General features: G+C 36.8%; 7 protein-coding genes and 1 long non-coding RNA gene across 12 annotated transcripts; 5 read left to right on the forward strand and 3 right to left on the reverse strand.

Annotated features, from left to right (window-relative positions):
- LOC18777751 (mediator of RNA polymerase II transcription subunit 32) lies at window positions 13,210–16,152 on the forward strand. The gene is made up of 3 exons (XM_007210575.2): window positions 13,210–13,456; window positions 13,543–13,582; window positions 15,439–16,152. Exon 3 carries the CDS (start codon window positions 15,456–15,458, stop codon window positions 15,906–15,908), a length of 453 nt encoding a protein of 150 aa, XP_007210637.1. The 5' UTR covers window positions 13,210–13,456; window positions 13,543–13,582; window positions 15,439–15,455; the 3' UTR covers window positions 15,909–16,152.
- LOC18777446 (RINT1-like protein MAG2L) lies at window positions 17,059–21,413 on the forward strand. Its single transcript, XM_007210293.2, has 4 exons — window positions 17,059–17,515; window positions 17,620–17,718; window positions 19,209–19,309; window positions 19,423–21,413. Exons 1-4 carry the CDS (start codon window positions 17,194–17,196, stop codon window positions 21,259–21,261), a joined length of 2,361 nt encoding a protein of 786 aa, XP_007210355.1. The 5' UTR covers window positions 17,059–17,193; the 3' UTR covers window positions 21,262–21,413.
- On the reverse strand, window positions 26,082–31,657 carry LOC18777175. Its single transcript, XM_020564576.1, has 5 exons — window positions 31,235–31,657; window positions 30,487–30,617; window positions 29,916–30,041; window positions 29,624–29,751; window positions 26,082–26,706 (listed from the first exon to the last, which is right to left on the reverse strand). Exons 1-5 carry the CDS (start codon window positions 31,425–31,427, stop codon window positions 26,400–26,402), a joined length of 885 nt encoding a protein of 294 aa, XP_020420165.1. The 5' UTR covers window positions 31,428–31,657; the 3' UTR covers window positions 26,082–26,399.
- LOC109949242 lies at window positions 37,421–41,719 on the reverse strand. 2 transcript variants are annotated; one of them, XR_002271801.1, is made up of 6 exons: window positions 41,078–41,719; window positions 40,788–40,962; window positions 40,618–40,704; window positions 39,872–39,933; window positions 39,079–39,156; window positions 37,421–38,854 (listed from the first exon to the last, which is right to left on the reverse strand). It is a non-coding gene; the product is annotated as an uncharacterized LOC109949242 (long non-coding RNA). The 2 variants fall into 2 exon arrangements; XR_002271800.1 differs by lacking the exon at window positions 37,421–38,854 and having other exon boundaries at window positions 38,981–39,156.
- Window positions 44,327–47,593, forward strand: LOC109949137 (L10-interacting MYB domain-containing protein-like). 3 transcript variants are annotated; one of them, XM_020563569.1, is made up of 4 exons: window positions 44,327–44,648; window positions 45,184–45,229; window positions 46,376–46,713; window positions 46,813–47,593. In XM_020563569.1, the coding sequence occupies exons 3-4, from the start codon at window positions 46,381–46,383 to the stop codon at window positions 47,383–47,385; spliced, it is 906 nt and encodes a 301-aa protein (XP_020419158.1). In that variant the 5' UTR covers window positions 44,327–44,648; window positions 45,184–45,229; window positions 46,376–46,380; the 3' UTR covers window positions 47,386–47,593. The 3 variants fall into 3 exon arrangements, with proteins under 3 accessions (XP_020419158.1, XP_020419160.1, XP_020419159.1); XM_020563571.1 differs by lacking the exon at window positions 45,184–45,229 and having other exon boundaries at window positions 46,380–46,713; XM_020563570.1 differs by lacking the exons at window positions 44,327–44,648; window positions 45,184–45,229 and having other exon boundaries at window positions 45,460–46,713.
- LOC18777734 (putative nuclease HARBI1) lies at window positions 47,695–49,091 on the forward strand. The gene is made up of 3 exons (XM_020563567.1): window positions 47,695–48,091; window positions 48,180–48,411; window positions 48,507–49,091. The coding sequence occupies exons 1-3, from the start codon at window positions 47,705–47,707 to the stop codon at window positions 48,959–48,961; spliced, it is 1,074 nt and encodes a 357-aa protein (XP_020419156.1). The 5' UTR covers window positions 47,695–47,704; the 3' UTR covers window positions 48,962–49,091.
- On the forward strand, window positions 58,692–62,504 carry LOC18777016 (replication protein A 70 kDa DNA-binding subunit A). Its single transcript, XM_020563515.1, has 2 exons — window positions 58,692–59,233; window positions 59,705–62,504. The coding sequence occupies exons 1-2, from the start codon at window positions 58,938–58,940 to the stop codon at window positions 62,028–62,030; spliced, it is 2,622 nt and encodes an 873-aa protein (XP_020419104.1). The 5' UTR covers window positions 58,692–58,937; the 3' UTR covers window positions 62,031–62,504.
- LOC18777901 lies at window positions 62,817–67,255 on the reverse strand. Of its 2 annotated transcripts, XM_020563516.1 has the most exons (5): window positions 67,075–67,255; window positions 66,366–66,448; window positions 64,560–64,721; window positions 64,151–64,438; window positions 62,817–63,618 (listed from the first exon to the last, which is right to left on the reverse strand). In XM_020563516.1, the coding sequence occupies exons 3-5, from the start codon at window positions 64,695–64,697 to the stop codon at window positions 62,980–62,982; spliced, it is 1,065 nt and encodes a 354-aa protein (XP_020419105.1). In that variant the 5' UTR covers window positions 64,698–64,721; window positions 66,366–66,448; window positions 67,075–67,255; the 3' UTR covers window positions 62,817–62,979. The 2 variants fall into 2 exon arrangements, with proteins under 2 accessions (XP_020419105.1, XP_007209303.1); XM_007209241.2 differs by lacking the exon at window positions 66,366–66,448.

Genomic DNA, 70,635 nt, shown 5'->3' on the forward strand with positions numbered 1-70,635 from the left:
TCAGCTCCACCTTCTCGTCTGCGCTTAAGCACAAGCCAATCTGCACTCTTTTGTATATCTAGTCAGGATCAAGGGGTACTAGCTCAATGTTTTCCTCGGGCTTCCAGCCTTCATCAAGGGAGGCATTTAGGCGGATTCCCACGTCTTGATCATGGCTTCTTAGTTGGTATTGGGAGGTGGCAACTCCCTTCCATTTCAGGTCTACATGACAGTCGAGAACACAACCTGCCTCGTTGGCAGTCTACATCATCAGTCTGAACAGCAACTGTGTACTCTTTTTTAGCCCTTGGGCTGTGCATCTCCTAGTCATTGCTTGATCACTATTGATCTGCCCGATTCCTCCCCCAGGAATAGGGTGGTAGATCTTCTGGTGTGAGGTGGATGTGACAGCGTCAATCATGTCGATCCATGGTTAGCCCAAGATTCTGTTGTAGGGGAGACTTCATTGATGACCATAAAGGTCTGTGAGCAGAAAATCGAGGGTGAGTGGATGTCAAGGTTAATCATTCCCACAATGATTGACGTGGCTCTATTGAAGCTGGTGAGCGATCTAGCAAGTTTGTTGATCTTAGGCTCCAATCCCATCTGTTGGATGCACTGTCTTCGTCCACAGCTTGTCCAATCTGGATGCAGATGATGAGGGTGTCATTATGCGGCATATCAAGCTCGATCTGCCGTCATTATGCGGCAAATCAAGCCTGATCATGTCATTCTTCTGAAAGCCAATGATAGGAGTGCCCTCAATGGCTAGATCGCAGGTTGTAACTTGGGAGACGAAAGTCGCTTATTTGAACTTTCTTTTCTACTCCCATGTGGTCAGCCCAGACTCATGAGAGTCAGCTAGGATTGTGTTTATCCGAATGACTTTTTAGGGAGGTTCCTTAGCAACTACATCATGGTCCAACTCTTTGAGGTGCCTTTTCCAGGCAATGTGGAATACACATTGAAAGTAGTATTTACTCGTGTAATGATCTTGCTCTCCGTAGAATACGCAGTATTTACTAGTATCCCTCTTAGCCGGGTCTCCCTTTTGAGACGGCGGTCTCTTCACCTAAGGCTTGCCTTTCACTTGTGCCAGAATCTGGTGAATCAGGATAGTGAACTCATTGAAGGCTTCTATTGTCGTGACTCCTCCTTGCCATGGCTGCGATCTGCACTTGTCCCGGTTCTTATTATCGAATTTCCCTTTCTTTTGGCTTGCCTACTTAACCTGTTGATTGGCTTCCCTGCTTACTTTCTTTGTGGTGATACGGTCTTCGTCTTAGTGTGTATAGTGATCTGCTATCACGAAGACTTATGCTAGGGTTTGGCTCAGAGTGATGGTCAGCTCACGGTATAGCTCGTCTGGCAAGCCCTTCTTGAAAGTTGAGGATGTGATTACATCATCACATTCTATGATGTTTGCCTTTTCATCCTTGAATCTTTTGAGGTAGTCTTATAGAGACTTGTCAGGCTTTTTGTGCATATTAAATAGGTGGTTTGGTTGTTTTCTTACAGTTTGGCAAGAGGTGTACTCCTTTGTGAAAATGAGGGTAAACTCCTTGAGCTACTCCTCACAAGGTCATTGTCAATACCTGGCACATTAGGGCTTTATTTGCTTTGTACAGGATCATAGCACTCTTGAAGTGCTTCAAATGGCTCTCAAGGTCAAAGTCCCCCTTAAACGGTGTGATGGACAGTGTTGTGAAACGCTTCGAAGGTGTGGCCTGCTCCACCTCGTCGGTGAAGGGTGAGGATTTGACTTGATCAACTTCCCTGCCCAGGGCCTCCTCCATGCTTCCTTTAATTAGATACTATGGAGTAGATCATTCACAACCCTCTTGACATCTTCGGCCCACAGGGCTTGTGGCTGGGGTCGACATCTTTCGTGCCTTGGACGTCGCTGGTTAACTTCCTCCTCAACCTCCAAGTGTCGATCCCCTTGGTTGTTCTACCTATAGGACGGGTTGGTAGATTTAGCTTGTGAGGGTTCCTTTATGGCTCATCACCATGAGTTGGTTCTTAAGCGGGTTGGTGAACGTCGGTCATTGCGTTCTTCACACAACTATTAACGAACTCGAGCTCTTTGCGGGCCTAGCCTACAATGTATACTTCCTTGTGGGCCCAAGTGAGTGTAGACATCGGACTGTGGGCCCAACCTCTTCGTGCACATTGGTCCTTAGACCTAATCTCGAACGGATCATCGATTGGCTCCGAGTACAGCTTACATTTCTCGGTGCCTCATTAGCACTTTCTCGTTCTCTCCCCTGTCCGTTTGTCACTATCTGACTGGCCTGGGACCTCTCAAACTGTGAGCTGGTATGCTCGTGCGTTCTTCTCTCCTGGCCTTGGGATCCAAGGTCAGGGTTCTAACCCAAGTTAATCTGCCTGAGTAGCCAGCCAATCAAATTCTTTTGGTCGTCAATTCTCTGTGCTAGCTAATCAACCCATGAGCTAAGGTCCACTTGACTGTGTGGATCAGGAAGAGTGGTGTGCATTGCGCCCAAAAGCATATGGGCTGAGGCTCCATTGGACGCGTATACGGGTGCATACGTCAAGTGTGACGGCAAATGAAGGAACGGATGGATTTGTTCCAAAATCGGGGCATGGCCCAAGACGGCGTTGAGGTAGCCGTGCGACCATGCTGCAATTCCAGTAGTCGTGTGGTGCAGCTACTGTTGCTTTCTGGTAGTGACGGCACACGGTTGTGAGGAAGTTCTAGCTCCTGTGTTTGGTAGTGGCAAGGTGGATTCAGCCGCAATCCCTTGCAGCTGCAGCTAGGTTTCCTTCGTGAAATCTTGAGATGGAGGGTTCAGACCCGTCTTTGATTGCGTCATTGTGGTGGCCATACTCCTCATAAGTCTATTTCTAACCATGGTTGATCAGAACAAACTGTGGAAATGGGTTTGGAGCACACGTTGAGTATTAACCAGAGCTCTCAATGAAAACACCAATTTGTAGGAGTGATTTTCCCCCCTAGGGAATATTCGTCTCAAGATTCCTTCTTCCTCTTTGCTTCTTTCTTCTTGCAAAACCACACGGAGTGAAAAGACCACACCCAGGGGTTGTCGGCCAAAGGCCCTTCGATGCCTAAGTTAGGTCGACTGTGTATAGGAGAAACAATAGCTAACAAAGTGTACAGAGATTTCTCTCGGGCAAAATCGAGTGGCCGGAGCCATGTGTGGTGGTCGGAGCCTTGTGTGTGTGTGTGTGTGTGTGAGAGAGAGAGAGAGAGAGAGAGTGTGTGTGTGTGTGTGTGTGTGTGAAGGCTAGGGTTTGTGAAGGGGATTTCTACAGAGTTTCGAACGTACCTCAAACCTTGCGCGTAGCCATGTATTTATAGGAGTCTCGGAAGCTAGGATTTCGGAAGAATAATTCCACACATGGAAAGGAATTATTCTCCCCCAATTTGGAGAGAGATGGAGTTAATTTTAATCAAATCCCCAATTATGGCAAGGATCCCTAATTTAGTCAAATAATTCTCAAATTGATTGGATTAATTATTTGATCTAGGATTTGTAAATATTTGCTTCCATGGCACCTTTCCGGCGAATGAAAGAAGGGTACTTGCTAAGATAAGGCTGCCATTTGGTTTGGTAAAAACCAAATCGAAGATTACCAACTAAATTTTTTTTAGTGTGGTAAACTGTTTTCACAATCTGAAATAGAAAAATACATAAATAAATAAAAAAGAGTTGGTTCGGTCTTGAAAAATACCAAAAGAATATCAAAATCAACCAATTACCAACCAATTTTAATTTGATGGTTTTTTTTTTAAACCGAAATATATTGAGGCACTCATGCGAATGTTAGCATTCACTAATAATACTAAACTAACAATCTTAGTTGACCAAAAAAACCTAACAATCTTAGTACTATTAGGCATCCCAAAACCCTATTAAACAATGGGTAGAAGTGCTTTCCTTGGGCATTATCTTGTTCAATCGAGCATTACATAGCTAAAAGAGTACCAAATGGGTCTAACCCATCATGAATTAATTAAATCTTCATTAATTATGAAAACACCCTAGCTTCTTTTTCAATTGAACATATAACTTTCGTCGATTACTCAATTGCCCCAATTAATTACCAATTAAATTAATGTTACCTTACCTTTTGCCAAAATCACTATTCACTTGTTAGGGCGAATTTGTGCTTGTGGGTGCTCCACAAGTTGTGAGTTCGATTCTCAATGGGATCAAACCAAGATTTAATTGGGGGTTCGTGGCGGTGGGTTGTTGTGCTAGTCTCCTTTGAGTTTAGACCTCATAGGTGGGTCTAATGGGCCTTGCTATGGGGTGTTTCCTCGTTGCGAAGAAAAAAAAATTATTAACTTCTATTGATTGCTTGTGACCTTTTATATTCCAATCAACTAGCCTCTCTGCATGCGCTTCCGTGCTTGCGAGAGGCATTTTTTTAAAAAAAATTTAAATTTTAGAATTAAAAAGTGTTCCATAAAAATAGGATCCATTATTTTTTATTTAATTTTATTTTTTTATAAAAAGTGTGAATTTATCATATTATCCTCATTTAATTAATAAGTTTAGTTCTTAATGTTTGCATTAACCAATGATATTTTCTAGTATTTTGAATGTTTCACCATTCTCTGCCTTTTGCTTTATATATATAGATTCGGCAGTGGTATAAATTTTTTTAGCAATAATTAATATTTACCATTTAGAACTCATTTTAAATATCCCTCTTGGGGTAAACTTACGATTTTACCCCTAAAACTTCCACAAACTAACAATGACACCTAGCAACATGTATTGGCTACCTGGACTAACTAGAAATAGAGTGAACTTAATTTCGATACCATGTAATTTACTCCTTATATCTTTCAATATTTCGATCACAACTCTTAGTCAAGGTGTTAGTATGAAAATTGTATTGGCATTTCCTAGACTCTAGCATAGGTCGAGAATTAGTGTGTGAATATGATTTAATGGAAGTTTGGCGCAACACATTCAATTTCGGTAGAAAGTCTCGTCCCTCTTTTCATTTATATGGAAAAAATGCTATAACGTTAGTATGTGGGCTCGACATTAGTTTGATGTCGGAAATACCACAAGATCTGTCACGGATTTCGAAGAATTCTGGGTGAGTCCTGTCAAGGTGAACAAAGAGAAGTGCAGGGTTTAAATAGAATATGAAAATTTGACCTGTATTTAATCAATTAATTAATTATTAACAACCTAGGTGGCACGTTTTGCCTATCCATTTGCCTCATGAAAAAAGTTGGTCACTCTAAGGGACTTGGCAATGCAAGTCTACAAACCATGATTATATTATTTATTTTTAGCTTTTACATTTACTATTATATTTTTTAGAAAGTAAGTGAGAGAGTATATGTTATTTTATTATAAAAAGCAAGTGGGGTCCAATATACCTCTTCACTTTGAAGTAAGCAATATTGTCTTGTTGAGGAGAGTATGAAATTACTGATGTGGTAAGGCAAATGAGGTTTGCCTACTCTTTCGCCTCTTCCCTCGGAGATGCTTAGGGGTATATCTAGTTCAAACTTTTTGGGCCCATTTGATAACCATTTCAATTTTAGTTTTAAGTTTTCATTTTTTGTGCTAGAATATAGAAAAAAAAAAAAAGGAGAATGGAAGTGAGAATGAGAATGAAGATGGGATTGAGAGGGAAGAAAAGAGGGGAGAGGATGGAAGGGAGGAGTAACAAAAGTGAAACCCAAAACTAAAAGGTGAAATCTATTTGAAATGTTTACACTTTTCAAGTTTTTGTTTTCACTTTTGTTACTCCTTCCTCCCATCATCCCCTCTCATCCTTGCTCTCATTCTCACTATCATTTTCCTCTCTAGCACAAAAAATGAAAACTAAAAACTAAAATTGAAATGGTTATCAAACGAGTCCTTAAAGACTTTTATACAGTTTATTATATGGAGGTATCCAATTTAAACTTTTAACGAGTTTATAAAAGACAATATTACTGAAAAAATAACTTTGTTTGTATACACATCAATTTTATTTACAATTAGGTTTAGCATCTTTTATTAATGAGTAAGGGAAAAAAATCAAGATTTTCATGAGAAATGACTTTTTTTTTTGTTAGATGAGAAAATAGTAAGAGATCAATGTTGGAAATATGTCCCAAAGCCAAACATATGATGTAACTTTATGGATATTTCATTACCTTCTGTGGTAAATCATAAGGGCAATTACGTCGATTTAGGTTATAGTTTCATTAATAGTTATTTACCTAAAAGACAAGTCCATGGGCAGTGAGATGCAGAAAGTGATATAAAGAAATTAAGTCCATGAGACCTTTCCCTATAACTCACACCCTAAAGAGTTCCTGGTCATAGGATTGTCAACTAGGCAATGAAAATTTGCAAAGACCAGTGTACACTATATCTACTCAATTGAGAGAATGCTCAGTCTTAAGTCATTTCAGGCACCCTCGCACATCTTTGGTTGACAACAATTCTCGTGATTCCTACGGGCCCACCCAACCATCTTTCACCGACAATAGTTGCCGCTCTACCAACATGAACAACACAAGTTATCATAGTTTTTGTCAATGGTGTGGCACTCAATGTTGTGGCACTCAAGGTCTTAGTGCCAAGCGCTACCCCCAACTCCAATATCGACCTCACAGTTAGCCAGTGGCCAATCCTACCACCTATGGCCGGTCCACCTCCTCTCCAACATGGTTACTTGATTCGGTGCCTCTCACCATGTTACCTCCAATGTCAACACTCTTTCTGGTGCCTCTACATATGATTGCCCTGATGAAATAATTATTGGTAATGATTCAGGTTTGGGTATCACTCATGTCGGTTCAACCACTTTACCCTCCTCATCCTTCCAATATTTCAGCTTATCAAATGTTCTCTGTGTTCCTTCTATACAAAAAGACATTATTTCTATTTCTAAATTTAATAAACAAAATAATATCTATATTGAACTTTTTCCTGATTTCTTTCATGTCAAGGATCTAAGCACGGTGACGGTTCTTCTTCGAAGCCCGAATAAGGATGATGTGTACAAGTGGTCTCCCAAATCTTTTTATCAACTGCAAGCTATGGTGGGTGTGGTGGTCTCTCCCAACCTCTGGCATTGTCGTCTTGGTCACCCCAGCTACAAAACTTTCCAACAAGTCCTTTGTTTGTCTTCCATTAATGTGTTTTTCAAGTTGTTCGAGTCCGTTTGTCATTCATGTCTATGTAATAAAATCCATCAGCTCCCGTTTGATACTTCGTCTCTCACCAGTCATGGTCCATTAGACCTCATTTATGGTTATCTTTGTTGACCATTTTACAAAATACATATAGCTCTACCCTCTCAAAAAAGAAATCTAATGTGTTTTCCACTTTTGTCACCTAAGCACTTGTCAAAAATTACTTCAAAAGAAAATTCACTAGATTATACACTGATGGTAGGGGAGAATTCATCAAACTCCAACATTTTCTCTCATCCAATGGCATCACTCATCTTCTTACACCACCTCACACTCCGCAACACAATGGAGTCCCCGAACGACGACATCGTCATATTTTTGAAACTGGTCTATGCCTTTAAAACAACTGCCTATCTTATCAACCGCATGCCTACTTCGCTTCTTCACAATCTCTCCCCATTCACTCAACTCTTTGATGAATAACCCAATTACTCTCGTCTTCATACCTTTGGGTGCTTGTGTTTTCCTTGGTTACGTCCTTACAATTCAAATCAATTACTTCCTCGTTCCCGCCCATGTCTCTTCCTTGGTTACTCATCTAATCAAAGTGCCTTTCAGTGTCTTGATCTTTCCTCCAACAAACTTTTTATCTCTCGGCATGTTCAATTCGATGAGTCCACTTTTTCTCTTTCCAATCTCCCTTCCTCTATTCCCTATGTCACTATTGATAACTCTTACACTTGGGTCTCCTCTCTTCCTCTAGTTACTCATGTTCCTATACACTTACCCACTATGCCGGTTGTTTCTTCTTCGCTGCCACCACATGTCACATCATCATCATCTGCAAATGCCCCCATCTCGGAGCTGTCACCATCCGTTGCCCAGGCCCCTATTGATACTGCTGCTGCTACTCTCTTATCGTCACCCAACCTCCATGCCTCTGCCCCTACCTCTATCGCACCTATATTCACCTCATCCGCACATTCTCCAACCCAAACTAACTCGGCCCAGCCACCTTTCTACCTCAGCCCAATTCGTACATATACTAGAAACCCTCATAGGACTATTGTCACCTTTCCATCCTCTGACCCCACACACTCCTAACCCCCCATACCTCCTGTGCTCCCCGATCATTCCGTGGTCACCCGTGCCAAAGCAGATATCCACAAACGTAATCCACGGTATGCTATGACTGCTACTAAACACCTCATTCTATCCTCAGTTGAACCAACATGTGTTTCCCAGGCCGAAAAGGATCCCTTTTGGCGACAAGAAATGTCCAATGAGTTCAATGCATTAATTCGTAATGGTACATATGAGCTCATTCCTTCACTCTCCTCTCAAAATCTTATTGGTTGTACGCGGGTGTTTCGTATCAAACGGCATCCTGATGGCACTATTGATAGGTACAAGGCACGCTTAGTTTCCAAGGGTTTTCACCAACGCCATGGTGTTGATTTTTCAGTTACTTTCAGTCTGGTGGTCAACCTACTACCATACGAATTGTTTTGCACCTTATCGTGACTCATGGTTGGCCAATACATCAGTTGGACATTAACAATGCTTTTATTCATGGCACAATCCGTGAAAATGTCTATATGGTCCAACCGCCTAGTTTTGTTGACTCTAATAATCCGTCTCATGTGTGTAAATTGAGGAAAGACCTCTATGGCCTCAAACAAGCTCCCTGGGTGTGGTACAAGGAATTAACTCATTTTTGCTCTCCCATGGATTTGTCAATGCCATCTCTGATGCTCACTTTTGCTATTCAAAAATGGGACTACTGTAATTTATTTTTTGGTTTATATTGATGATCTTATTATGGGCAACAATTCCTCACCTGTGGCGAAGTTCATTCAACTTTTAGCCACTCAGTTCTCTGTCAAGGACTTGGGCTCATTACATTACTTTCTTGGTGTTGAGGTCCTTCCTAAAACCACTAGTCTATTCCTCTCTCAGCAAAAGTACATTCATGATCTTCTCGTCAATGTCAAGATGGATGGTGCAAAGGCTGTCAGTACACCTCTCTCTACCACTGACTTACTTATGCTCCATGATGGCTTCTCCCCAACGGATGCCACTCCTTACTATCGTCTTCTTGGCGGTCTTTAATACCTAAGCCTTACATGCCCTGACATCTCCTCCGCAGTCAATAAGCCCTCTCAATTCATGCTTCTGGTGATCGTGATGTTCGCAAGTCTACGACTGGCTATGTTGTCTACCTTGGTGGAAATCTGATCTCTTAGAGCTCCTGTAAGTAGCGGTCCATCTCTAACTCCTCCACCAAAGCTGAATACCGGGCCATTGCTGCCACCACTGCTGAACTTTGAACTTGGCATTCCTCTCCCCACAACACCTGTTGTCTCCTATGATAACATTGGAGCCATGTTCTATTGTGCTAATCATGTCCCACATTCCCATATGAAACATATTGATATTGATTTTCAGTTTGTACGGGATCGTGTCACTCGTGGTCTTCTTCAAGTGTCTCATGTCTCCACTACTAATCAGCTTGTTGACGCTCTCACCAAACCCTTGTCACGTCCCCATTTCCATCTCCTTCGTTCCAGGATCGGTGTCTCAGATGGTACCACTGTCTTGTGGGGGCGTATTAGGGAATCTCCTACATCAAAGGAAATTAGTTCATCATGAACACAATCTGCTTCATCAACCACACAATCGGCTCCTCCGTATGAAAGTCAACTATGATATATGCTAAGCTGTCTTTCCTATTCTATTTGATTATGATTGATTTAGTCATTCAAGTCTGATTGTATTTACCTTATTAGGATTGTATTCAAACTATATATAATCATAGACTTATACCTGTAAATATATCAATGAAATATACCAATTAATCTCAGCTCTTATATGTTTTACCTACATGTCAAACAAGATCTTCATAGTTGTAATAATGTAAATTAGTCATTGACTTGAGGCACCATAGTTGCCTTGTGGAAACGTTGTGAATCTTAGATCGTACCAAATAGTTGAGTTCTCTTGAGTGCTTGAATTTACAGTATGGTTGGGATTCATGATCAATCCATAGAGGTAGGTGAGTGTACAACAAGCGATCTCTATCTTCAGTAAAGATGGAGAATGCTCTAACGATATGATTTGGGAGTCTTTGGCCGAAGCAATAATATGATTGAGAATATAGATTCTAATCACACTTTTATGAGTAATATAAACTTGGAGTTCTCATTAGGGGCTTGTCATATTTCCCGTGCCCTAATGATGGGACCAAGAGCATTGAGTTAAAGAATGACTTTATTACATTGTAATTCCAACTAAATAGGTTCTTCACCTCGTTCTACATTGGCTTGGGTAACCGTGACATGTTGCTAGACATCACTCACAATTCATGGAAACCCTGAAGACATACTATAATTGGGTCCTCATAATAGGGAGAATTAAAAATGCGGCTTAATTCACAATTGATTAAGGAAGAGTCCAAATTGCCCACTGCCTCGCCAATTAGAGACTAATGGATCTCACACCCATAACGGTAAGAGATGTAAATTAATTAGGAGATGATGAGCAATGATTAATTAATGAAATAGAGATTAATTAATTGATCAAGGCTCGAGAATTGTATTGAGAGTAAAATTAGTTTTGGGGTTCGAGGTCCATTGGGCTTATAAAATGAGTTGTAAATGACAACTTAACTAAAGAAGCCCAAAGGGCTCAATAAAGAAGCCAAAACCGACCAGAAGGAAGTGGAATGGGTTTGACCTATTTGATGACTCACATGGGTCATTTTAAGTTGGATATGGGTTAGGGGTGACTCAACTTAAAATGTGTAGCCTATAAATATATATATTTAAGCCTTGAGTCATCTTAGGGGATTGAGTGAGGCAAGTGAGGCAAGTAAGGCACTCTCTCTCCCCTCTATCATGGCCGACAACCTAGGGGTGTTGAACACTAGCATCTTCAACCCCTAGGCTTCATCTCCTTCTTTCTTCATGGGTGTGTATGAAATTAGAGGCCATGCACTTGTGTGGTTTTCTTGGAGAATCTTTTGGTGAAGGCCCTTCATGGGTGATCAACGGTATAAAGAAATCTCATTTCTATCTCTAATAGTGTTTAGAAGAGTCTGGGTGCTGCAATGTCTTTAGACTTAAATATATGGGAAAACATTAGATTTTGAACTCAAGTTTTTGTATTTAAGCTTCCGTTGACATAATAGAGATTACGTATGCATGTATGTTCAAATGATCTTTAAAAACTACAAGGTTTCCTTCAATCAAGTATTTGGAAAATAAACAAAATAATAATATTGTGGGGAATGAATTTTTCACGTAATTTGGAAAATCTTTTATGACGTCTCTTACTATATGCAGCTAGGCATAAAATGCATCACCATATGAACATAAGTTCATATGAATTTTCATGCAAAAAACTTTAAGCTTTCATTGCATAGAGAACTAGATTTTTCCCTTCATTTGAAAAACTTAAAAATTAACCAACAACATGGCACAATCTTATCTATAAGAATATATGTCAATGTGCGACTTCGGTGCTTTGCGTTTTGCCACACAAGAGGACACCTGACATGTTCTATTGCTTCAGTTGTGGGGAATTAATCTCTCTGTTGCTTGGAATGACATTTGTGCCCTAAAACTCATAAGAAAGAGACAAGGCTAAGTCTAAGATAGATGAGTCTGATGTGAGCCGAAGAGTCTACGATGCCAAAGTCAGTTGTGAGCAATGAGCAAAGTAGGGTTTCTTAGTTTCAAGGAACATTTATCTTCTGATTAGGAAGAAAGTTGGTTTATATATGACTTTGTGTTGGCTACTTTGTTGTCATAGGTGCCTACATGTTGAACGTTTATTGGGCGTGTTAAGACTCATTAGCCCATATGTCAAGTCAATTAGTCGTTTAACTTGGGGTTTGTGAGATAATTACCCAAATTAGGTGAGCATAATCTCCTTAATTATTGCTATCGTAATAAATAAGGATCGAGGATTTGGACTGATTCATCGGAGGTGGCTGTCTAGGGAAGAGTTCTGTTGGTACCATGACTAACCGAACAACTAGCGAAGCAAGATCAGCCACATATCATGCTCTGAGAGATCATCACCTTAGCCAAAGGAGCCTTGCCACAAGTCACAACTTTAAGTAATGTCAAGAGTCCCACATTGGACGACTACAAGCGGTGGAGACTCCCTTTCAAGGAGGCCACTCTCCACTTAAAAAAGGGCTTGATCTTTGGATCCTTTGGTCTTGAGTCTTGACCCTTGGGCCTTGGACTGTTGGGTTTTGTACCTTAGGCCTTGGGCGTTCTTACCCTTATCTTTGGGTCTAATCCCCTTGCACAAATGTAAACAAACATTATCATAATGAGAACATCCTTCTCCGTGGACATAGCCCATCATTCGGGTGAACCACGTATACCTTGTCTTTTGCACGCTTATTCACTTATGCTGAACGTACAAGATTGCCTAAGGCAATCTCTTGCCTTGCCTCCTGAAGGCACATACATATGCTAAAGGCTCACGTCTTCACACATCATCCACCACTTTATATTTATCTAAGTTGAACCCCATTTTGGGAGTCAACAACTTCTACTAGGCTCATCCCTCTGAGCCTGTGCAAGCCTTATCTAAGGCCCGTAAGGCAAGGGGGCCCATATTGACCTATATTTGTATTTAGTCTATCTTGGTAGCAAGCCTTGCAAGGCCTTCCTATGTGATGTAGGCTCATGCGTAGCCACGCATTCCTTATTAACCTGTTAAAGGAAGCATCATCTGCCAGCTCGAAGGCAATAATTCTTATCGCACTCAATTAATGCATGACAAGATGTATCCAACCTTCTTCGGCCTTTAACTAGGGGTAATTTAGTCCATATGGATGTCTCTCTATGAACGTGGCATCTAGTCATTGGTGTGTGAATATCTACTCCTATATCAGTAGATATAGGAGTAGCAAATCATCCGTCGTGTAACACACATCATAATCTCGCCAAAATGACAAGTATTTTATAATCATCTTTCTCTGCTTGGACACGTGTGACACATTCACCAACTACAAGTTAAGTTGTCAACCCGTCTCCACTGCTCCTAATCATTGTGTGTATTTTAAATCTTACCCGTCTTCTTCTTTCTCCTTGTCACTTGTTCTAATCATGTAGCTTTCTGTCTGAGGCTTAGTTTCCAACCTAATTTGCTTAAGGTAAAGGAAACCCGATTTTGGGATAATATTTTTCCAAAGAATCTTCTTCTTTGAGCCCAATTTTCTCCACCAGTTCTCTATCAATCTGAACTTTCAATCTACTTAAATTTCGAGTCATTCTCGCTTTGTGATCCTGGACACGAGATCTACAACTTGAGGTAAATCTTTATGAGTTTTTAACAGGTTTCAAAGTTTCCCCAACTTGGATTTATTAACTAATTAAGATTTAATTTTGTGAAATAAGGTATTGATTGAGGATTGAAGAACCTTTTGGAGAACTTAAGGTAATGTTTTTGATTTGTTTTGTTGTTAGAACCTAGATTGAAAGGTGAAAGTGGTAGAATTTTTCACATAATGAAAATTTTGAATGTGTTTATCAATTATATGGAAACTTTTGATTTTGTTGGATTATGAGGAGAATTAAATTAACTTGAGATGCTGAGCACAAAGTTTATTTGAAGATTTTATTGAATTAAATGAGTTGTTAATGATATAAGAATCAAGAATTATGTGAAAAAGAAAAATTATTGGAGTTGAAAGACGAGTCTAAAATGAATAGTTGAATTTTTTATTTTTTATTTCACTATAATAGAGGGATTATACTTCATGGGTAGCATTGAGGACTCAAGTAATTATAGTAGATGATAATTACATTCTTCTTTAATGTATTGATAAAATGTATTGACATTTATATGATTTCTTAAGTGAATATTTGGTAATTATTCTTAAAGATGACAAAAATTTATATTGCTAAACGAGAAAGTAAGCACGCATAGTTTGAATATTATTAGGTGGAGAATTTTCTACTTTTGTTAGTGGTTGCCTGATATATGATGCCCCATTTATGAGGTTTGCATTGTTTTTGGTTGTTAGAATGCATTGTTTTTCTAGCATGTTGTGTGTTGTTACGATGGTGATGTTTGATGACATGAGAGCGAAGAAACATGTATAATTACCTTGTGTTTTGATCTCCCAAATCTTCAAAAAGGCCTATTTGAATGAGCTTCGAAAAGGCTATATATATGCAGGTAAGGGTAGTCAATTGTAACAACTTGTCTACTACTTTGTGATAATTTTGTACATGTATTGTATCATATTATGGATGCATAAAACACAAATTAACTCAGCCAAGTTTTTTATTATTATTGTGCATTCTTTCTCTATACTTAGTAGTTAATACTTATTTTCAAACCTAATTGTGGTGACTTCTTGTGGGGAAAATAATCATACGTGATGATCAACATATGTTCTCAGGTACTACGTTGAGTAACTCTAAAATATCAAATTAAGGTGATCAATTTTGAGTGTTTGTGATTTTGTCAACCCTTTTTTTAGAGCTTTACTTTTGATTTTGTAAGGTTTAAAGTTAATCTACTTCTTTCCTTTTGATGATAACCATAAATTTTGTCATAAGAGGTCAACCTTAAATAACTATATGATTAAAGAAAAACATAATAAACTCATCTAATAATACTTTGTATTGATTCATAAATCATTAGAAATATCATTGAAATCTTATAAAGTACATAATTCATAATTTGAAATTAAAAGAAAAATCATCAATAAACAACTCATAACATATATATTAAGTCACAAGAATAATTAGAAATAAATTGTATAGCTAAGTAAAGGTGTTTACTTTTATTTTTAAAAAAAAAGAAAAAAAAAGAAAAAAGAAGGTAAATATTCGCTTTTATGGTTTTATACATGGGCTAGAAGGGTCATAGCTAAGAATACAATATATGATAATAAAAATGCAAATATGTGTTTAGAAGGGTCAAGTGACACTCCTGAGCCTTCATTGGGTACGTAAGTGAACTAGAGAACTTTTCACATTTGTGTTAACTTTATTTTGTTAGTTGCAATTTAGTATTTGTGAAAAGAATTTGTAAATATTTTCACTCCTGAGATTTTGTTGAACATCTCGTTTCTTGTAATTTTCTTGTAATTTGTGAAGTGTGCTTTTGTTTTTGTTACTATTATGCATGTTAATGTGGGAATTTTCTTGTTTGTTCAACATACGGAATATAAACTAATGCGTAACTGAAATTTTTATCCCAGTATTCTCCATTTATGTAATTTCTTACCTTATCTTAGTTGTCACAATTTCAATTTCCTAATATTTCTTTATTATCACTAGCCACTAGGAGTTGCAAAATGGACTACATTGTGGATTCCCTAGAGAATGCATACCAAGAGTTTGTCATTGCTGCAACTGATGTGCTCGAAGCCAAGGAAACTTCTGGTGCCCAAAACACACCAGCCATAAAAGCTGCTCTTGAGGCTTTTAAGCATAAATGGGAACTTTTCAAAGTTGCTTGTGATCAAGCTGAGGATTTTGTGGAATCCATGAAGCAAAGGATTGGTTCAGAGTTGCTAATGGACGAGGCAAGTGCCCCAGTGACAAGGAAGTCTGGGCAAATTGGACCAACTGGTCTTCCACCAATTAATGGAGTTAGGTTGCAACATATGTTTAAATCAGTTCGACGACTTCTCACAGAACTTCAACATGGTTCTGTAACTGCTGAAGGTTATGGAACTCCTGCTAGTTCAACACATTCTCATCCAACAACTCCTTTTGATGGTAGATTCTCTGGAGATTCAACGTAGTATATATGAAGGTGATTTTAACCTTATATTGAGACAAGACAATAGAATTTATTGGAGGTATTTTTCTTAAGAATAAGAAGACATCTACCATCTCTGTCAAATGATTTTGAAGAAAGCTTTAAGTAGTTGTAATTTTCTTATTCTTTTGCATTTGGGTTATATCCCTTTTGACATTTGTAGTGAACTTATTACTTATGCAAAAGATGGAGAAAACACAAAAACCTGTCGTGTATTAGTTTTGTTTTTTGGGTTTTTCTAATCTTTTTTATTTCCTAAGAAAGTAAATGTGAGTAATACGTGTGTCATGCCATTATGTTACGGATGTTTGACGATCAACCTAATTGTATAATCACATCAAAGCAATGTTGAAAGATATGCAACCTAAAATGTCACAATTGAAAACATAGGTACTAACGTGCCTTATGGGGGGAAATTCACAATACTTAAGTGCAAAATAATAATAATAATAATAATAATAATAATAATAATAATAATAATAATAATCACATTTGAGCTAAGACTAGATGTGTCAAATGGATCAGGGCGCCCCGAGTACAATCTGATTAAATAAGACCCAGCACAGCATGACTAATATCTTTAGATGGACCGGAACGAGGTAATTCAGTCTGATGGGCCGGACCAGCCTGTTTAAAGCCCATTTATTAAATTATATTTGTTATAGACAAAAATAATATATAATATTATTATATTTATATCTTAACTTCAAGTCTATTTCTTTTCTATAATAATATATATTAAAATTTAATGTTTTCTTTATATATAAAATAATAAATTTATTTTTCAAATCCCAACAATAATTTAATTATTTTCTATTTAAATGTATTTTAAATAAAATTATTGACCTAATTTTTTTTAACAAATAATAAACATACATAATTGAAAAAAATATTTAAATAAAAATTGAAAAAAAATTTTAAAAAAATGCAATACATAAGTCAAATTGGCATAGGCCTAAATTGGCCCATTTAGTAGCCCGATACGAGCTCCGCCCAATCCCAAATGGACTAAGACTGTGAACTCGAACTGAAATTGATGGTTTTTCTAAATAAGAGGTCCGTCATGACTCATTTATTAAATGGACCAATTTTAAATAGACCAAACTGGCCCGACCCATCCCATTTGACGTGAAACAGCCCATTTGGCCGAAAAGAAGAACGAAAAAATATCTCAATGACCAGACCCAACCGAACCGTTTGTGTATTTTCTCAGCTCTGGGTTCTCACTCTCAGGTCCTCAGACTTCATTCACGTTCAAGGTCAGAGAAATGGAAGCTTCTTCTCCTTGTCCTAGAAGAAGTGCTACCTCTTCTCAGGTTCCTTCTTTGCCTAAACACACGGACATCTCCAAAGACCAATTGAGCTTTCTGAACCAACAATTCCGAACCCAAGAAGATGTTCTTAATAAAGCTCCTCATCTTTTAACAGCCCTTCACTCTCACTGCTCTGATTTGACTTCTCATCTGCTAGACTTCCAAACAACTCTCAACCGACGCACCGTTTCATGGATTTGCCGCTCTTTTTCAGCCAAAACCGCCCTCCACAATCTCAACCTCAGCCTTCAGAATCTGAGCCTCCTCACTTCCCAACGTTCGTATACTCTCCATCTGGGTTTTCGCAGTTTCATTATCTTCCTTGTTTTTCTACTTTTTTCTGAAATTTGGGTCTTCTTTTTTATCTTTTGGGTTTTGTAGGTGGGAGTGGTTCAAAGAAGTTGCAGAGAGTTTTAGGTACGGAACTGCCTCGACTTTCTAAGGAAGTGCTGCGAATTGAGACCATCCGCAGTTATCTTGGTGAGTTAGGAACTCACTATTTTGTTTTATACGTTTTTTCGATTTGTTTGAATTCATGGAAAATTTACCATTTTTGTCAAATGAAGCTTTATGACTATAACCATTACCAAATCCAATTCTAGCTGTTGTATGCGAACGTGGGTTAGGGCAGTGAGAGCCCGCCTCCTTGCACTCAAGTTCGAGTCCCCGTCCCCGTAGATTAGATTAATTTAGAAACTATTACTTGTATAAAAAAAATTAAAAAACCTACCATTTCAGTGCTACTTTATTGAATTAACTAAACCAATGTTTAAAGCTATTATTCACATTCCATACTGTTCGTTTGAAGTATGTAATTTGTCAATCATGGTTGAGGATATTTTGACAAAGCAATGCAAAAAAGGAGAGTGTAGTAGATTAATAATGTGACTCAACTCTGCGATTGTTTAAATTAATTGTTTGAGGTGGCTGCAAATTATAGCTCATCTATGTCTTTCCTTATGGAACTACGTTTATTCTTATGAATTTCCTGTACTCTTTTGCTACTTTTAGGGCCACAAAATGCTTAAGGGTTCATAGCTCAAATGTAGCAGATATGATGTCCCTGGTAAATTTCGTTCAGTGAACTATCCAAAACTAGCTTGAACATTTCCTGCAAAGATTGAAGAATAAAAGACTCAGATTTTTTCAATTATATATATTTATTTAATAACTCTGTAGTCATTGCTATCTGCATTCTCCAGAGATAATTGCAGTTTACCCTATTACCATGATTTGCATTACAGGGCTTATTATCATATTGCGATGGTTTTCTTTATACACATCACTTCATCACTTATCTAGTTACATCCAATAATTCTTTAAATCACATAATATATTCTACAAACCTTACCATATAATATTTGATCTTCTAAAACTGGGACTGCATAAATGGAAGGGTAATTTTCTTGTCTTGGCCCACCTTGATTTTTGTCCCTTCAATTCATTCTTGTGTTTTATGGTCACGATGTTTACAACTAAATCCAAATCTCATTTGTTTTAATGCTGTCATTATTTTTTGAACTTTGTGTTTTTCCCAAAAAGCTTGATATTGAACCCTAACCTCATTTGTTATGATGCTAACATTGTTTTCCAACTTGTGTTTTCTTCAAAATGCTTGTGGTTTGAACTCCCACATAGTGATGTTACTGCATTATTTTCTGATTTTCAATTCTCTTTTGTATGTTTTTTAATCTGTGATGTATGTGTATATTTTGTTTTCCCTTGGAATCCATAAGTTGTATATTTCACTGCTGGATGCTTGTCATGCCTGTCATGTTTGATATTGTTTTCAGTAATTGTCCTTACTCTTTTCTTGTTCAAGTTGTTTACCTATTAGCAATTTGTTAGAGGCCTATGCTTTGTTAACCTATTTGCCGATGTTTACTCAATACTGTCTGTGCTCTCTCTCTCTCTCTCTCTCTCTCCATATCGTAGAGAGTCTCGAGCTAAACTACCTCTTATTATTTCAGAGACTACTCTACAGTTAGAAGCTCTGGTTGGAGATCTAGAAGATGCAGTTCTCTGTTTTGTGAATAGCCACAGTGGAAAAATGTTCTCTGCAAATCCATCAGTAGCTACTGGAACAATTTTGCTTTTTTTTTTAATCTTATTTTTCAATGCATATTTGAATGGCGGATTAATTGACAAGGGTCAATTAATCATTACCGTATTTCTGAAATGCAGGACTCTGGAACGAAGCAGGAAAAGTTTCTTCAATCCATAAAAGCATTGAATGATTTAGAAGTATTGATTGATCTTCTGAAACTTCGACCACAATGGCATCATCTTCTGAAATCTGTTGATACTAGGGTGGATAAAAGTTTGGTTATTCTTCGCCGACAAGTTTTTGCAGATCATAGAGCTCTTCTCGCTTCTCTTGGATGGCCACCAAAACTTTCCGCATCGCAAATTGAAAGAGAAAAATTCTCAGGCCTTCCAAACCCATTAGTTTTAATCCAGGGAGATAAAAGAAAGAGTTATTCAAATAGCTTTCTAGCTCTTTGTGCTGTACAGCATCTACAAACAAGGAGGGAAAAACGACAGCTCAATCTCTTAGGACAAAATGTGTGCAAGGAACAGCTTTGGGCCATTGATGAGCTGGTGTCTCCTATTGCATCACGGTTGGAATACCATTTTTCAAAGTGGGTTGATCAACCTGAACTTATATTTGCTCTTGCATACAAAACTACAAGGGATTTTATTGTAGGAGTGGATGATGTCTTGCAGCCCCTGATTGATAGAGCAAGATTGGGAAGCTATAGTGCTAAAGAAGCTTGGGTTTATGCCATGGTGCAACTGCTTTCTGAATTTTTGGAGAAAAGAATATTCTCTGCTCTTGCTGAAAGATACAAGGAGAAAGAAATAAAATCTGAAGTTATAGAGTCATGGCTTCATCTCATTGACCTCACTGTTGTATTTGATAAACAATTACAGTCACTTGGAAGTTCGGAAATCAGTCTATTTCGGGGAGAGTCAGAAAGGGTGGGAAGTCCTTCAGGAAGCATTTCAGTGTTGATGCTGTTTTGTAAAAGGCCAGATTGGCTCAAGATTTGGGCAAAGATAGAGCTTGAAAATGGTTGTAAGAAACTCAAAACAGATTTGAAACATGAAAGGGCGTGGTTAGTTGATGATAAATATCAAGATGAGTTGCATTTTGATACAAAATCAGAGCACTTTCTTCTTTTGACTAGAATAGATTATAGAGCTCCATTAATTGCAGAATCTGCGCTTGGAATCACATTGGAAATGGTTGAAAGATGCCAAACTATGCCTGCCACTTCAGCACGTATACAATTTGTTAGGTCAGCTGCTGTCAGATTCCTCTGGTACTTTTTTAAAGAGTTGCTTTTACGGTGCAAGAGAACTGAAATTCTTCCAGACAATCCTGATGATGATGCCTTAGTTAGAGTCTCTGGATCAATTAATGCTGCCAAATATGTCGAATCCAAACTTCGCCAGTGGAGTGATGACGTGAACTTCTTGGAGATGAAAGTTGCTGAAAATGATACCAGTGGCCTGGGCAAAGATGAGAGTACTGATTCCAGTTTTTTCGGAGAAGAAATAAAAATCTTGGCCGAGCTCGCAACCAACTGGTTGATGGAGATAATTTCTGTTCTTCTTCGTCAGTTCGAAACTCTTTCAAGGGCATTTGTGCAAAAGTTGAAATATGATGAGCAGCAGCTAGAAGGTTCGACTCATGTGGAAGTATCAGCAGCCATGGATTTAAGTATATCGGTTGAGTTTATCGAACCGTTGGATGCTTTGAGAAGTCATCTTGTTCTTTTGAGAAGGAGTCTCAATCCCAAAGACTTCTTAGATCTATGGAGATGTGTTGCTGAGGGGCTTGACCATTTCATATCTTGTAGTGGTATTCAATCTCTTGACAATGTGAGCAGTCAGTTTGAAACTGATATGCAAGCTTTGTTTTCTGTTTTCCAGCCTTTCTGTGTTCGACCGGACGCATTTTTCCCCTGTACTAGAGAGATAATAAAGCAATTGAAAATGAACATGGGAAGAAGGTGAAGAATTGCAGGTATTTCTTTTTAAATCTTAGAATGAGAATGGAACAAAATTCTCGCATCGATCTGGAATTGTGCAGTCAGCTTTTATGAAAGTGGTATTTTTATTGAAAGAACGCGTCCAAAATTAAATTAAATTAAAAAATCTTTCTTTCATCCGTCCTCAATTTTTTCTATTTTATCCTCGAATATATGTTTGGTCACTTTATCAGCAAAATCTCGCGATATTTAGCAAATGGTTGCTGAAAGATAATGTATCATTCATATTATTGAAAACTAGCTTCTCCGCACGTGCTTCCGTGCGATAGACTTTGTTAAAAAAATTTAAATTTATTGTAGAATTAAAAAAGATGGGTAATTGTGTTTCATAAAAATAGGATCTATTATTTTATTTTTCATTTAATTTTAATTTTTTTAATATGAAAAAATGTAAATTTACCATATTATCCTTATTTAATTAATAATTTCAATTCTTAATGTTCGCATTAACCAAGGGCATTTTATGATATTTTGAATGTTTCACCATTCTCTGCATTTTGCTTTATATATATAGATTTATCATATTATCCTTATTTAATTAATAATTTCCAATTCTTAATGTTTGCATTAATCAATGACGTTTTCTTGTATTTTGAATGTTTCATCATACTCTGCCTTTTGCTTTATATATAGAGGGCTACTATTTACACTCACCTGTCCTATTTTCCTACCCACTTTATCTTTCCACCTACCATGTAAATTTGAAAAAAAAACACAATTTTATCTTTCCACACATCATTATTCTTAAAATACCCTTTAATTATTAATTCAAAGCAAATTCTTTCAAAAATCCAACGTATATCCATTTTACTTCCTGGCCCATATTAAGGGAAAGTCCCTTTCTTTCCTCCAAGCCGATTGTGGTTCTTTCAAGAGTTCATCCCTCTTTCTCATCCTGGAGGAGGTGACACATGGGCTTTGTGACGAGAGGGATTGTGTGCGGTAGAAGAGGAAATTTGAGTATTTATTTTCTTTTAGGTCTTCTTTAATTTCTTATTTATTTATTTAAATGCATGTGTGTTTGAAGAACGTGAAGTTAAAGCATGGGTTTGAATGCTTATGGTCCCCAGGCAGGCTCCTATCATGTTGATCTCCCTCAACCAAATAATACCAATCGCTTGTTTTTTTGAAGCCAATAGACGAAAATTAAACAACTTCATTACATAGAATTTCATAAAATCTTAAAATTGACAATAGGAGACTTTGAAGGGAAAATTAATTTTGCCCACATTTATTTTGAAGAGAAAATGATAGTACCTCTGAGAGAAATCAGATTTATGATGGAAAAATAGTAAAACTTTGGGAAGCTTTTAGAAAATAAAGAGAATGGCTAGATGAGGAAGAAGAAGTTGTGTGCAATGTGCGGGTCAAGAATTTAAGTTAATAAAGGGCACTATGTACTGTGAGATTAATTCAATGGCTGGTATAAAATGGTTGCTCACACTTAGGTGAGGGAGATTGGTTTTAGATTGGTTTTGTTCCTAAGTCCTTAGAAGTCATTTTATAAATGGGTAAATTTGTCTTTAAAATTTTGAAGATAAGGTGGGTGGAAAAATAGAACAAAGGGGTGGAAATAGCAGCACTCTCTATATATATAAAATGAGGTTTTTTTTTTTTTTTTTCTCCCAACAATCTTAATAGGCAAGACTAAGAGATTTACAATGGGTCCTAATAATCTCTTCATAGTGTCCTCATAAATCACTATCTAGAATCACTCACAAACAAGACCTAAGATACATCACTTTTTTTTTAAATAACCCATCTAAATTTTTCAAAAAGAAAGAAATTGAACAAATAATTCTTTTTCTTTTTCTTTTCTTAGAGCTGGTGCATGGTTGCCTCTCTCATCACATAGAGTAAATGGCCGCTCCAAATTGGCCACTCTTCTGGCTGCATCCAATTGTTGAGTTCATTTGGTGTCCCCTTGAAACCCTTCATCTCTGGGTTTATTTCGATTGTATGAGATGAGTCCCCAAACGAGGACAACTATTGAAGAAAAACTTGATCCCTTTTTGTTCATTGTTATGCATTGCCGTTTTCAAGGTCAAGTTTTCCCTGCATAGGAAAGAGAGGAGGGTGTGAAGAATACAACATTAACATTTTTGCTATGTTTGCACAAATCTAATAATCAATCATAAGATTTTTTTTAATTGAATAATATTAATCACTTGAAAAAATTAATTAAAAAGAAATTGAAAGCAATTAGCTAGTGTGGAAATATACGTCGTAGGCTTAGATGCCATGTTTTAGAAGAGCACTTCTGGTTCTTCAATTTCTCCCATGCCATGCATTTCTATTGAAAAATATACTTCTTGGAGTTTACTCGGTGACGCCATCTCGAGGCCCACATGTGCCCTACAGCCTTCCTCAACTTGAGTGCAAAAGGCTAATGAGGGGAGCGCAGGGCAATTCCTAATTCTAATTCTCTCATATTCTGATTGATAACCATCTCCTAATTGGTGTGTTTTGAAAGATGAAGATGGTAGATTTATAAAATCTTTGGACGGAAAAACCTATGAAAGGAATAAGTTTGTTGAACTACAAACCGAAATTTTCAGTAATTTCACATTAATACGCCGGTTACAAAAATAAAGAGTCACATTAATTCTAATGACACTTCACGTGAATATGAATTTTTAAACTAAAAGATTATTTACACATATGGGTTTAGCTAAGTTGGTTAGAGTGGATGTGCTCCTTACTCTACACCTGAGTTTAGATTATATTAAAGCAGAATATCGTTTGTATTAAAATGAAAGAATTAAAGGATTATTTTGCCATCAGGGTCTAGCCAAGTGGAAAAGGCATTGACTTGCAGATTAGTGGTATTAGGTTCAAACTTCCATGGTGTCGTGATAGTGTGTGTGAGAAACATTCATTCCCCTCTAGTTTAGACTATCGCTTGTACTAAAAAAAACTAAAAAAAATATTTTTAACCTTTTTTTCATATTAAAACATGTAATTAAGTTGATAATTACGTGAACAGGAAACTCGGGTGACAAAATGAAGATGAGATTAGATGTAGGTGCAATACCAATGAACGAATTAGTTTTCATGTGAATGTGTATAGAAATTGTATTATCATGTGAATAGGAACTTTTTTGAGTTATTTAAAACCCCATGAATTCTAGGACTCAAACTCAGGACCTTGCCTGAAGGAGTATTTGCTCCAAACTTCGACACTAGTGGGTCGTTTGTTTTGTTAGTGTAAATACCTCAATCTTTTTAAACTAAAAGGTTTGTTTTTTCACTTTGTTATAATTAAAACCAAGAAGTATATAATTTTTAATTTAAGTAATAGCAAATTTGGGCTTGAAGCAAGAAAAAACTGATGAAGGAAGTAAAATTAAATATGTAGAAATGTCTGTCAGTTTAAAAATAAAAAATAAAAAATGAAAGCCACTTGTTTCATAATAATTCATAATTTGAAAATTATGAAAGTTGATAGGAAAGTTGGGCGAAAAATTAAAAAGATTAAACTTTGTTAGGACTACATGTAATTTTCATCAACTAGCTTTCGATTTAGTGGTATTTTCACTCGCTTAGTTGGAGTAGGTCTCAAGTTCGACTTACATGAGTGGGGTGAGTGATATATATATGCTTAATTGTAACTAGCCACATTGTGGTGACAAGCTTTGTTGTGGGTGTAATATCTTCTTGTAGAAATTAGTTTATAAATATCTTATGGTTTGCCAAAAAAAAAAATTACATCCAAAGCTTTCATTTTAAAAGGTTACCTCTTGTCATTCATCACAATGCATGTTTATTTATGTTAGATTTTTTGGATTTTGCTTAAGAAAAATCTCATTCTTTCTTCGACGTTTTCCTTTTGATTACAAGAATAGCTGAGGATGAGGAGCAATAAAAGATATGTGCCAAAACTATATATAAATTTTGAAATCTATATCAAAGCTGCATCCGTATGAGGCTGTAAATACCCAATGCAGTATAAAATTTGGTCATAGTCATTCCAATTGAAAAATGGTTTGGTATATTCTTAATGGAGAATATCTCAAGTAAATATCATGATATAATATTAGTTTTTCGAAAGATAATTGGGTGGGGTTGTGTACCTCTTGAGCCTTTTGCCATTAGGCCTCTTGATGTTCTGTCAAACTAGGCTTATTTTGCCCCAAATGCTCTTATTGTACTTGCTTGGTTGAATGAAACTCTTTAGCACTTATTCAAGGGCTTCACCTCAATTTGAAATCCTCATCAAGGTTTTCCTAGGCTTTTAGCATTGAATTTGAAATCCTCCGGAAATGGAGGTGTAGTTATCTTTTCAATGCTCAGTTCACAGCTGCTTCATGGCCTCAAAACATTATAATTCAATATGCTCGAGATTGGTTTGATGCTAAAAAGTAACAAGAGATTGGTGTTGCAGAATGATTCATGTTTACGCTGAACAAAAGGGTTAATACACCTTAAGGAGTTATGTGAAAACACGAAAAACTTTAGTGGTGTCGGTGTAATTAAACTCGAGAATAAAATGTGGTTGCAAACCCATTAAGCCAAGATGAGTCATACGTTGTGTGCAAATCTTGCCACCAAATCAAAATCACCAAAAGATGGTTCATAAGTTGGACTTGGGGATCACTGTCATGGACTCTCCTCCCTCCCCCATTGTAGGGCTTACGGCTGATGCACAGCACCAAATTATGAATAAACTTAAATGCATGAATAAATAAGAAAGACTTGAATGGCTTCCATCTCCGTACTGAATTGCTTGCACCTTTTTAACCTAGATAAAAGAAGAAAAGGAAATTGTGGACATTAAACACATCGTTTCTTAGGGATTGTGAAGTATTTGTATTCCAGAGAGCCAGAAAATTCGCTACTGAAAAATAGAATACATTTTCAAAGATACTTTTACACATCACATATCAAGATTACTGATGGTTCAACTGGGGTAACTTTCCTATACAGTTTCTGTCTCTGCTCAATATACTCTATTCAACAAGATGATTAAGTGCATTTGGTATCCACTGTTGTATATCATTGTACAGGGAATGATACATTTGCTTGCTGCAACTCCAAATTTGCAGAATCTACAACCCCATGGAGACAAAAAGGAATTTGCACTTCCAAAAAAGAGTGCTGCCCTTACTTCTTAAGAAGAGTGATGATCTCCAGGAGGCCAAGCCTTTTCCCATACTGGATAACCAGCCAACTCATAAAAGAGATGTATGCCACAAGAAAACAAGTGCGCCTGAAGCGGATCATATAGAGAGGAAGCACTCTTGCAGCAAAAAGTTGAGGCAACCGAGATTTCATTTGTTGCAGGAGTCTAATAAAGCTTATGGAGATTAATGAAGTTGAAAAACCAGCAATAACTCCAGCTACGGTTTCCCACCTCCAAAACCCCGCTCGTTCCTGGGCGACAAACCAGGAGTGTAAAATCTTCGTCGCACTGAAAAGTAGATGCATTACTAAACCGTACTACAAGAACAAACATAAAACATATCTAGATTGAGACTTTATTTAAATGCAACTCAAGTACTCGACCATTGTTAAACAGAGAGAAATTCTCTCAGAAATATAAAAATGATACCTCAACCAAGAGAGAATTATTGGACTAGTTACGATTATTTGCTACTGGAGAGAAATGCCTGAAGCTTATGAAAATAATGTACATGCTAGAGATTATGGAAAAGCTGGAATAGACGTGCCACTAAAAAGATAACCTGGCTAAACATCGAAAACATGTAAATGTAGCAGGGTGAAATGGGAAGAAGAGAATGGGATGAGACTTAAAACACTTTTGTGAGAAACAACTATGATAAGAAAGAGTACATGCACTATATATGACAAGGACAGTGATGGCAGTCGTGCCGTCTCTTTCTCTGCGTTACAACACGGATACTTCCTCCTTTCCTTCAATAGTTCCTTTTATGGAACTAGCATTCTTATGCCAATGTAGTAGTGTGAGCAGAAGTTCTGCAAGAAGACGCTGGTAGCAATGACCTCCGAAGAGGAATTGGGGAAGAATGGGCAGTTTCTGCCCTTTTGTGTTATTTCCATACTCCCCAATTGAGGAAGAATTCAAGCTGATGTAGGACACGGGTGAATTGAGAATTTAGGTAGTTTAGCGGAAGCGAAAACAATGGAAAACAGAAAATAGAACAAACAAGGATAGGTCTGGAATCACTCCAGCGGTTTGGCTTCACACCAAGTAGTCCCCAATCTCTGGAAAATAAACTTTTCTTTATATCTCAACAACTCAACTCCATAATGAATTATATGAGAGGGGTATTTATAGCAAACTAAAACCTAGAGACAATAGGATAAAAAATCCCTTGCTAAAACAGAAATTCTAACCTAAATAAAATAGGAAACTTATAAATCCTACTAAAATCTGGAAAACTTAGAGAACAAGTTAGAAACTAATCGCAGGAATAAAAAATTGCCAGATTTAAAGACCAAATTAAATGACTTCCTCTTCCATCTCTTTCTTTTGTAAACCCTAATGGGTTTGACAAAGATGTCCTCATCACAAGCTCTCACGTACAAATGTCCTATGCATCATCTCCAAGCATTTATTTTGATATGAAAGATGTCGTTCGTAGGCATATAAATCCATGCAATTATACACATAAATCACATCACCCATCACAATCACTTATTATGGGATGAAACCAAGTACCTAATCATGCAAACAGATGACTACAGTCACAGACAAAATTAATCACTGCCCAGATCATACTATCACTACGAGCAGAAACAAGCACAGCCAATACAAGATTCATACATCTTGTTTGGTAATGACTGCAAGCAAACTAGCATGGAGATTATTAGTTGATAACTATTCTTTACAATATGCCACACTACACAGAGATGATGAAGATAGTAAATCCCTTTTCTTTTTCGAAAAGAAACATGAATTTCTAGGAGCTATTAGGGGCACTCCAAAAAAGTCATCACGCACTCCTCCTTTGTAAAAATTTTGGAAGGAGTGCAGGATGACTTTTTTGGAGTGCCAATAATAGTTCCCTCTTTATATAAAGAAAATAATCAGTAAATCACAGCAGACAAGGTGGACAAGTAAGTAGTCAACAAAAATCAAATAAAGTAAAAAGAATCCAAAAAAGAAGAAAAACAGAAGAGTTCTTACTACAAACAGAACCCCAACTAAAAATACACTATTAACTTACTATTTCTTTCCAAGCTCCAATTATAAAAGAAAGCAGCATATCCTGAAATGCAGATGAAACGGAATCCAAAGTGAAGACAAAAGTCTACCTCTACCCCAAAACACCTCAGCCCACCCCACATGATTCTAAAAGATCCAGTATTCCTCTCCAACCAAATAACCGAAAAATTGCTAAGACACAAACTCCATAACTCTATTGGCTGTTTTCCTAACAAACACATTCTGCCTTTCACAAACAAGAGAAAATCAACTGGCCAGAAATACCCAACATATATGCATTTCTCTGAACCTGAACCAAAAATTTAAAGTTACAGGACAGTGAAGAAAAAGATGATCTGCACTTTTACCCTTTCCTTTGGGACATCATGCACCAATTGGAAGAAAGAAAAGTACTCTTTGGATCAAAGCACAGGTATTACCCCTCCCATGAGCAATTATCCAAGCAAAAAATTGCACCTTAGGAGGTACTGTAGTCTTCCAAATAAAAGAAGAGGAAAAGTGGGAAGAGATGAATTAACACAACTCTCTAAAGTATGATTTGCATGAAAAACCACACTTACTAGAATCCGACCTAGCAGCTTTAAAAAAGAAAAATTACCATTCTCCAATAAAGACAACCTAGAAGTGAGCTCTACATTTTCCAGTTCGTTTAAATTTTTCTTTAGTATAATAAACCTCTAAGAACTCTATGTGATATCCATTGCTTGTCTAATTCACTATGCAAAGTATAAAGCATAAACAATTGTTTAAAATTAGTATATTGAAAATTTTAAATATATTCAGTCCAATTCCATTGAGCATTGAATAGTTTTAAGTAGCAGTGTCTCTCGCCACACACTGTATTTGACCTAGATGATACAAATCTATAATACACCTATGTTTTTCTTTCTTTTTAATCAAATGGTAGATGGTTAAATCTCTTGAAGTTTCATTCAAATTTTTCATATTTTTCTCTTATTTTCATTGTTTCTCTTGTGTGCTGTTATCAATGTTTCCATCTTTTGGGACCCGATATGTGCGTCTATGCCAATATTGTTCCCTTGCATATGAGATAAGTTATTTATCTAGAAGAATATCCTAATCTGTTCATAAGATTAAGTGAAGAAATCCATAAAGACAGAGCACAACTGATTAGATAAAAGGAAAAACAAAGAGAAAAAGGAGTCAGTTTGCTCACAGGATGAAATATCTTCTAATCATCTCAAAGGTAGACGGATCTTTAGCTTGGCAACTGAAGAAACCATCATGATATAAGCTTACTTTGGAAATGCCATATGTGTACCAACAGTCATAAGTTTCATTGACCTGAGCAAACAAAGGTGAGAAAATGAAAAATGTCTATCAAGGAGTTACGGACAATGATGTTTCCTCATTGTAAACTTAATATCATATAAATATCAAATTTTACCAAAGTGCAATAATAATTTCAACCCTGAACCACACCATAATCAAAAAGCTTTGCAACTTACCTTGAACTTATCTTTGGTCAACCATGCAGCACCAAAATTAGGTCTGCAATCAAGAGGAAGGGCCTCATTTGGAGCCTCAGCCAATGCAAGCTGAGTCTGACCAGAAGACTGATCTTTGTATTCCACCTGCAAACAGGAAAGAAAAGAATTAATATTTGACTGAAGAGACCCATATAATTAGAGTTAACATTACGTGTTTTAACTCTTGTCAAGTTAATCATCATAGCATGACTTTAAAGCAGAATTTCTTCAACTGAAACAACTGTGGCACTACAGCTCACCCAGAAAGCCCACATGCCAACTATCTTTTTCAGCCAAGAAGGCTTCAAAAATGTCATTTGACCACCCCACAAGGAATCTTTCATACAACTCTTTTGGTTCATAGATGAACTGCATTTACCTCCAACTTGGAAAAAAAACTAATAGACATGCACTCTACTCCAAACCTCTAATAAAATAAATTTCTAATTACAAATTGCGTGTAAAGGTACAATCCAGAAATTGCTACTATTAGTTGCATATAATATAACAATATGATCATATATACAATTTGAGAGTAAGGTAGGCTAACCTTAAAAATTGAAGCCCAATAGTAATCATAACGACATCGAAATCTTCTTCCTTCAAAAGGATAAAACACGTGCTTGGCTTTGTAATTGAACAGTCCAAGCTCACACACCTTAGATGACTTAAGATCAACACCTGTAAAAAGGAAGAGCTATGCCTATTATGATTTCAAGATAGGTAACACAATAATAACGGATATTCCAAAAACATAACACTAACAGAAAAAGGACAAATGTAACAAAAGTTTATATCAAAAAATGCACTAAGAAAATTATATGTATTATGCATATATAAAATTTTCAGTTGATATATGATCTCAAACAGTTGAGAAAGCTGACTTATATTATTTAAGGACCTCAGGAGAGAAGAACCTTGTATATTTGTATATAAGAATAGGAAAATTACCACTCCATAAGACATGAATTTCAATTAACACACTTGTATTCATGCGAGAGCAAAGTAACATACTGAGTACGTAGTTTCAATGCACCTTCCTTCAAAATGCCAGTAAAAATCATGAAAGCAGAACAAACTAACCAGAGAAAAGCAAGCAATTTTGGTCATAGCACCAACAATCAACCCGGATGATATCTTTGGCATACATAACAGATTGCAAACATCCTACTTTTCTTATTCCTATTCGCAATTTTAAGTCAACCAAACAGTGACATTCAAGCATCCAAACAGACCCAACTCAATTTTCATCCAGAACATAAATATTTAATATGTATTAATTTTGAAAAATGACTTACTGCTGGAGAGGATCCTGCACTGAGAGGACACAGAAATTGGGCTAGGAATTGAGGAATTGGCGACGAAAATGGCTACGAAGCCGACCAAAAGTGACAGTGCAAAGATAGCAACGATAGGTAAAACGAGAGCCAGAGAACACCGCAGTATTAAATAGGCCATGTTGCCCTTCTCAGAGACCTCCTGAGAATCCATTAAGCTTTGTATTTCCCGAAAATTAGAGGGAATTTGTGGGCTTTTCTGTGTAAGGTCCGGCCACCGGAACCATTTATCCGGTGATCGGAGTGCCCTCGCGCCCTGAGCAGAACAAACAAAAGGAATTGCTGGTCTTTTGTTTTTTGTTTTTCTACCTGCAGGAGTTGAAATGAACTGTTGGTCTTTTCGCTTCTTTCTTTGTTCTTTTCCAATTTTGCTTTCTTTGTTCTTTTCCAATTTTGCTTTGGGAGTGTTCTTTTTCAATTCGTTTTTGTATTCTAGTCAATTCTACCTGAATTTTCCAAAATTCTTTATTTCAGTCTATAAATTTTCAAATCAATCAATATGATCCTTAATTTTTAAATCAGCACAGGGGTGCAAGTTGAATTTGAAATTCCAATTCCTCCCCATTTCGATCCCAAATTTTTTAGTTTTGATAGTTCAAATCAATTCCGACATCTGAAAGTTCCGAAATCTAAAAATTCATTAAATAATTGGATTGAAATTGGAATGTATCTAATATATTGGGATTTCAAGATTAAATTACACCTAATGACTGATTTCATGTTGAATTATATATAATCTAATGACCATAGACAAGTTATTCTATACCCCTCCGTTTGAAATTGGAATGTATATAATATATTTGGGGTTTCAAGGTTAAATTACACATAATGACTAATTTCATGTTGGGGTGTATCCAGTTCAAACTTTTAATGACTTTTATAGAGTTTAAAAGTGTGGATGTATTCAATTGAGATTTTTAATGAGTTTATAAAAGTCTAGTGGTATTCAGTTGTGACTTTTAAATTTTTATTTTTATTTTTATCAAAATAAGAACTTTCATTCATAAACATCAATACAACTAGGGCTGCTGGCTTCTCTAGGAGCTACAAAGTAGTCTCATTAAAACCTTGCCATAAAAACCCCCAATGAAGGAAATCTGGTCAAGAAAAAAAGTACCACAACACCACAATACATAAGAAAAATAACCCCCTTGTCTATCCTTTCCTAGTAGAGTTCGAATCCATATTGGACCCACCCCTTCCCAGAAAAATTGAGTGCCTTCCCGCAGTCCAAATTGAGCCATAGCATGAGCCACACTATTACCTTCACGAGGTTGATAAACCATCTTTGCATTACCCAACTGGCCAGCAGCATTCGAATATCATCAACTAGATTACCCACATTACTCATCCACCCATCAGTACCAATAATCATATTCACGGCTTCTTGTGAATCAGAAGCAACAGTCAAATAAATCGTACATTTAGCAACTACCAAAAGTAACCTGCTACAAATAGCTGCCAACTCAATTCCCCAAATGTCGGAACCATTCGAGGCAGCAGCTGCAAAACCCCAACAAAACTCACCATGGCAATCCCGAACCAACCCGCCCACACCTCGTCGCCTACTATTCCTCCCAATAGCACCATCACAGTGCATAACAAAATGTCCAGCAGGTGGTTTAACCTACCTAAAATACCGAGGCACCCGATCATCTTTTATCTTCACATTGCATTTTTAAATTGCGCATATAAATCCCGTAACTAGTTTGTAGCCTCTTCCACATAAGCTTATGGTTTACCATGGATATAAGAGTTGCGCACATGCCATACTTTCCAACAATAGCATACGAAAGACTCAAACTCCAATCCCGTTAAAATATTGGCGGCCCAATCCAAAAAATCTGCAAAAAAAAAAAGCCACCCACCATCTTCACCCTATCCCAAAACGAAAACAAACGCCAAAATTGTTTATTTCCCTTGCACTACCAGAGAGTATGCATAGTAGATTCCCCTTCCCTATCACACCTGGAGCAAAGCGGATAAGGAATCACTTTCCTCGTAAATAAGTTAACTGCAGTCGGAAGGATATCGGACGCAGCACGCCACAAATAACTTGATTTTATTCGGAATCTCCAACCTCCACAATCTCTTCCAAAATGCCATATGAGCTCCCATATCTGAAGGACTCCCTTCCCTTTCGTAACATAAATTGCTCTATCGTAAGGTAATCCGATAACCTGATTTCACAGAATACTTACCATTCTTCTCGAAAAAAACAAAAATGTCTATCACTTCTCTGAATCGGTGAAGAAAGTGGTATGCTCAAAATAACCTCTTTATCCTTATCACAAAAAACCTGATCAATTAAATATATATCCCAGCCCCAGTAGGAGTTATCAGATTCGAGATTGTTGCGTGTTGAGGAAGCCCATTGTTGAGGAGAGGCTTGAAAGTAAAAAGTTTAGGGATCCATTGATCTTGGAACATCTTGATAGACTGCCCATCACTAACTCTCCACACCAGACCTTGCTTAATGACTTGTCTGCCCCAAACTATACCTCGCCAAACCAAGGAAGGGCAATTCCCCACCTTTGCAAGTAAGAAATCCCCAGCAGGAAAATATCTTGCCTTCATAATACGACTGACTAAAGAGTCGGGGTTCTCCAAGAGTCTCCATGCTTGCTTCGCCACCATGGCTTTATTAAAAGCTTCAAAAATTTGGAATCCAAGCCCCCCAAAACATTTGGGTATACAAAGCTTTCACCAATTCATCCAATGGATACTACGTTTCCCTACTTTCTCCCACCAATAAAGGGCAATCATTATTGATAAATCCTGATATAAAGCCTGCGGTAGTTGGAAAACCCCCATAGTATAAGTGGGAAGTGCCTAAGCCATCGATTTGATGAGCAGCTCTTTCCCAACTAAAGGAAGCAACTTGGAACTCCATCCATGTAGTTTATTCCACAACATATCATGTACATGTTTAAACATCTGAGAGCGGCTTCGCTGCGCAACCGTAGGTAAACCAAGATAGCACTCATGACAAGGGATAATACTCACCCCAAGCATATTGGAAATTAACTGCTGCATCATTGGATCAGTGTTTAGACTAAAACAAGCCGTTGATTTATCAAAATTAATTTTTTGCCAAGATGCCCTCTCATATGCCCTAAGAATAGTCAGCAAGGAATAACAATCAAAGAGATGAGCATTACAAAATAACAAACTATCATTAGCAAAAACAAATGTGTCAGGGTAGAAGCTCCCTGGGCAATAACAACACCATGGAGTTGTTTTTGCCGATGTGCACAGTTCAAGAAAGTTGATAACCACTCCGTGCATATCAGAAAAAGATAGGGTGATAGGGAATCCCCCCGCCTGAGACCCCTCGTAGTATGAATTTTCCCCATAGCTGACCCCATAATCTGAACAGAATATGTCACAGTAGTAATACAATCCATAATCAAATCCATCAATCTGCCATGAAACCCAATTTGCATAGCATGCCTTCCAAAAAGCTCCACTCAACCAAATCATAAGCCTTTGACATATCCAATTTAAGGACCATTTTCTTCAGACCACTTATCCCTCTTCGTTTAATTGCATGAATTGTCTCAAAAGCTGCAATAATATTATCTATGATTTATCGTCGTGGAACAAAAGCACTTTGGCACTTCGAAATGACAAATGACATAACCTCCTTCAACTTGTTAACAATAGTTTTCGACACTAGCTCATAAAGCACCGAGCACAAAGTGATAGGCATATACTTGGTGACTCGAGAAGGATGAGCAAGTTTAGGAATCAAAGTGATTAGCGTATGATTAACTTCCTAAACACTGACGCCTCCATTAAGAATGTTTAAACAAAATTGCTCAATATCAGTGCCCATCACTCCCCAATACTTTTGATTAAAAAAAGCAGACATGCCATCAATACCGGGCGACTTAGTAGAAAACATTTGAGATAGCGCTCGTTTCACCTTACACCCAGTAAAGGCATACTCAACATGAAATCTACTCAATAGTAACCGTAGGCCGTACCTTCTCTAGAATAGCATGACAATCCACAAATTTTGCTAATTAAAAATACCTTTCAACGCATTTTGGCAACCCTGCTGTCCGGCTTGCTAATGAAAAAAATGCGTATTCTTATCACCCTACTTTAACCAATTGATGCGCACCTGCTGACGGCATAAAACTTCTTCCCGTTCCAGACATACATCCATCTCCCATGCTAATCTTTTATGCTCATTGAGAGTGTCAGATGTTGAGGCTAGCCCCTACAAATCATCAATTCTATTTTGTAAAAACCGAACTTTCCTAGAAATATTGCCAACTTGTTCATTGTTCCACCGTTTTAAGGCTAACTGACAGGAAGAAAGTTTAGCCACCACAGACCCTGGTGTATCTTCCCAAACTAGAGCTATTGTCTCTTAGCACCCCTCAATCCCAGTCAACATCTCTTCAAACATAAACTGTCGTGACCTTTGTCTCATGGAATCTGTTAAGCTCATAATTTCATACATATACATGCCCTATTTACTTAGTCTTTGTGCTTAGTTTCTTACACCTATGAGTCATTTACCTCTCTTTGTGTGTTTTGTAGGTCAATAGAGCAAGGGAGCATAATTCATGCAATTTAAGCATGTTAAGGCCTGATTTGGATGAATGAAAGAAGAGCTTAAAGACAAACCCAATTTGGGCTACACTCCCTTGTTAGTCCAGTTTCGTAGCTCACATTGCAGGCCCTATTTCAATTACCTACATAGCTCGGATGAGGCAACATTCTTCATGGAAGTTGTTCCAGTGGGTGTCTATTATAACATAATCCAAAATGTAGCCTATTGGATAAATCTGGAGTCCTTCACCTATCAAACACAGAACCATGCTCAGGATGAATTTTGTGTGCGCTGCCAAATGAGTTAGCAATTGTTTCGGCCTTAATATCTTCCTCCGACCTTGGATTAGGCCAAATGATATGTGGTTGGAAAGATAACATTCAGAACTTCAAGATGGAGGGCTTAAAGTCGTCATTTGCCTAAGGGAAGTATAAGCATGAGGTGATTTCTGATTGTCGAGAAGTTAGGTGAGTTGATTCAAGTGGAGATTTCTAGCAGCCACAAGAAATAAAGAACATGAAGTGGGTGTTGTTGGTGAACTAATTTTCAATTGCATGGGTGTGTTAGGTGAAGTAGGTGTGGTTCGTGAACTCAATTATAAAATCTGATTTACCTAACCCATGTGCCTATAAATAGAGAGTCTTCAAGGGGATTCATTCATCATTCATTCATATTCCATCACATTGTATGCAAAGAGAGGGAGAGTTGAGGGTCACAAAGGGAGAGAAAAGAGAAGGCAGCAGATGAGAGGCTTTGACCTCCTAGCAACCATGGAGATGAAGCTTTTCAATCTCTAGCATGTTGTCCCTATCTTTTTCTCCTTCCTTTGCCTTTTATTTTCTTCTTGTATTTTTATAGTTTTACTTTGTTTTAATAAACACCACGATGATTTTAAGTTTTTAAGTTTGATTAGTTTCCAAGTTTCAATTTTAGTTCTTGTTCTTATTCATTACACTTAACAGTTAATATGGTTGTTTGAATGTTTGATCACCATTTAAACTTGTATGTTAACTATCTTGGTTGGAATTAAGAGTAGACACCATATGCTTTAATTCGAATTGAACTATGAATAAGAAGAGTATGTATGGACATTCAACAACAGGGATTAGATACATGCTTTTTCGTTTAAAATGTTCTCCTATGCTAATGGATTTCTAATACTTACTTTAGGTTCGACAACAAGGATCTAATTAGGGAATTAGGAATACATGGTTTAGACTAGATACCATTGCTAGATTATACATTAGAGAGAATCAATCTTTTTACTTGAATTGAACTTGTTAACTTGATTGCTTGAAACTTAGAATTGGATTGTTCCCTAGTATGCTCTTCGCAATAATCTTTAAACTTTGTTTCTATTTCTGTTTTGTGCAGGGAATCAAATTGAATCAATCTGTCATCAATCCTCGTAGGATCGACCTCGCACTACACATGCTATATTACCCAACCGCTCGTGTACTTGCGAGTATCACAAGTTGAGGATGCAACTGAATCGATTTTGGTGTAGCTGATCCGACAACAACAGAATCTCGACCCATCGCAAGCAAAATTGGTAGATAGTTAGACACCAAAGAAGTAATATGGTGAATAAGCAAATCAGGAAAGGCAGACATTATCTCATTATTAGCCACACATCTATCCAACCGAGGCTGTACATTTTCTTCCCTACTCCAACAATTGGACCACGTGTATTTGTACCCTATATAAAGAATGGGAGCCAAACCACACTCCTCTAAAGCATCTAAATATACTAATGGGCTACCACAATCTCATCAAAATCTCTACCCACCACCAAGGACCCGACACATCCCTTGCAAGCCATCTTAGAAGATTCCACGAATGCTTCCATAAATTAGTCTCTGAGTTACCATAAACACCTATGAATCGAAAACCAACATGTTCCACTCCTTCTATATAAGCATCAATATGACCCACCGAGAATGACCGAATAGTCACATACACACCTTCCTTCCAAAGTAGGGCAAGACCCCCCGATCTTTCTTTGCAATTCACACTAAAGAAACCCGCCACCCCTAACTGTTGTTGATAACTGCCATATGTCGTGTAGCCTTTTTGGTTTCAAATGAAAATACCACACAGGGTTTCTTTGCTCTAATCAAAGCCTTCAGAGCTCGGAGTGTCCGTGGTGAACCCAAACTACAGACATTCCAACAGAGAATCATCATTTCTCGTGATTAGCCCTTGACCCGAGACACATCACAGATTCTCTAGCATTGCCAGATCGTTCAGTTTCCTTTAAAACCCCTTGTCGTTATGCACCACCCCTATCTTGGGACCGTGTCGTGGACGAGCTCCTCCCACATAGAACCTCTTTCGTTTACTTAAAGCGGCTGGTTGCGGTGGAGAGGATACAACATGTGACCCAGACTCTAGACCAGACCTCCCACCCTGCAAAGTGGATTCAACTTCCCCACTCCAACCATCATAGGGACTCCTTGAACCTGGACTCCCAGTGAGCTCGAAGCACAGCTGGACTGAGACCTCATTCAAATTGGCATTCTCAACTTCCTGCCTAGTACTATGCCCCCATTCAACCACATCCACCTCTAATCTACGTTTCTTATTTGGCTGTGGAGATATCGTCATCAATTCCCCATCCTCTATGGAAGACATGTCAACCTCTTTCTTATTTGGCTGTGGAGATATTGCCATCTATTCCTCATCCTCTATGGAAGACATGTCAACCTCTAAAGAATCAAAGGCCACCATATGAGTTCAACTAAGCCCATTAATATAGGAAAAGGTTCATGGATTCTTAGTCATAGAGTGGTGTTGCCTCTCAGTCCATAGCTAACACCCTTTAAAACCATTCTCTCTCTGTATACTTTAAACATCCTTCACCATAGTTTTTCAACACCCATATTGTTCCTCCACCATCGCTCCTTGCTTTTTAAGTTCACAAGTTGCCCCCACATGGTCGAACCGACAGCAGTACAGACAAAAATAAGGCAATCGTTCATATTCAAATTCGTACTGCTTTGCTGGCTCATCCGCTGCAAGACGTAAGGTAATTGTCACGACCCGATTCGAAAATAAGGAATATTCCCAAATCATGGTGTGAGTCATACCATAGTCATAAGAATAAAATCCTACAACCATGATATGATAAGAAATAGAGCCACAATTAATACAAATTTACTAACAACACAATATCAGAGTTGCAGTAGCTCATAGTTAAACGCACACTAAGATTTTTATCAAACAGTTGACTACTTACAAATATTAAGTACACAAAACAACAACAAAAGCCTAGTAGCTTGGTTGAAACCCGCTTCCTCAAACTTCACCTTGAATCCTGCACAATTTATTAGGGTATGAGCATTCTAATACCCAGTAGAGCACCGTCAAACCCTTCAAGGTCAACTATCATAGTTAATCAAAGTGTCATGCATCAAACAACACAAGATACATTAATTATGCAACCATACCAGATGAATAAATTTGCATATGCAGTGATGCCAAGAACTCACTCCCTTCTAATCCCACTAATTCATACCTTAGGGCAACAAGCCTGCATGTCCCATACTATGCGTTTTACCACTGCGGCCCCGAATACCCTAAAATATGAACTAGCGCCTATCCGTCCATTAACCAAATTTTCTTTTGTTTACAAATTTCTCAACTTTCACTTTTCATTAGAGGCCCTGCTCCCATCACCTCAATATATTCCACTTTTTTTTTTTTACTTAGATATATCTAAGGCCTTCTCCCAACCCTTAGATATATGTCAAACGACACACACACCCTTAACACCATTGTATTTATGATGCATACGTAATGCATCGCAAACATCATTTATCTCTGCTGAATAATAATACATATAATAACAATAATATTTCATATTTAATCACATGAATAATAATATTCACCCAAGATCAAATAATATCCACGAAGAAACATCAAATAATATTCACCGAGCAAAGCAACAATAATATTCATATTTAAAGCACTATATATAAGCACCAAGATTAAAAGTCATAGCCCAAACATCGAGAATCAAGAAACCCTACCTCGTGCCCAGCTAGCTTAACCTTGTGTGGGTTCATCCTTGAAAGTACGCAGAGTAGAACACCTAATTAAGATAATTAACTTATTAAAATTCACTGAAAATAAGAAAACACGTTTGAGTGTCCTACTTGTGCACATAGACCCAAAACCCCATAATACGCTCGATAAGTTGTTCGACCCGATTGATACTCCCTCAACCTCACGTCCAAGCAAGCATAGAACCAACCGTCAAGGAAACACTAATCTATTCCCTTCAAAATAGAAACCAAAATACACTAGGCTGTAGAATATTCTTTTTTTCAGGTTTGTACACTTGTTCTGAAAAATCACCAAAATTTCAATTTACAACCAAACGAGATAAAACTTTCCAGATTTAAAGAAGATACGTGCAAGTAAAACATATTAAAATTTCATGAAAATCCAAGTTCATGAAGTTTTCAAACACGTATTCAAAACAGGGGATGCGGTAGAATCAGAACAAGTCCAACAACATAGTCTCTACTTTGAAATTTCATAAAAAAAACTCAATTTAAATTCAAATGGCACAAAACCAACTTTGAAATAACCCTTGAGAGATCAATTTTGATGCAACAAAATCCTAGAATGAAATTGGTACAAAATCATATCGAAATAATCTAGAACTTCACAGAAACACACTTTGAAAAAGATATATGTCATTGAGGTATTACAACCAACACTTGATTTACAACTAGTACTCAAAGAGACAATAAGAAGATGAGCTTCATACCTTCAAAGAATCATTTACTTGAGATGATAGCGACTAAGTTGATCAATTGAATGACAAGTAACAAGCCATTTGAGAGAAAGTACACATCTATAACAAGAAAGTCAATATAGTCAATGAACATGTTGTGTATACCAATTTTCAAAGAGTTATAATAGTTGCGTTTTCCTGACCTTTGGATATGTTATAAAGAGGAAAATTCGGAGTAACTATCATGAAGAAACCATAGTGTTTTGAGCTTTCAAAATGAGTGTTTTGGACTGAAAACAAGGGAAGGAACTAGGGTCGAAGACTATAAACAAGTTCCACTAGAAACATTCCCAAGGTGGCTATAGAAGTCCGATCAACCTAAATTTTTGATATGTTATAAGAGACAAAATTTCAAACAAGAAATCATTGAAACATATTGAAACCGAGCATACTACTGCGAAATCAGAAAATGGTAAACATATTGTGATCATACCAACTCTTTGGAGCCTGTGCTAGTCGGATAGAGCTGAAATTGGAGAATGTTATAGGAATCATGTAAATGAACAACTTTTATGAAGGAAGTTTTCTCATTTGAGCTTTCGAAATTTGAGTTCCCGGCTGCTCCAAGGAAGTGACGAATTTTGGTTTTGAAGAGGAACAAAAGAAGAATGAAGATGAAAATAAGGTGAAGAAGGAAGAAAGTGATGATACAATGAATGAGGAAGAAGAGAATAAATTCATGATTGAAGAATCTTAGGCTAGGTGACTCACCACTTTAGACTAGGTGACTCACCACTTTAGACTAGGTGACTCATCCTTTCATAATGGCAAATTTGAAAGCATGAGGCAAGAGGGGAAGAATGGGAGGAGGGTGGTTTGATGTCCTCCACGTTTCAGATGTTTTTTTTTTTGGGGCTTACAAGGGTATTTTGGTAATTTTTCACACATATAGGTATTTTGGTCATTTGTGTTCAACTTGAAATTAAACACACTTATTTTAATAATCTCCATCCAAAATCACTTGATAAAATACCCATAATCATTCTCCACCATAATATTATTTTTCTCTAAAATATGAAAATCCACTGTGAATTTTTGGGGTATTACAGTAATACAACGTTTAAGCAGCAGAAGCACCCGCAGTCCCACCCGAATTCTGAGAAAACTTCTCAGACAATCATCGTTCAAACCCTTGTCAATCATAACAAAGCTGCCAATAAAGTTCCCAATCTTCTCCCCTACAGCTGGGTCAGAAAAATGTCCCCCCAAACTCTAATCCATAACTCTTGTTGTACCAATGCAACCGATAGCGATCAACACATCCATCCGTCTGCATCAACAGCAAAAAAGCCCGATCGAATGTCCAATGTGATCCCCTTAAAACCATCCTTCTATCAAACTCAGATTTAAAAGAGAAAAGTGGACACTTTGAATCATCCAAAAGGACTGCCATAAAACTTCCCCTCGTGTGTCAGATAGTTCGCATAGTACCAAGTAGTGCATCCTTGTGGAATGGTTTACTCAAGAGCAACTGTCTAACCAGCAAGAATCGCTCGGCTCTGAGGTGTGTGAGTTCCTCCACATCCACCCCAACAACCTCTACTGTCTCAGACTCCGATAGCGTAAGGCTATTTGAGAAGCCATTCACAATATTATCCATTGATTCCATCACCCACTCTAGGCTGCGTGGACTCCTAGAAAGAAGACGAAGACCACAAGTAGTCACCACCAACCCACACATACAGAAGAGGACCGAAGGGTGACCAATCGTGCCTCATAATGAAAAGACGGCTCACTAACTATAGAGACAAAAAGACGAAACCCTAAACTAAGCGGAATGGACTTTTTTAAGTGATGAATATTAAAAAGTATTTAAAAGTTTGGTGGTATCCAGTTGTGACTTTTAAAAAGTCTTTAAAAGTTTGGTGGTATCCCATAAAGTTAATGACTTTTAAAAAGCTTATTAAATGAATGACTTTTCCATGCTTTTCAGGCTAATTGTTAATAGCAAAATTATTGCTAATTTACTAGTGACTTTTATCAACTCTATAAAAGTATTTAAGAATTTGTCAACTCTATGAAAGTCACTCACTTAAAAAAGTATTTATAAGTAAGGATTGGATACACCCCCTCCCCATCCTATGATCTAATGACCATAGACAAATTGTCCTATACCCCTCTGTTTGGATGGAAGAAAATAACTCGTGAGTTAGCTAAAAGAAATTGATATTCCCATTGTTTAGCAACTTAAGTATGGAACTTATTAAATGACGCGCAGGAAAAATCATGGAAATTGGGGATCAAGATTCCTGAGTTTAATTTCCACCAAAAGAGGCGTCATTTGCCAGAAATTTAAACGATGGAGATCTAAATTCCATCATTAAGAATTCTATGCGATTTTCAATTCCTTCATCGAAACGGAAGGTATGTTTGGATGAAGTGATTGTAATTTTCATAGAAATTTTAAATGATGGAATTTAGAAGTGCTCATTTAAAATTTCATCAAAGGCATATTCTAGTGTTTAGATGTCATGCACGTAGAATTTTGAAAATAACAGAAATTACAATTTAAGTGTTTGAATAGTCATAGAATTTACTAAGATTTTAGCATAGCTAATAATATTTTGTTTAAATGAAATTTATTATATTCAAATAAGGATGGTAGCGAAGCCATGATTTCATGTGTGTGGGGGTCTCCTACGAATGATAAAGAATCAAAATTCGAATTCACAATACATACAAAAAATAGTGTATATATATCACATATGTCGAGAATTATATTGCTTATTGGTTGCAATCATAATTGTTCTCGATAAAGGGATAGACAAATACATTCTAAGCAAGAAAAATTGTAAGAGATAGACAAAGAGTAGCGATTTAGCAAATATCTTTAAAGCTTTTTCCCACATTAAACCCAATAGAAAGAAAAATCAAAATCAAAATTTCCCAAATTAAAAAAAATCTTAGGCCCCTTCATGCATTCATATCATACATGAAAAAATATTGACTAAGTATGAAAAATAGTTTTTTCGGAATAATCATTTTCTCAAGATAATTTTTGGTGGCTTTTATTCTTTACACATCAAATAAGAAAACTTGATTTTATGGGATTTTAGTATGAAGTATATATTGACTTAATGAGCCATCATTTTTAGCCTAAATCGTATTTTATACTAAAACCTATTTTTCATATTTTGATTTGGTGGGAATTTGATTTTCCACGATACCCCTAAGAAATGAATTGGAAAGAAGGTCAGATTAACCTCGAAAAAAGTGATCCAAAAATATATTTGCCCTAAAGTTTCAGGGTATATCCGACCAAATATTTTACCCACCCAATAGTGAAATCCTGCAAATAAAGCAAAAACGGCTCCCATAGAAAGTGCATAATGGAAACAACATTACAAAGTTAACTAACAACATATTAAGATGAAGTTAACAAAAGCCGTGGTTGAGTGGGGGCCTGGGACCACACTGGTCCCAGTGTGGCTCAGCCCCTTCCTACTCAATCAAACAGATGTAAAAGGGACATGTAGAACAAAATGCATAAACCAGACAAATACAAAGTGAAAGGGACATATTCTAATTGACACATAAATCTTACCCAAAAGATACGTTAAAGGTTACATAAACTCTCTCTCTAGTAGTTTGTAGAAGTGTCTAAGGTGGCGTTTGGCAACGCTTAAATTTTTTAAAAAGCAGCTTAAATAAAAATTTGGCATGAGTTGGGTGTTTGTAAACCCAAAAAAAATCGCTTATTTTAAAAACACCCATCAGAAAAAGCAAAAACTCGAAGTCACCAATATGGAGCTTTCAAAAGCTGCTTAAAAAAAGAGCCGGTTTTCTCATTAATGAAAGTTTCATTATCCCTATAATACCCCTAAGTATTTCACAGAATGACAACGTTTGACCCTCTCACAAAATAGATCTTACGACCTTCACACTCTCTGACCTTCACTCTCACAGACTGCTCTTCTCACTATTCTTCTTCTTCCTCCCCCTGCATCTCAAAATTCCATCTCAATCAAGGACGTTAATTGCCAACAACAATCAGCTACTCATCAGTGAGTTCATCTTCCCATTACATTTATGATTTTTGGGTTTATATATGTTATGAAATTAGGTTTTTTGTTTGTTTCTACGAGATTGGGGGCTTTGTGTTCTTGGGGCTTTAGGGGGAAGACACGGGAGAGACAGAGAGACAGAGAGACAGAGACAGAGTTTTGCTCCTAGTTTGGTACTGGGTTTGTCTCTCCTTGCTTTTTGGCAAGGAGAGATTTCTCCCTAGCTTGATTTAATGGGCCTTTGGGTCAGATACTTCTCTCTCTGTTTCTGTTTCTCTGAAACATGTTTGTCCTAGATGCTTTTTCTCTCTACATTACACAACCATCATTGTTCATAGATTTGGTACAGTTCCAAAATCTGGTTCAGTTCCAAAATCTGAAGAACAAAACCCACTAGGCCAATCTGGTTCTTTACATACATAAATCTATATGTATATATATATATACAATACACAATTCTTATTCCCATCTCTCCAATTGTTAATTGGCAAGGCTCCTCGAAGCTTCTTTTAGAGCTTTCCCTTTCTTTGGGCAGACTGACTTTGGATACAAAGAAGACCAAGCAGCGGCTGTCATACCTGGTAAGTCCATCTCTCGTTGTTTGATAGGACCTGGAAAAAGCATGCCATGAATGACTCTAGGCTTACTGAATTACAGGGGTTTCTATATATGATTGCAACCCAAGTCTCCAAAAGTCAGGTCCCTGTTGATTTTTCTATTGTCCTAACCTTGTTGTCTTCAAGCTCAAACATAATTCCTATGGACTTTAGTTTTAGTTTTAGTTCTCTTTTAGTTACAAGACAAGAAAAGAGTGAAGAAGCCATTAGCTCCAAATCTGGGGGCTTCTCTTTTCTCAAGAATGAAAAAAAAAACAAACAAACAAAAAAGATCCTATTATGTGAAACTGCTGTTCCATCTAAGTTGTCATCCATTATTGTGTTAAAAGATTTTTGGTAAATAAAGCTTTTATTTTTTAGTGGTCATAGTTTCAAGTTCTTCCTTATTATTATTGTGTTAGAAGATTTTTGATTGGGTAATGGTTTGAAGTTCTTCCTTTTATTTATATTTTTTGTGTTGATGGGCTTTATCAAAAGTGATTGTAGCATGCTGGTCATTGTGGTGGGGAACTCATAAACTGACATATGGTTGAAATATAAAAAATTTGTAAATTGGTATGAAATTGCATTCTCAGTAAATTATGGGAATGCAATATCATCTTGCCTTAGAACATATGATAGAAACAAAACATTTTAACCACAACACAGACTTAAGAGATTCAATAAACTGTTCCCTAATAAGCTGGAAATATTGGCTAAGACTTTATGTTATCTTTGTCTCCTCTTGGCAGAATAGGCTTGCTAGTTCCTCAAGTAATATATGTTAAAGATTAGGAAAATTATATAGTTCTTGTTCTTATGTCAATTGTGAAGGTGATCAGTTTATTTTCATGTGTGGATTCTTCTTGTTCTTGGTTTTCTTTCATGAATCATTACGAAAACTCTATGCTTGGACTCTTTGTCCCTTGTTGAGATTGAGAAGTGGGTTTAAGGAAGTTTTGTTGGGAGCCGTCATCATTTTTAAACATATAGGGTATAGTGGATAATATAGATGAATATTCATACCTGTGGGAAAAGAAAAGTTTGCTATTTTTATGCTTTTAGTATAATGTATATTGGGACAATTATTTGCTATTATCTATTTCTCATACTCAACAAATATTGCTTTAGTAAGGATGGGAAAGAATGTGGGAAGTTCATCAAAAGCTCCAGCGACATGGAATAACCATAATATATCCATATTCTGTGATTTGTGCATCAAGGAGGTGGATGCCGGACGTCGTCCTGGCACTCATTTTAAAAAAGAAGGATGGGAAAATTTGAGAGTCAACTTTAGTAAAGAGACAGGAAATAATTATGATAAAGGGCAATTGAAAAATAAGTGGGATGCACTCAAAATTGAGTGGAAATTGTGGAAAGAACTCGTAGGCAAAGAAACTGGTCTAGGGTGGAATTCGAGCAAAGGTACTGTTGATGCATCTGATGAGTGGTGGAATAATAAAATTCAGGTGTGTGCAATATTTCTTTTTAGATTAATCTTTTGTCTTCCCCTTTTTATTTTATTAACATGCATTTATATTAATAATTAATATGTCTTTATAATGTAGATAAATGCTGAATATGCAAAGTTACGTAAAAAAGGCATTAATCCTGAGATGGAGGAGAAGCTAGATAGGATGTTCATGAATACCACGGCCACTGGTGAACATGCTTGGGCACCTTCATGTGGTATACTCCCATCAGAAACTGAAGAGGCATCCATGGGTGATGTTATTCCACTCGAAGGAAGTGATGACTCAGATGAAACAATTCAAGCTATCAAAAATGCTACAAAGAAAGGGAAAAGGAGAGCACCTGAACAATTGAATAAAAAACAGCAAGATAAGAAAGGAAGAAAAGTTGGAGGTGCTGAAAAACTAGCTGGCCAAATTGACCGCCTTGTTGGTGTAGTTGAGAGTAGGAGCACAGCAACATCATTGATGATGAAAATGCAACTGGGCAGTAGTATTCCTGAAGTGATGGAAGTTGTATCATCTCTACCTGGATGTGAACCTACTAGCACTTTGTGGATGTTTGCGACTCGATTATTTTTGAATCAAGAGAAGCGAGAGATGTTCTCTACCATGAAGACTCCTAATGTCAAGCTTGCATGGCTAACTTATGAATTTAACAACCAATAGGGCAGTTGACTTATGACTTTGTTGTTTTTATGTTGGTTGACTTGTGACTTTGTTGCGGTTATGTTGTTTGGATAATTAGTTTGTTGTGCTTATGTTGTTTGGATAATTCACTTTATTGCAATGAATTATTATTTGGACTAAATTTACATCATATATTATGATTAATTGGGAGTGTTGATGATTATAACTATACGTTGCAGGTTTATTTGAAAATATGGACAATCCAGATGATGAAGATGCGGAGATTAACCTATCTATATGCGCTTGTGCACGAGCAATTGAATTATATTATCTTAAATATATTCATAAAAATCCTTGTATGGATTCTCCACAAACAGGTAATATTTGGTTGATGGAATTATTACATGGGAATGATAGGCGATGTCATACCATGTTGAGGATGGACAAAGATGTATTTTACAGATTATCTAATGAGTTGCAATCTAATTATGGGTTAAGGGGTTCTAGGAATATGAATTCCATTGAGATATTGGGAATGTTTGTACACATGCTAGGACATGGTGTGGGGAATAGGTTAGCACAAGAAAGATTTCAACACTCGGGTGAGACAGTGAGTAGATATTTTAGTTACATGTTGGATGTTGTATGTCGTATGGCAATGGATGTCATCAAACCGATGGATCGTGAATTTAGTGATATTCCACAAGCAATATTGGGAGATTCTAGATATATGCCTCATTTTAAGGTAAAAATTGCATCTATCACTTCTCTCTCATTTTTTTTGCTAATTATAGTTATACACATTGAAAATTTTGTCCAACTATCATTTTTAGGATTGTATTGGGGCTATAGATGGAGTACATGTTCAAGCTTCAATACCACCTCAAGATCAAGTACCTTATATTGGTAGGAAAGGGATGCCAACTCAAAACGTTATGGCCGTATGTAACTTTGACATGCAATTTATATTTGCATGTGCCGGGTGGGAAGGCACTGCACATGATACAAGAGTGTTTCTTTCGGTTCTACGCAATGAAAATTTAAATTTCCCTAAGCCTCCAAGTGGTAAAAATTATGGTCAATTAACCTTTGTGTTTTTCATTACTTACTTAGTCCAATTATGTATACATATTAAGAAAAATGAATGTTGTATTTCACAGGGAAATATTATTTAGTAGATGCAGGGTACCCACAGATGAGAGGTTATTTGGGACCATATAAAGGCGAAAGGTATCATCTCCCGGATTTTCATAGGGGAAGCCAACCAACGGGTTATAAAGAGGTATTTAATCATGTTCATTCTTCTCTTAGGAGCGTTATTGAAAGAACCTTTGGAGTATGGAAGAAAAGATGGAAAATTTTAAGAGATATGCCTAATTATCCATTCAACAAGCAAGTGAAGATAGTCATTGCTACAATGACACTTCATAATTATATAAGGAGGCATGCCCAACGTGATAGACATTTTGATGCTTCAAATGATATCTTAAGTGAAGAGATAGGTGAGGATGTTGATGTACAACAAGAACTTCATAGTCTTCATGACAATGGAACACAAGAGATGGAAGCATTGAGAAATAGCATCGCTACAAGTTTAATGAATGCATCTAATTAGCTTCTTTTATATTGTAGTGATCTATTTGGGCATGTTAAAATTGAACAATTTTTGTATATTTGTTATGCTAACCCTCTTCGAAGCCCTCAAAACACATTGTTATTATTAATATAACAAGCATTTAGAACTAGTTTTGTTACAATATTAATTTATAATTTATGGTAATATATGTGTGCTAATTGTAGATTACAAATTTTGATTTAAAAAAAAAGTGTAAATTCAAAAAAGAAAACAAATTTATGTAGTGAAATTTGTTTTCTTTTTTTAATCCAGAAAAAGAATGAAGAAAAAAACAAACAGTTTCTTCATCATGCCCTTTTCGGTCATTATACATACTAAAAGCACTTCTGATAAAAATTTACCAAACACTTTGACTACTCACAGCAGTTTTTCATATACAGTTTACCAAACGCCTAGCTGCTTTTTTTCACAGCAGATTATTTTCGCAGCACAGCAGAAGCAGTTTTTTTTAAAAGCACAGCAATGCCAAACTAGCCCTAAGTGTTTCAATCCCTTTAGGCCTAATGATACTTAGGTTAGATTTTGTTTTTAAGCTCAAAGTTTTAATCTTTGCTTTTGTTGCCTAGAGATTAAGTATAATCTCATCTTTGTGGCTTAATGAATCTAGAATATCCTAAGGTTTCCTTCGAATCCACTATATCATCCCAGTTCGTAATTACTTTTCCTAGAAAAGTTATAGCATCTTCATGAGACTATTAAGTAAAGAATCAAAGTTAAATAACCTTTTATTCACACACACACACACACACACACACACACACACACACACATACACACACATACAAAACTACAATAAACTCTTCTTTTGTATTAAAGGAAAAAAACTTATAATTACCTTCATGTTATAAAACTGGAGGGAGAAAATGTAGAGAGAAGTGATATGCTAAAGATAAAGTTTCACCATGTTTTTCTTCCCTTAATCTTTGGTAGAACCACCTATTTATAGGCTTACAAGATAGGAGATTGAATACCATCATTTACAATATACCTATAGGTTACAAGCACTAATTAAAAATACTTAGTGCACTTAGTGCATAGGTTACATAAAATCTTAACGGTGGAATACTAAGAGGTATGGTGGTAATCCACCAACTCATGCATTTACAACACTCCCCCTTGGATGTCCACCATATAATAACATAGTTCCCTCATTAAAAACCTTGCTTGGAAAACCCAGTGAGACAAAACTGAAGCGAAGGGAAAAAGAGTGAAACTTTCTTATGAATCATTGATATGGTGTTGGATGCACTTATGTTGCCTCGTTAAAACTTTACTAGGAAAAATTCAGTGGGACAAAAACCTAATCGAAGGGAAAAGAGTACAACACACATATCTGTTGTATGTAGTAGAACTAGGATACTCCCCCTGATTGATATCTCCCATTGATTTTCAATAACTTACGGCATATAGATTTCGGAAAAGTTTTGGTAAAAAGGTTCGCCATATTATCTTGTGAACAAATTTGTTTGACTCCAATATCTTGACTTTTTCCTGAAACTGTCAATCTTGATGAACCCTTCTTTGATTTAAGCAATACAAGCAACATTGTCTTTATACATGATCGTTTATCACACTATTCGACCTATTTTTCACTTTTCAAATGATTGAACTCTTTAGTAGCATCAACAACTAATCTAATAATTAGAATATGTTACAACAATATCAAATTTGAATTCAAAATACTCAAACTCTTAGTGTTAGCTCTTAATTAAGAATATTGTGGTACTTTATATCCTTCAAGAGGTTGCTTCATGCGATATATCTCAAATATTTCATGAGCTTTGAGGATCTCCATGTACCATACAGTCTTAATAAATATGCATTTAACACATCCTATAAGTTTGGCGTTAAAACAACAAATGTACTTATAAAAATGTGGATGCATCTACGATGAGATGGGAGACTAAAACCATGTCTCTACCAGGAAACCTTATGTCATATTAGTGATCTTATTTCGCTTCACAAACACCAATCCGTAACCTTCATACTTAACATTTGTAATTTGATGTTTAAGTTATAGGTTCAATATCCAACCTTTCATATTTAGTGATAAATGGAATTGCGTATTTCCGTTTTTGGCCAATCACTTAACTTGTCGACATTCATAAGGCGAAATTTAATATAATCATAGCCCTTGATGATTGTAGTAGCTATCATCAATTTGTGATCCCACAATTCTCATGTGCATGCACATGCATAATTTATAAGCATCTCATTGTTTTGGAGTATCAATGCCTCTTCAGGGGCTTATGTTATCACTTATGGGACAAACATCTTTCTTTCGATGAATTATTTAGAATATGTGGATCATAACCTCTTATAGAGCGTTTTTTAAAGGGCAAATAATCTCCACTTTTGAGAGTTAAGTCTTTAGAACCTATACTTCTGTCATGCTTCAGGCATGCATTATATATATAGTCACCATGTTAATGGATTGTGATACGAGAATATCAATCCATGTTAGCATATGTACAACTTATATATGCATTATCTTGATGAGACAAAAGCGGATTGATTCAACACTATTTCACTACGTTCTTCAGGAACTGCCATTCCTCCCCCTAACGGTGGGAAAATTGTCTCAAAATTTAGGAAAATAAACTCACAATCATTATCAAATATGTGACCATTTTAGTAGGCATATTCAGTAAAACTGATGAAGTGATTCATAATTAAATGTTGTATAGGCTCACAAATATCCCCTTGAATTAGGGCTCAAAGTCAATTTTTAACTGGGATGATCTTATGACAACTTTTATTTGTGAGCATTCTTTGTAATGATATTTGTTGGACAAGACAATATTTTGAGTCTTTAAACGATGTCCTTACAAATTTATAAAAATCTTGTGTATCATTGAGGAACATGGATTGCCAAGACAGTCATGCCACAACATAAAAGTCATCCAGTCAATGAACTTCTGGTTCATGACATCATAATCTTCAACTACTTTAATAGTTGTGTAATATTGGGGCCTCATGAACTTCTGGTTCATAACATCATAAACTTCAACTACTGTAATGGTTGTGTAATATTGGGGCCTCAGGAACTTTTAGTTCATGACATCATAAACTTCCTACCCACAAAAGAAAGTAGGAAGTTTCTCCAATAGACGCATCTGGCTGTCAATATTGGGACGGTAATACAAGACATTACCATTGTAAAACGAAATTAACTAATAACCCAACATAAATAAAATAAAATGAGTAAAGTGGTATAAATGAGGAATTAAATAAATTAAAGACTATGAAATTCCAAGATAATCCAATATTAATGTGGATTCAGTATGTAGATAAAACTACAAGTTTAAGAATTGGATTTCCAACCAATTCAGGTTCATATAAGCACAAATAAGTAATGAACTTCAGATTCATATGTAGTATTAGGATCCATAAAAAACAATGGACTTCAGGTTCATACCAACATATATTCGAAACTGTAGGTTCGAATACGTAGATCTAAATAATTTGAATTAATAGTTGTGCTTTGAACTTCATACTCAAATCGATGTATATGCACTCGAAACTTCTGGTTCGGGTTCTTGACATATGTAGGCCTCATAGAATTCTGATTTTGATTAATACAAAATCAAGGAGTTTCATGTCCTTATGCACCCTTTAAATTCACGGAACTTCACGCCCTCAATTATTTGGAATCAAAGAACTTTAGGTTCTGATTCAATCAAAAGGACTCGAGGTCCTAATCTAGTTATATGATGAGGATCGAGGAACTTCAGACCCTGATGTTTTGTATAATACAAGCTCATCGTAACATATTGTAATGAATTAAAAACATGCTTAAAAAAATTGGTAAACAAACCAATTAAATAAAATATACATAAAGGATAAAAATAAATCAATACATTTATTTATAATTTATACCTGTCAACTACAAATAATAACATGCAATCGATTTTGTTGATTAATCCTACATGCAGACAAGTAAACTAATAGGCCATATATTTTTTATTTATATTGTAATTGCCACATAATTTTCATTAGTATGAAAGAACAAAAGAAAAAGAAAAAAATGAAACAAGCATTGTAGGAAACGTGCGTACATATTAAAAAAATAATAATAACAATAACTCTTGGCTATATCATGTCAGATACATGATTCATAAAGTGAACGCCATCATTGAGTTTCTTATATTTGTAATATAAGAAATTAAAGAGAGAAAAAATACTTCAATATGATCTATGCTAATTATATGATCTGCACAAGGGTTAGCCAAACAAAATTTAATATAGTAAACTAAAGCGTGAAACATATCATGAAACGAATAAAAATATGTATATATAATACCCACATCGTACACTGGTATTTTATAGATGCGCAACTGCATCGTCTAAGTTGTACATATCATTGTGGTACAAGAAATGAGAAAATATTGAGCAGTCGTGCTGATAACGTGTTATAAAACTAGAGAGAGAAAATGTAGAGAGACGTGATATGCTAAAGATAAAGTTTCACCATGTTTTTCTTCCCTTAATCTTTGGTAGAACCACCTAACTCATGCATTTACAACACTTCATATATTCTTCCCATACATTCTCTTCATCAACTGTGATCATCTTCTTTGTTGCATCCCAATTAGGGATGGCAATGGCAATGGCAGGTAAGGTCCGGTTATGCCAATATCATCCCCGCCCCTAATTCCCAAACCTGGCCTCATCCCCGTTTAATAGGTTTTAGGGAATCCACGCCCCGTACCCGTTGGGGGACCATCCCTCATACCTGCCCCGATTCCTCGAATTTTGTATTAAAAAATATTTATTCTCACATTAATTTATCATTAAACACATTTAATATAATTATAAAATTCAACTCAAATACTCAAAATTGCCTCAATCTCAATCTTACATACACATTTAAAAGTTGAAAGCTTCATCATCTTATAAAGTCCATCGCAATCTCACAAAAACAAATAAGTACACAACTTAATCAAAATAAGCACAAATAAATCCAAGTCCACAACTTAGTAAAAAAAAAAATATGCTTAATTTATATCACAATAATTTTTGTGAATTAGTAACATATAATTTTTGTAAATCTTGTTAAAGTCTCATTATTTTTCTTCTTCTTCTTTCTCAACACCAAAACCGTACATCTATATGACTCTTCTTCCCCCCCTCAATATATGGATATTGATGCCTTGATTATGAGAGTAATTTGTGTTTCTTGTCTACCTCTGTCATAGAGTGGTATGCGATTACTAATCTACACAAGCCATCCAATTGATGAGGACTTCTAATCTACCTCCTACATTGATCCACTTCAAGTGTTTTTGCTGCGGTAATATGTGTAGTAGTTGTCTAATGTAAAGGTGATGTTTGGTGTTTGATTATTTTTGTTATCTTTGGATTGTTTGAATTTTTTGATTATGCATGTTTACATATGAATTTTGTTCTTTAAAATCAATATTTGTTATGGTGTTTGACTATTTCATTATCTTTGGATTTGTTGATTACACATGTTTGCATATGAATTTTATTCTTTAAAATCAATATTTGTTATGGTGTTTGATTATTGTCGTTGTTTTTGGATTGTTTGAATTTATAGATTATTATACATATTTGTATATGAATTTGGTTTTTAAAATCTAGAATGGCAACTATTAAATAAATTCCTTATTTAGTTATAACAGAAGCAGCCTTGATGTGTGTGTGTGTGTGTGTGTGTGTGTATTAATTAAATTAAAAATGTAAATATCAAGCCGGGTTCTTCGACAATGATACCATTACCATCCCTAGCCCGTACCTATCGGGATTTTTCAAATTCAAGGATCCCCGAAATCTCAATCCGATCTGGCAGGGGACCTAATGAGACCCGTCCTAGTGGGGATTTCTGCATCCCTAAATACGAAAAACAAAAAAAACCATTAAGCTTTCAACGATCTCGACTTCGATTTCTCATCAAAATTGAAAGATTTAGACTAGAAAATGAAAGCTTCCTGAAATTGCTTACTCTTTCTTTCTCTTTTCTTTTTCTTTGTTCGTTTAGCACTGCCTTTGTGTATATTTATCCTTAACAGTCAACATAAACAAAACATCTTTACTAAATGCATCAATCACCTCATTTAATTGATGCTTAATAAATAGATACATAGAGACATGAAAGGATTATGCATGTGATTACAATTAAGTTGCAATACGCATTAAGTTTACTTTCTCCGAATAGGAAACTATAAGAAATGGAGCAGAGAACTTTAATTTTGTAGTGAACTAGTCACTCCATGAATTATATATCAAATTCTGCACTACATGAAATACAAGTCAAATGAGTAACCATCAGCAGAAACTAGTTATATCATCCTCTTATAAATCCAAAGTTTGATTCTCTTCTAAGCCACCTTCTTTGGCACATTCATTGGCATGTGCTTGATGTTCTTGTGGTGTAGCTTGCAACCCGTAGCCATTTTCAGACACCAAATTGCCACTGAATAACATGGAAGGCAAAGATCACCAGAATCATAACAAACCAAATCTTCAGCCATGTGGGGATGGAAAACAAAGCTTCATTTCTAATCCCTTCGGGTATCACCAACCAAGTCAGTAGCATAAACATGATTGACACCAATATGAGACAAGCACACATAAGCATTAATAAGATGAAGATGAGTATACGATGCTTTGAAAGGAATCCGCTTCAAATCAGAAGATTAATTGTCTCACAAGTGCAAAAACACATCATGTTAAACATTCCGAAGTAGAAGTAGGTATAGTTTGACCAGCGCGAATTGCCAAGCAATGCGGTTCCAACAAGACATGGTCTTTCTATGGAGTATTCTCCAACATCAGCATTTGTCGTAGTTTGTTGCTGAAGACGTCCTGGTGAGTTAATAAAATTTTGAAAACAGAAGATGGTTAGCACAGAAGAGAGAAGCAACAACGTGCCCTGACTTTCCTCCACCTAACCCTTATGTTCAAAGAATTCTATCAATTTGCTCACAAATATGCTCAGGAAAACATGCATTTTGTTCTATGTTGCCAACAACAGGAGATGATGTTGGGGGTGGGTGATGACTTTTAATGTTTCCTCTAACCTCTATCGACTTGACAGATTCTCTATATCTACAACAATAATCTCCATTCTTTAACAATCTGAAAAAATGAAAACTAATCTCTACACTTGGTCACTTCTTACTCTCTCAAATGAATTCAACAAGAACAAAAAGACTCGTCACTCTTCTCACTCTCTCAATGAATTATGAATTCTCTCAAATGCCTAGACAGATGCTTTAAAACAAGAACTAATGCATTCTCAGAAACTGTGGTGGTGCTGCGTTAATGCACGAATTCCGTAAAAAAGTATAAAGGGAAGCTGGCTCCTATATTGCCTGTTTTTGCCAGAGCTCCCAATTGAATCCACTCTAACTTAATATGCTACTAACTATACCATAAACTTTTTCTATGTCTTAACGCAATTTCTTATGTTATCTGCACTTACTTCAATATTGAATTGTGAGGACAATATAACTGCGACGGTGTTATAAGCAACTGCTTTCTAACCACCATCTCCCTTGTGACCTATTTGACATTCTTTTGTAAATATATATGCTAAAGAACGCTCCATTTGTATGTTCCAATAAAAATAACCTTTGTGATCTACTTCATTTTCAATACCTTGCTTCTCTTTTATTTTCATGTGCTTTATTTTGGTTGCTTTCTCTGCCATCTATGTATTTGAAATGATTACAACAACTACATTAATTATACAAAATCAACAAGAATTAGCTTTCCTCATCCAATCTTAAGAAATTAATATTAGTTAATTGCCACCCCACTTTATTACATACATGACAATGACATAACTTGTTCACACAAGTTGCCAAAGAATGTGGTTGTTTGGAGCAATGGTTCCCCTAAAAAAGATTCATAGTTCGAGTCTTAACATCCATATAATGCGTATGAATTTAGGGCATGTTTACATATCAGTAATGAGTATGGGAGGAAAGGGAATGATTTTCATTACTGACTTCCCTTGCGTTTACTTGCAATCAGGAATGAAAAAATAAGTAGGCCCCACCTCAAAATCCGTAATCACATCCCCTCAGAACTAGGTATCAAATCAACTAGGGTGGAGTAGTTGATACGATTCATATTCCTATTTTCTCTTAGTAACTTCCAAAAATATCATTACCACTTTACCATAATTCCAAAACACCCCAAACCCTAAAAAAAAATAAATACTCACTCCAAGAAGTTCCAAGACGCTCCAACCCTTAAAAAAATAAAAACTCATTTCCAAGAAGTTCCATGTATTTAAAGTATGAAGATTATGCAGGTTATTATTATTTGATTGTTTACTAATTACGTAGATGAAAGATATATATCTATTAGAGTTTATTTTTTCGTTTGAAATTGGCTCTAGACAAAGGTGTTATTAAACATTGTCATTGAACTGGGCTCTTGTTGTTCATCTTGTTCAGCATATTGATTCCTTATGTTTGCACCGCCTTACTGGTTTGTTGCAGGATTAGTTTGGTCTCCTTAGCCAATTTGAGAATTATATATGTGCTATAGTGAAAATGTGCAGGGCATTTTAGTAATCAAATTAATTTGGATTTTGATTCATGAAAATTAGTAAACAATAATAATAGGAATCAACCCCTTTCCTTTGCTAATTCCATATGTTTAGTAAACAACTTAACGATAATGATTCTTCCCATACCGATTCAGTAATTATCCGATTCCTAAATTCTCTGATTCCTTAGTACATTATCGCCACTCTCAATAGATTACTAAAAAAAATTCAATAGAAAATCTGTAAGACAAAAAAAGACAAAAAATTAAGGGGGGTGTATTCAATTCAAACTAACTTTTAATGATTTTTATAGAGTTTAAAAGTCTAGAGATATTCAATTTAAACTTTTAAAGAGTATATAAAAGTCTAGTGGTATTCAATTGTGACTTTTTAAAAGTATTTAAAAGTTCGGTAGTATTCAGTTATGACTTTTAAAAAGTATTTAAAAGTTTGGTGGTATCCAAAAAGTTAATGACTTTTAAAAAGCTTATTAAATGAATGACTTTTCTATACTTTTAAGGCTAATTGTTAAGAGCAAAAGTCTTGCCAATTTACTAGTGACTTTTATCAACTCTATGAAAGCATTTAAGAATTTGTATCTCTATGAAAGTCACTCACTTAAAAAAAGTCTTTATAAGTATGAATTGGATACACCCCCTAAATAGAAGAAGGGTGTATCCAATTCAAACTTTCAATGACTTTTATAGAGTTTAAAAGTCTGGAGGTATTCAATTTAGACTTTTAAAGAGTATATAAAAGTCTAGTGGTATTCAATTGTGACTTTTAAAAAGTATTTAAAAGTTTAGTGGTATTCAGTTATGACTTTTAAAAAGTATTTAAAAGTTTGGTGGTATCCAAAAAGTTAATGACTTTTAAAAAGCTTATTAAATGAATGACTTTTCTATACTTTAAAGGGTAATTGTTAAAAGCAAAAGTCTTGCCAATTTACTAGTGACTTTTATCAACTCTATAAAAGTACTTAAGAATTTGTCATCTCTATGAAAATCACTCATTTAAAAAAAATCTTTACAAGTATGAATTGAATACACCCCCTAAAAGTGGATAACTGTATGGTTCGCTATGAAGATCAAAGATCAAATCCACACCACACGTGTGGCATATTTACTCCGTGTACGTGGCGTACTTGGCAAAAGTAGGAGACATATCCGGTATTTAAAATGAAGATATACCCTTGAAAAATGAAAATGCCAGGGAAAAGCCTTCCCCACTACTTTCCCACTCAAATACAGTTTCTGGCGCTTTCCATTTCCTCAGTTATTTAGGGTTTCAATTTTCCCTCCCAATTACACTCCCAGGCTCAATCTCTCTCTCTCTCTCTCTCTCTCTCTCTCTCTCTCTCTCTCTTCATTTTCCCAAATCAATCAACTTTCTTTTCTCGGCAACCAAACAGTCGCATACCCTGTTTCGACAATGGCTGTGAAGCTAACAGAGGGTGCGATAATGAAGATTTGCACAGGGGAGTACCATGACGAGACCTGGAAGCCCATCTTGCAAGTGCTCGACGTGAGGATGGTCAATACAGCGCGCAGTGGGGCCCAGCCGGGCCCCGATAACGAGAGATACAGGGTTTTGATCTCGGATGGTTCCCACCACCAGCAGGGGATGCTGGGCACCCAGAAGAACACACTGGTTCAGCAAGGCCTACTTCAGAAGGGCTCCATCGTTTGCTTGAAGCAATTCACCTGTACCCAAGTCCAAAACCGCCTGTATGTGATATTATACTATTCCATCCTTGTCAAAATTCACTCCTTTTTTGTTTCTTTTCTGAAATTTTCTTGATGGGTATTTTTGTTTCGTTTAGGTTTTTTTTTTTTTGTGGGTTGGGTCAAGGGAATTGAGGGAGAAAGGGTTCTCAAATTTATGGTTTAGTTGATTAAGAATTCAGGAATCTAGTGATTTTGGTTTCAGTTAGTTCATTATTTGCAGTCATGGTTAAGCATTGATGATGGAAGCAAGAAGGAAAATCTGTAACATTTCTAGAAGAAATTAATTTAAATGCACCCAGTGATTGAAAAGTACATATATATATATTATTGTTATTGTGTGTTCTTCAGCTTGTATTATTTGTTTTCTTCTTTTTTTGTTATGTTAATTGAAAGTAGTTCTGCTTTAATGCCATGCCAAGTCTGCTTTTTCTCTTCCTCAAAAAATATGCGGATTCTGTTTACTGCTTGCAGGATCATCATTATAATTGAATTGGATTTGGTGCTTGATAAATGTGATCTCATTGGAGAGCCTGTAGCAGGACCTAAATATCTGAATGCACAGTCCTCAGGGGCATTACCTGGAAATGCCCAATCTATTGGTGGCAGTGCACATTCTGGTGGTGCAGTTCATCAAACTGTGACTAAAGCTACTCTGGAACAACCTAGAGTAAATCAATCATTTGGTAGTGCTTATTCTGGTGGTTCTGACCCAGGAAGACATGCGACAATGAGTACCACTCCCAATCACCCTAAACCAGAGCCTGGTTTTGGTTTTCCTGGATCAGCACCATTAAGTGGGTCATATAGCAATCAGAACACAGGTTTTCGCAGCCCTAGACCTGAGGTTCCACAGCCAACTCTAAATGCTTATGCTCGGCCGCCTCAGCCAACTTATCAACAGCCATCTCCAACGTATCCTAATAGAGGACCAGTTGCCAAAAATGAAGCCCCTCCTAGAATAATGCCAATTGCTGCTCTGAATCCATACCAAGGGCGGTGGACAATCAAGGCTAGAGTGACAGCTAAAGGAGAACTTAGGCACTATAGCAATCCTCGTGGTGATGGGAAAGTTTTTTCTTTTGATGTTCTTGATTCTCATGGTGGAGAAATTCGAGCAACCTGTTTTAACGCTGTGGCTGATCAATTCTACAACCAGATTGAAGTTGGCAAGATTTATTTGATCTCCAAGGGTAGTTTAAAAGCAGCCCAAAAGGCTTTCAACAACCTCAACAATGACCATGAAATTACTTTAGATCACGCATCGATAATACAGCCATGTTTTGAGGATGACGACTCAATTCCAAAGCAGAATTTCCATTTCTGTCGTATAAGTGATGTTGAAGGCTTGAACAACAACTCTATTGTCGATGTAATAGGTGTGGTATCCTCCATCAATCCCCCTGCTTCTATACTGAGGAAAAATGGTGTTGAGACTCAGAAGAGATCCCTCCAGTTGAAGGATATGTCTGGTCGTAGTGTCGAGGTAACTCTATGGGGAAATTTGTGCAATGCAGAGGGACAAAGACTGCAAAGTATGTGTGATTCTGGTGCATTCCCAGTGCTGGCTGTAAAAGGTGCTAAAGTTAATGATTTCAATGGGAAGGCGGTAGGGACCATTCCTAGTAGTCAGCTTTTTATAGAGCCGAATATTGAAGAGGCACGTGAGATGAGGAGTTGGTTTGACAAGGAAGGAAGAAATACCTCATGTATCCCTATTTCCAGGGAAACAGCAGGTGTGGGTAGAACAGATATCCGAAAGACTATATCTCAAATTAAAGATGAGCGGCTGGGGACTTCCGAGAAGCCAGACTGGATCACAGTTAGTGGAACTGTTTCCTTTATAAAGGTTGATAGTTTCTGCTATTCGGCATGCCCGCTCATGAATGGTGATCGACAATGCAGCAAAAAAGTTACAAATAATGGAGATGGCAAATGGAGGTGCGATAGATGTGATCAGTCCATGGAAGAATGTGACTACAGATATTTACTCCAGTTACAGATACAGGATCATACTGGCACAACATGGGTAACGGCATTTCAGGAGGGTGGTGAAGAAATCATGGGTATACCTGCAAAAGATTTGTATTTTTTGAAATATGAAGAGCAAGATGATGAGAAGTTTGTAGAAATCACTCGGAAGGTTCTCTTTACTAAATTCAATTTCAAGTTGAAAATAAAGGAGGAGATTTATGGTGATGAACAACGTGTAAAATCAACTGTTTTGAAAGCAGAGAAGGTGAACTTTTCATCGGAGGCTAGAGTTCATTTGGAATTGATGAATAAACTTAAGATGGAGACTATTAGTTCTTCTGCCTCCGAGGGGGATAATGTAATGCCCAGCGCTGGAATGAATGCTACTGGAGTTGGGAACACTGCAAGTAGACAACCTACACTAGATGTGAATGTTGGTTACAACAACAATGCTGGTAGAGAATTTGGAGGACCAGAAAGTCAAGGGGTTACCTATCGAAACCAGTTTAGTAGCGCTAGGTCTCCTTCAACTGGCTCTGTCGGTTCATATCTGAGCTGTAACAGTTGTGGGGATGCTGGCCATAGCTCCATGAACTGCCCAAGTGTAATGAATGGCCCAGGGCAGTCATCAGGAGCGGGCTATAACAACAGAGTATCTTCTAGGCCAGGTGTTGGCAATACTTCTGGTGACTGCTACAAATGCCACCAACCTGGACACTGGGCAAGAGACTGTCCCGGCTTGAACACTACTCCAGCGTATGGAGGCAGCGGAGGGAACCCTGTGAGATACGGAGGTGTTGCAAACCAAAGGGTCGGTGGCTTTTGAGGTTGTTGGGACAAAACCTTGTACAATATGATGAAAATGTTTGGTCAGCATCATTTCCTGGTTGTTGGATCTAGTTTTGGGGTTTGAGTTAGTGAACTTTCCTCATGTAGCAGAAGGTTCTTGTAATTTGTTTTCTTCATGATTTCAAGGATTTTGGATTTTAGTTTAGTTTCTTCAAAGTATTGTTTGTACTGATTGGAGAAGCTTAACGAAATCCTATGCTATATACCGTCAAAGAATATGTACCCATTTCAATAATTTTGGTCATGGGTCTGAACCGGTATGTTTCTCTGTATGGTACTGTAAGTTCCTTATCTTACTGCAGCTGCTTCAGAGCAACTTGTTTCCTGTCTACATTTGTTTATGTAGAATCATATATTTCTTTTATATTTTCCTTCAAAGTCAGACGAGTGAAAATTTCTTTATTGTTTACATTTAGTGCTTCCAGAAAGCTCCCAAATTCTTTGAAGTTTACTTGGGTTTTCAAAGATACAGATGATTTTCCTCCTAAACCTAAATTGTACGTATGGTTGTTTTGGCATAAGTTGTTTGTGTGATATTGCTGACAAGGTGGAAAAATGCTGTTGGGTCGCATTAATTCTAAATGCATGAATGTGATGATGCAATAGAAAATCTGCGGTCCTGTAGTGAATACTTGGGATGATATTATACCTTGGCATGGAAGTTAATGGCGGCTCTTTTTTATTGAGTTTTTGACCATCATTGTAATTACTGATTTTCCACTTGCTTTTGAAGAAGGTTATGTCTTGACAGAAGGAATACAAATTTATGAACAAGTGAGATTTTTATTTAGCAAAAGTCAAATGCTTTTGTCACTGAATTACCATTCACATAATACAAGCAGCACAACACATACAATGTTGAAGACATATTTACTAAGAGAATTACTTTTTCATTTTATTATCTCCCTTCACCTTGTGCTCTGATGTCAAAAGCACACATTTGATGATGAAGTTGGCCCAGTACTCTTTCGTGGGTAAAATATCATTCCTTCTGCAGCACAGTGACCACCTGTTCTGCCATCAACCTGGCTTGGGTTATAGCCAGCAACGGTGCTTTCAATTGTTGTCTGTGCTGCTACTCTCTCTTTCTCAGCTACTGCTTTCAGCCGGACTCGCTCAGCTCGAGAACCGATAACCTGTCCTAGGATAGAAGCTGAAATTGTCAATGCCATAGCAGTTTTAGGCATCACGACTGATTTCCTGAGCATGGCTATGAAGGGAACAGCAGCATGCACTGCTACAAACCACGAGAGCGAAAATTTCAGTGTGTGCTCCCTCCATACACCTAATGGAATATTAACTGCCATGCCTAAGGCTGCAATGACAAGCATTTTTGCAGGTAGTGGCTGAGGCCGTAGGTTCTTAACAAGGGCGGTCCGTGCGAGGGCTGCCCTTGCAGCAACTACTGCAGGCGGACATCTGAGTTTCATGCTAAGGGGTGGCTGAAGTGCTGTCGCAACAAGTGGTAGAACATGGCTCATAGCTCTATATGACTTGGCAATTGGGCAGTTACCTGTTTTTAACCACTCATTTCCCAGCGCCTCATGCTTTGACGAATCTCCATTCTGGGACATTGGAAATAGAAAAGCGAAGTCAGGTTTTCTGTAACAATCTGATAATATTTTCCAAAACCACGAGCAAGGAGCATGATTCAGACAAGCAGCATGTTCACAACTTAGTGAGTCGTACAAGCACACATTATCCAAATTATATAATGGGTTTATACCCTAAATCAAAGCTCTTTCCTCTCTGCAGGACGTCCCTCCTTCATGAAATGGCGAATTTGCAATAATGTGTTGATAACATGTTGGAACATGTCAATAATTCATTGAGACGTATATTGAGACGTCATTGTCATCCTTTCTTTAATAAAAGGCGAACATCCTGCAGAGAGGAAAGCTCCTAAACTGAATATTCTAAAGCCCATAGTAATCTTTAAAATTCCACAACTTGTTTCATGCTAGCAGACATGAGGCCTATTTGCCAAGACGGCCTTCCGTAAATGCCTTTCGTAAATGAGTTTTACATTTTTCTCCCCTTCCAACATCATTCTGTTCTCACTAAATTGATAAAGTTGGTAAGGGTTAAAAAAACTACCTGTGTAGGGGTTTCCTTCTTGCTAGATGAATCGGAGTTATTCTTTTTCCATTTGTCAGAGAAAGAACCAAAACTGAAAGGCCCTCCTGGTCCAAATGCTGACAGACTTATGGTGGCAGCCTTGGCTGCTAAAGGATTGAACTGAGGTTCGGGCTTGGGTTCCAGAATGTCCAAATGAGAATAAGATCTCCCTGATAGTGGGACAACACCATCCTTCCCGTGAAACAGCTTAAAAGCCATATCAAAATTCGGAGCATCCTCAAATATTGGACCTTTTGCTCCATGCACCTGAGAAAACAATCAATTCAAAGTTTAAACACCCTTTTACTTCATATTACCTTAATTAAGAGAAAAAACCAACTACAATGGAGTCAAAGAGGACATTAGGTGACAAAGAGAGACAACTTACAGGAATGGGGAGACTTATAGGAGTGAAGGAAAAACAAGTGGGTTTGTTTATGTTCCTCAAAAACGGACATCTTTGCATGTCCTCAGCAGAGGGGCACTCAGAAGCATCTCCATTCATTCCTTTAAACAGAAAATCCATTGAATCCTCTGGTCAATGCAATAACTGCAACAAGAACAAGGAAGAATCAAATTATATAAAAGAATTAATTTTAGGATTCCGTAACATGCACAGAAAATTTGTCTAAGAAAATAAAATATTTCAAGGCCAACGACAAAACAAACATGAAAAAAATTCCCCACCACATCAAAACAAGAAGAATTATAAAATGGTTATCCAATTCAAATAGAAATAGAATGACTTACTGTTACATACCATAGATGCAGTAAAATTTCAATTTTAATGAGGTTGAGCTATTCAAAGAAGATGATTCTAGAGGGGCCATCTATCAAAATTAAGTTTATAAGCATATACATATATATTGCGTTCAAGCCTTTTATAATCGTAAATTGATCAGAATCGAAAGGGAGAGACGCCTCTTTCACATGAGTAATGAATAAGGAGGGAAACGGATTCAAGCTTTTTCTGATCATAAATTGAACATAAAAAAAATATGGGCTCTCTCGTACAATATGTACTCCATCATTTCTTTAATAAGAGACAGAGTAATATGACATGAGCAGAAGTAACAGAGGTCAACAAGGCGTCCTCCGAAGATACAATATAAACATTATCATCCAACTAAGATACAGAAGAACTAAAAGATACAATCATCTTGACAAAAGAAAAGCCACCTATAACCAAGAATAAAGGAAAATGACTTATCTCGAAATTCAGTGGACACTGTGCCCACAAAAATAAAAATGCTCAAAATTGGAGTCTATCCTACATGAAATCCACCTCCTACCCACATCTTCCCTCGAAAATCCTTCTATTCCACTTCAACCATACAACTGAGAAAGCACGCCATAAACTTTGTTGCTGAGACAATAACAAACTTAGGCTCATCAAAGCTGAGCTAAAAAAATTCTTTGCCAGGCAAATGCTTCTGAAGGAACCTAATTCCACCATCATGGCTTTTGCCCCAAAAATCCCCAATCCAATGATAAGTGATATTTTTCCTATAGCATGCTGCATGTCTCTATTTGAGATCATTGCTAATAGGAGCAGAAAGCTCCTGCCTCAGCTAATTAGTCACTCTCACATTAACTTTCTATTAAATTAATAAGTCACTCTCAGACTACCTCTGCAGTTGGAAGAATAGTATGAGACAATTTCTTGATTGTGCAGGAACTAATTACGAATTACACAAGGACTGGGGGATCCCTGGGTGTGCACTGCTCTCAAAGTGGATCTTATGAAGGCTTATGACTGCTGAGCTAGGACTTCTTACTGGACACTCAGGCTGCTTTTAACTTCCCCAGCACCGTGATTAATTGGATTACTTTGTTAGTAGCAGAAGTCATAGGCAAGGGGACACCATGTTCCATTACCTATGTCATTGCCATGGGCATCCTTACAAAATAAACCATCACAAAATACAGGCTCCTCCTCTCTTCAGATATCACTGGAATTTGTCAGCGTTTCACTAGGGATAAACTTATGGAAGAGGTTCAGTAACTAAAAACAAACCTCAAGCAGTCTTTTGTTATATTCTTTAACTACATTCAAGTTCAAAATGCGCTAAACCTCATGGTTGTTTGTGGAGTTTAATCATAAATATGACTATGCAACGTTGAAAATGGCAAGACTATTACATTAAACAATTGCCATTAACAATTCATTGTCGTAAGAGTGTTGAGCCATTACTTCTTGTGCAAGGAAAAAGATCCACAACATCAGCGGTGAAAGGAAGTTTCTCTGGACTAGAAAGACAGGAAGCAAGTATGTTCCTATAAAGCAAACACACAGAAAAACCTATATTGAATTTGAAGCTAAAAGGTGTAATCAAACAGAGTGATACCAAACTCAGATGCTTTAACCGATATTGATGGCATATATGCTAAACTCAAATAATAATCAAAAGATTAAGAGAGTAAAAATGCAACAAAAAAGCAAAAAACTAGAATTAACAGAATATCCTGTGGGTGATATCTAATTTCAGAAATACATAAAAGAAAAGCCATTCATCACTAAACCAATACCCCAGAAGAACAAAATGAAACTGTTCCACTAGCTCTGAGGTATTGAAAATTTGTACTTCAGCTTACAAGACTCCAATTATAATAGAAAAGAAGACAACTCCAATTCAACTACAAAATTTAAACATAAATTTTAAAAGAGAAAATCTATAACAAGAAACGTAAAATCTATATCATTCAAATATGAACAGTTAAAATTCGAAGTAAAATCTGAGGAAAATAATTCGAGCGAAACCCAGCAGTTACTATTATTGGCATGCAAAAGATTACCATCAATGAAATCACAAACCTTAAAAATCAGTGGGCGGTAAAGAATAAGGAGGAAATTGCATTGAAAAGGGAGAATGAAGAGGGTGCTCTGAAAGGAGATAAATTACCTGACACAATGAGGCCGGAAAATCCAGAGTTGGAAGAACGGGAGTTAGAGCTGGAAATTGGGAAAGACGTGTGGAGGACACGGACACGTACGCACGGTTCGGGGATTTTTATTGGGATATGAGTCAAGAACCACAAACGAGTTATTTTTTCGCTCAGCACTCACTTTGTTGGGGCTTTTTTTTTTTTTTTGGTCAAGGTAATTCATTCTATGAAGATGAAAGGGATTACACAGTCAGAAAATGCGAAAATAAAAACCAGCCCAACACTGATAGGTACAAGGCCTCAGCCCAACAGAAATAAAAAAAGCCACATAAAGGAAAAAACCTTAAAACAAACATCTAGCCCAATACAATCACAAAGAAAGAACCCTAAATCGGAGAAGCTACAACCACCACTTTCCCCTTGCCGAGCCGCTGTCACAAATCCACAACCTCCAGAGATGGGTAACCGGGGTAACCAGTAACCAGACAGACCATTGCTTAGAACGGAGAATGGTGGTGGACAAACCACCCAAGCAAAAAGCGCTACCATAATCCTAGAAGCAAGTGCAAAGAGCACATTTGAAGCATCCTCATCCATGGAGCCGAGGAGCAGTGGCAAGTGGTTGAGATCTCGAGTTAGAACACAATCGAAGGGAATGTGTGGAGGACACCATAATAGAGAAGGGGCAAGGGATGTAAAGGTGAGAAGTGTAGATTGAAGAACAACATTTATGGGTGGGGGAGAAAGAGGAGAGTGGAAGTGCAGATATGGGTTTTCCAAATTTGGGCAAAATTTAGGGAAATTTAAGGTGAGGGTGAAGAGAAAAATGTAGACAAAGTCAATCATAGGGAATAGGGAAGAGGAGAACTTGAGGGAGATGTAATGGATAGATGGGGGCGTTTGGAGACACAAGGAGTTAGAGATGAGGGAGATCAGAGGGATGGAAAGGAGTGAGAGAGGAGATTCAGAGAGATAAGGAGTAAAAACAAACAAACGAAAAAGTAACATAAACTCTCACAGAGGAGAAGAAGAACTCTCACAAAGGTGAGAGAGAGAGAGAGAAAAAAAAAAAAAAAGGAGGAACTAAGGCCTCCTCCCCCAGTGCAGCACTGAAAGTGCACTCACTTTGTTGGGTAAGTAATGAAATATACATCATATTCTTTACTCATATTATAAAGTGAAATAGCCGGATGATGTTACCTAGGGTTGGGCATTTAGAATAATAAACCGAGAAAATTGGATCGACTAGTCTGATTTGGTGCGGTTTATTTTCTTTAAGTTGGTTCGAAAACCAAATTGACCCAAACTAAATAGGTTTGATCTGCGATTTGAAGATTCAAAACCAACGGTTTAAACAAACAAAATCGGCCTATTATAATTTAATTTTTTAACAAACATGTACATTTTTTTAAGGTAGCATATGGCATTCTCCAACCCATTTAGGGCTAAACCCAAATTTTCCCCCTCTAAAAAGTAACTATTTTGGTTTAGACCATACTCAAACCGTTTTTTCCCCCAACCCACCAGACTCAAATTTTAAGTTCGCAACTTTATTAAATTGTTTAAGAATAGTTTAAGTCTAATTTTTTCGTATGGATAACTTTTCTTCATTTAATCTTTTTAAATAAGTTCATAATTTGAACAATTTGGCCAAAAAAAAATTGACATTACACAAATATAATTTTATTCCAAAAGAAAACACACAACATAATTCCAAAAGAAAACACACAATACTTCAAATTCACCATACATGAAACCCAATAGGAATAAATTAATAACCACCATCGTGGGGGCTTGGATAATAGTCCCCTAAGTTGTCGTCAGGATTAACGGCAAACTATTGACCATGTGCATGTTCTTGCATAATTTCATCTTGTTTATCCCCTCAATACTTCTTCTTTCTTGGAGTAAATTTGGACATGTCTATGGACATTATTTTTTATTCTTGGGCTTCCTTATCTTGTTGCTTCTGATACGTATAAGTATCAGCTTGATCTTGGACAAACTTGTCAAATATATTGAGCTTTCGTCTCTTATCCTCCTCGAAAGCAATGCCTTGCTCAACCAATGATTCCAAGTACTATCCCTTGTTTGTTGAGAAGGGCCAACTATCTTCCCTTTTTTTTTGGGCAGCCTTCTGTTTATCTCATCCCACAGGCCTTAGACTAGGTATGGCGATCTCGTCTGCGTCATTATCCAAATTCACCATACTTGCACTAGCTCCAGAAGAACGTTGTGTGAGAGGCTCATTTATGTCGTTCCACTTTGGGCAATCTTTTAAGATTTTTCAAGCATGGTACAACTTGAAAGGCCTATTCAGAGGCTTATTATCATTAAGAAAGATCGTTTTCGCATGCACGTCCTACGCATGAAAAAAAAAATAAGTTTGGAGTTGAATAAAATTACAAATATAAATCTAAAGCTTTAATAAGAATGGGTACTTACCACATCATGTAGATTTGAGCCACTTTTGTGGGTTCGTATTGGCCTTAGTCAAGCATGCCTTCCAAAGAGTACATTATTGGTTGATAATCTTGAACTGAGAAATAATCGCTTGGTATGTTCGTTGCTCAGGTCCACTAGTGCCCGGATCATTTTCCAGAAACTTTTGATATACATGATGCCAAAATGTGTCGCTTACTTGATTGGTGCCAACAACCTCATCTTTACTGATGGAAACCCACCCCTTGCACAATGCCTCATCTTCTTCGGGCCTCCAATTCACACCTCTTTGAGATTTTGTGGACATCTTCCAGAAGAATGAAAGGAGATTGATGAAATTGATAAAGGAAAAATAAATTGAGGAATAGAAAAAATATTTTTGGTAGATTATTTGAGAAATGGGTTGGTATTTATAGAGTTTGGAGTGCGTTTTGGAGTTGGATCTGATTTAGATTAATTTAAAATATTATTTTGACCGTTGTATTTAAATTTCAGCCGTTGGATTTTTTTTTTACCGTTAAAATAACTTGAATTTAATATGGATCGTTGATTTGAGTTATTATTGAAAGTATAAAAAATAAAAAAATAAAAAGATTTTGAATTGTTACCATTGGATTCCAACGGCAACAACACCAGCTGCTGCCATGAGACAAGGTAGCAGCTACCACAAAGCAACACAGCAGCAGTGCCCGAGGCCTACAACATCTTCTTTGCACATAGGCTGCGTCTGCTTCAGTGGGCTCCATAAAAAAGTTTTCCAATCCAGGTAATAGCGGGACTAGTATTTGGCCCCAAGTTTGGGTTTTCCCATATTTTGGCCCCTTAATTTTCTTGGGTTAGGAGAGAAATTGGCTAAAATTTGGGATATTTTGGGTTTGGCCTCATAGGTTAGAGATGCCTTACTCTATTGGGTTTGCCCCCAAATTTTGGCCCCTTACCATACGCCCTAACACAATTGAACGCTCTCTTCGCCTTCTCTCTCTTTCTCTCTTATGTCTAGCCTCAGCCTCGACTCTCACCCTCCCTCTTGAGCATACACTGAATTTGTGCTTTAGATTAAAAAAAAAAAAAAATCACACCTTCCTTCTACAACACTATTCTACATCAAGAAAGATAGAATGCAGCGACTCCAAAGT

The sequence above is a fragment of the Prunus persica genome, chromosome G5, assembly GCF_000346465.2.
Source record: "Prunus persica cultivar Lovell chromosome G5, Prunus_persica_NCBIv2, whole genome shotgun sequence".
In the NCBI taxonomy this organism is placed as follows: domain Eukaryota; kingdom Viridiplantae; phylum Streptophyta; class Magnoliopsida; order Rosales; family Rosaceae; genus Prunus; species Prunus persica.

Excerpts from the sequence above, each read along its gene's own strand:
- LOC18777751 (XM_007210575.2), top strand. The coding sequence starts at position 15,456 with ATGGACTACATTGTGGATTCCCTAGAGAATGCATACCAAGAGTTTGTC.
- LOC18777446 (XM_007210293.2), top strand. The coding sequence starts at position 17,194 with ATGGAAGCTTCTTCTCCTTGTCCTAGAAGAAGTGCTACCTCTTCTCAG. Across the intron at positions 17,516-17,619 it reads GAGCCTCCTCACTTCCCAAC|GTGGGAGTGGTTCAAAGAAG; the intron begins GTTCGTATACTC and ends TGGGTTTTGTAG. Across the intron at positions 19,310-19,422 it reads TGTTCTCTGCAAATCCATCA|GACTCTGGAACGAAGCAGGA; the intron begins GTAGCTACTGGA and ends TCTGAAATGCAG.
- LOC18777175 (XM_020564576.1), bottom strand. The coding sequence starts at position 31,427 with ATGGATTCTCAGGAGGTCTCTGAGAAGGGCAACATGGCCTATTTAATA. Across the intron at positions 30,618-31,234 it reads GTGCAGGATCCTCTCCAGCA|GTGTTGATCTTAAGTCATCT; the intron begins GTAAGTCATTTT and ends TCCTTTTTACAG. Across the intron at positions 30,042-30,486 it reads ATTGGGCTTCAATTTTTAAG|GTGGAATACAAAGATCAGTC; the intron begins GTTAGCCTACCT and ends TCCTGTTTGCAG.
- LOC109949137 (XM_020563569.1), top strand. The coding sequence starts at position 46,381 with ATGGGAAAGAATGTGGGAAGTTCATCAAAAGCTCCAGCGACATGGAAT. Across the intron at positions 46,714-46,812 it reads GGTGGAATAATAAAATTCAG|ATAAATGCTGAATATGCAAA; the intron begins GTGTGTGCAATA and ends TTTATAATGTAG.
- LOC18777734 (XM_020563567.1), top strand. The coding sequence starts at position 47,705 with ATGGATTCTCCACAAACAGGTAATATTTGGTTGATGGAATTATTACAT. Across the intron at positions 48,092-48,179 it reads GATATATGCCTCATTTTAAG|GATTGTATTGGGGCTATAGA; the intron begins GTAAAAATTGCA and ends TATCATTTTTAG. Across the intron at positions 48,412-48,506 it reads TTTCCCTAAGCCTCCAAGTG|GGAAATATTATTTAGTAGAT; the intron begins GTAAAAATTATG and ends TGTATTTCACAG.
- LOC18777016 (XM_020563515.1), top strand. The coding sequence starts at position 58,938 with ATGGCTGTGAAGCTAACAGAGGGTGCGATAATGAAGATTTGCACAGGG. Across the intron at positions 59,234-59,704 it reads ACCCAAGTCCAAAACCGCCT|GATCATCATTATAATTGAAT; the intron begins GTATGTGATATT and ends TACTGCTTGCAG.
- LOC18777901 (XM_007209241.2), bottom strand. The coding sequence starts at position 64,697 with ATGGATTTTCTGTTTAAAGGAATGAATGGAGATGCTTCTGAGTGCCCC. Across the intron at positions 64,439-64,559 it reads CTATAAGTCTCCCCATTCCT|GTGCATGGAGCAAAAGGTCC; the intron begins GTAAGTTGTCTC and ends TTGTTTTCTCAG. Across the intron at positions 63,619-64,150 it reads AGAAGGAAACCCCTACACAG|AATGGAGATTCGTCAAAGCA; the intron begins GTAGTTTTTTTA and ends CCAATGTCCCAG.